The following is a 72,089-nucleotide window of genomic DNA, read 5'->3' as shown; positions in this document are numbered from 1 at the left end:
GGCATTCATGTAAAACGCAGCCTGGGATGTTGTCTGGTACCATGGATGCTGTGTTTTTGGCTTTAGAGAGTGCTGATTTTACCTGTGTAGTTGTGATTACAGGGACTTTGCATTCTTCTTGTATAAATATGGGCCCTTTAGGGGATGAGAAGAGGGTAAAGTTAGCACTGAACCTATCTGCCAGGATGTTGGCAATATCAGTTGGTTCTGTAATTTTTGTGCCATTGTGCTGTAACTCAGAGCAGATCTGGGTGTTGCTATTGAGATTCTTGACATAGCTATAGAATGCTTTGTGGTTGTCCTTAGAATCAGTGGCAATCTTGTTTTCATCTTGTTTTATAAGAGATCTCAGCTTCTTACTGAGGCTGACCAGGGAGCTCCTCCACTCATGGGATTTTACTCTTTTTTGCAACAGTTTCTTTTTTATTTTTATTTTTTATTTTTCTTCTGTTGTAGAGTTTGTTTATGGCAGGGGACCACCAGATTGGCTTCCTTTTTTTGGAGGATAGCATCTTGGTTCTGTTTTTGATAGCACAATCCATGCACTCGTGTAAGTGCTTATAAAGTGCATTTGTGTAGGATTCAGCAGTCGTAACTGTATTTCCATCTGCATGGGTGTCATGAAGTTCACCACTTCTGTCTTAAGAAGCATGAAGCTGGCTTTGGAGAAATTTTTTACCGTGGTTTCCTTAATGGGGGGTGGGGGCGGGATGTGGATATCTAGGGTGATTAGCTTATGGTTGGATCTGACCAATGAGGAGTTGACTCCAGGTGTGGAACACCAGTCACTCATGTTGGTAATGACTAGGTTTAGGATATTGTTGCCCCTGGTGTGGGTGTGGATAAGTTGATTGAACTCCAGAATTCAAGAAAGCGCTGAGCAAAGGAGATGGTACATGAGTAGTTTTCCCAGTTAATGGTGGGGTAGTTGAAATCAACCAATATTAGGGTGTTTGGTTGAACCCTAATATTTTCCAGTATATCAAGAAAAGAGGAGTGGGAATCCTGGGGCATGGTGGGGGATCTGTAGCAAGCTACAATTTGGATTGCAGTTTTGCCCAGAGTTAATTGCACTTGGATAACCTCAGATGCATTATGCTGAGCAACTAGCCTGGAGGTGTGGATATCCTTAATGAATATGGACACACGTCTTCCTTTGGTGTTCTGGTCCAGGTTAGATGGACGAAAAGTGTGGTATGAGTTATAGCCTGGTAATGCAGGGGTGCTCTCTGGAACCTTGGACCTGGTCTCAGTCACTGCACAGATATCAATGTTCTCCATTTTAAGGAGTGCCTCGAGTGAGTGCATTTTGAGATTTAGATTTCTAGCATTAAGTAGCATTACCCTCAGTGTTTTGCATCAGTCCAGAATTATATAAATTGCTGAATTCCTGCCTTTCCTTAAACTTCACACCTTCTCTTCCCCCAACCATTGTTCTGCATGTATTGTTCTCACAATTTCTATTTGTTTCTATCTAATTTACTCCTTTCCTTTTCTAAAGATCTCTCCGTTATTTTATCTCTTTTCTAATATTCAGTACATCAAATAAAGTTGGCTTAGACTTTGATTTCTATTTTCCAGTAATTGCTTTTTAGCATCAAAATTAAACTTAACAAGGCCTTAATAAGGCCTTAGTATTTCTAGAGAAATCAGATGCTGTGTCACAGCTCAAAAAAAAAATCATATCCTTAGTTACAGCCATTTGCTTTGCTTACCCAATATTTCTGACAGAGTACTCTGCAGGGAATTAAAATCTGCCAACTCATTGCACTCCCGAAGCACATGTTTCAAGGTACTTCTTTCTTTCCCATCACACCTCCAATATTTGCTATTTATCCCAGGAAAAATACTTTGAAGTCAGTTTGGGGTATAAATGTACCTATGCAAATACGTCCAAGCAAAGATCCTAAACCTTCTGGACTTTGCGGCATACTTAGGAGCCATACATATTTCCTTCCACTGATCTCTTGTAAATTGCTTTTCCATTCTCGCTGTCCAATCTTTTCTAACCTCCTCCGACTGATTCTTATAGTCATGTCCTATTTTATATGCCCTACTAATTATCCCTTTTTAAACAGCAGCTTCTGTTCTAGATTCAATCAAAAAAACCACCAAAGCAGGTCTTCCACTTAGGAATACCCCTATCAATTTCTCTTTGCCTGTACTCTGATATCAATCCCTGGAATGGAAGGCAGTCCCTAGCCTGCAGTACAAACATCTTATTATCCCACTCTGTTACCTCTATCTCTCTAGTTATTTGCTCCCAATACTCTGGTTCCTTTGCTAGTTTTCTCCAGTAAAGTCTAGCCCTTTCTTACCTACTGTCTGTACTCCTACTCACAATTATCTCTACTGGCAAAATCTGCTTTCTCCAGTGGGCTGTTGGCTTAGAATACTTTCTGCTACTTTATGAATATAATATCCTGTGTGGTTGTTAATCTTTTCCTTAAGGATCTGCCTCTAAAATACCACTCTCTCTTTATTTCTTGAACTTTCTCCCTGCTTCATCACTGTCCCTTTCCAATCTGAATTACAAACTTCTGCTTGTGTTATGTATATGTGTAGGTCATCTTAACAGACAGAGCTTAAATAACAAAATCAGTCAACTCCATGCTCTACTAGACACCCATTCCTTTGATGTCCTATGTCTAAGAGAAACTTGGCTTAAACCAGTGACAAAGGACGAGGAAGTCATCCCACCAGTTTACAATGTAATAAGATTAGACCGTACAACCAAAAAGGGTGGCAGGGTAGCAATTCTGTTTAAGTCTGTGCTACAGGTTTCCATAGTAGATATGCAACTACCTTTAGATAGTTATGCAGAAATCCTTATCTCTAAGCTTCAGATCAATGCTAACAAGTCCATTTATATAATATGCTCCTACCTACCTCCAGGCAACAACATCAACATCCTTGAAATCATCCTCTGTTGGCTTTCCTCATATTTCCCACAAGAAACCATTGTACTTTGTGACTTTAACATTGACTGGAATACCTGCAACTCAGCCCAACCTATACTCCATATAAATCTCTATGGCTTCTTCTTTAGCACACCAACCAGAATCCATAAGCCCAGTAGAAAAGAAAGCACCTTAGACTGGATCCTAGTAAACAGCTACCCCTTCTCATATAAAGCAGATAACCTTCCCGATGATATAAGCAATCACTTCCTTACTTATATAATCAGGCAAAAAAACTTCATTCCCAACTAAACCATCTTTAAAACTACATGTAACAAAAAGAATTTTAATCCAGTCAGCTTCCAAGCTAAGCTGCAAGCCTGTGACTGGTCTCCCTTAAAACAACTTCCACTTGAGGAAGCAGTATCCTATTGTAACGCCAAATTCCTACAAATCCTGGAATACCATACTCCTACTAGATCTATAAGAACTAGAAGTAAAGCCGCTCCATGGCTCACTAAAGAGACTAGACAAAAACTTATTTTAAGAAATAAGATCTGGTCTAAATTGAGAATCACTAAAAACCTAACTGACCACCAGAACTATAAACAGTTAAGAAATGCCACTAAAAAATTAATACTCCTTGACAAAAAAAAACTACTACTTTAAACTCCAGCACAAACATCAACAAAACCCACAAACTTTCTGGTCAGCTATAAATAAACTTTTACACCCAGGCCACACCAAGACTCCAACTCCTGCAGGTCTCTCCTTAAACTCTCCCAATGAGATTGCTGATGCCCTCAATACCTTCTTTACAGAAACTGTACAATCACTTTCTAACTCCTTACTTCCTGCTAGCTCTACCCTCCCATCCACCCTGACTAGCATACCCCCTTCCTTTCATTTAAAACCAGTTCCTACATCTCTCATCTTTACCCTACTTACCAAACTTAAACCACCCCCTCAGCTGATCTCCTGACAGCTGAATATCTGCAAACTGCAGCAAAAGTACTGTCCCACCCTATTTCCATACTTATCAATAGAACCATTACTGAAGGCTCTATCCCATCTCTGGAAAATCTCTCATATAATCCCAATTCACAAGGGTGGTAACTCAACCGAACATTTGAACTTGTGCCCCATTGCCTTACTCTCTCCTCTAGCCAAAGTAATGGAAAAATGTATCCACTGACAACTACTTGACCACCATCTCCAAAATAACCTACTATCAGACTGTCAGCATGGCTTTAGGCTTTTCCATAGTACTACTACTGCTCTCTTATCCTTCTCCAACTGCACTAACAAACATCGTAACAATAATAAGCTCTCTACTGCACTCTTTATTGACCTTTCTAAAGCCTTTGATATAATGAACCATCAAATACTTCTAAATATACTAAAAACACTCTCATTCATCTCACAGGCACTACAATGGTTCAAGTCCTATTTAGAAAATAGACAGCAAGATGTCCTCTGGGACAATAACCTTCCCACTCATCTTCCTATTACTCTAGGGGTCCAACAAGGCTCTATCCTGGGACCTCTCCTCTTCTCAATAGTCATTAATGATCTACATTTGAATATTCCTCAAGCCACCTGCATTCAATATGCAGTCAATTCTACACTAGTGTGTACTGCCCCCTCAGATGCTGAGCTTCAAACCATTGCTCAAACTGTATTTAGCTCAGTGGAGAAATGGTTCCTACAATGATGCCTCCTACTAAATGCCAAAAAAACTAAGCTATTGCTTTTTACTCCAACACTAAAGTCCTCTCCTATTCATCTCACTGTCAAGTTCAGTAATGGTACTATCATTCCACCAGACCCAACTACCAAACTATTAGGCATAACAATTGATCAGCATCTTAACTTTGACTCGCATATTAACATGACTATCAAAACTGTTAACAGAAAACTTGGCTCTCTCTACAGAATAAAATATTTTCTTACCCCTGAAGCCAGAACCACCATTGCCCATACCCACCTTATCTCTACCCTCCTGTATGCCTCACCCATTTATACCAGTCTTTCCAAAAGTAACCTTAATAAAGTGGCAACCTCCTATAACAACATTGCTAGATTTGCCACTGGCTCACCATTTAAAACCCACCATTGTCTAAATCTCAAACAGCTTGGTTGACTAGAACTGCAAAACCAGCTACTTCTTCAATAACTTATTATCACCCATAAAATACTTTATCAGCCCACCAACACTCCTATTCTCAGTAGCCTAATCTCTCTCTACAGTAATCTTACTATCCTTCGCTCAGCAAATAAATTGTAAGTAACCATCCAGAAATCCTATAATAAAGCAGGTGACTCCCTCTTCTCTAATTCAGTATGGAAAATCTGGAACAGGCTTCCCAGCAATCTACAATTACTTTCATCATTACCACTCGTCAAAGATTAAATAAAATTACTCCTTGAAACACAATGGCTATGCCCATGCACTAACCCAGATTAAAATGAACTGTATAGCATTACTGTTTTCACCCTCCTTCAACAACCTAACCTGATTATTAAGCCTCTCCTTGGCTTTAATTTTTCAAGTCTTCTAGTGTCTGCAAACTATCCTGTAGTATATATAATTGAAAAATTACCCCTACTCCAGGCACCTGTATTTCAGCTTTGAATGTATTCTGTTTTACTTGAGTGTATAATTCTAACAAACCTAATAATCAATTTTAATCTTTCTTACTTTTCCTACTCTTCTACATGTCAAAGGTTAACCCCTTAACCTTGATATTTGCTTCTAGAACTACTGTATTACTAAACTGTGTACCCATGATTCTTTTCATGAAGTTTCTACAATGTTAACCTACAGAAATAATGTATATTAATGTTTTAATTGATGTTTTTTTTTTGTCTTTTCATTCATTCTTTGTAATACTGTTATCTCCCTGGGCCTCTACTGAAAATGGACATGTATCCAGTTAGACTAGCCCGGTCAACAAATGTAAAGTAAATAAATAAATAAAAATAAAATAAATGTGTACATTCATTCAAATCAGGTAATCCAAAACCATTTTATTCTATTGGAAGGAGCAACTCATCCCACTTAACTCTTGCCCTCTTCTCCTCACAAACAATTTCCTTCAACTCTTTATTAATTATTGTCCACAACTTCTCCTATGGTTTATAAAAATATGCCTGACCTGTATATAAAATTGAAAGGACTAAAAGCATTTTCAATGCCTGTATCTTACTATCCCTAATCATAAACAATAGCTTCCAGTTTATCAGTTTGTATATTACCTTTTGTTTAGTCTCATCCCACATATCCCTAGCTGCCATAACTGAAGCCTTTTTAATCAATTCTCCTTCATATTTAAGTTTATCATGTCCCCATAAATATGGGCATTGCTGAACTGATTCATATGTGAATATATGATTTACAGCTATAGCCTTTGTTTTATCTTCATTAATTTTATATTCCAAAAGGACTTGAAACTGTCTCACAATGTTGCACAACACTAAGATTTTCTTTTCAGGATTTATCAGGTAAAAAATAATATAATTAGCAAATAAAGCCAGTATTCTTGCATGCCATACTAATTATATCCTTATATTTATAAGTCCTTTATTTTCTTTGCCAATGGCTCAAAATATAAAGCAAATAACAAAGAGGAAATTAATACAACTCTATCTGGTTCTTCTGTTTAAACACAACTTGTTTATGTTTAACTTGTTACTCTGTTTAACCACAGCATCTGTATTTTCAAACATTCTGTTTCCATCTGTGAGGAACCCTCCTATCTTAATTCTTGCTTCCAATCCTTCATCTATTCACCTAATTAACCTTATTATTGTATCTGGGAATACAAATGCTTCCATTGCTCTACTTACAAAATCCCAGCTTACTCTCCCAATTTTTTTATTTGCATCAAGACCCATCAACAGCAATGGTATTTTCTTATATTCTGCTTCCATCTGGAACATCACTGTGCTATTGTTGTCAAATGTTTGCCTTCCCCCCACAAAATCACATTGATCCATATCTATCAATATCAGCAACGCCTTTGCCATCCTTTTAGCTAGTATAGACATAAACACTTTATAACCATGGTTTAAAATTGAAATAGGTCTGTATGAAAGAAGGGTTTTTACCACCCTTAGGTAATGCACTCACCAAAACTTTCTTCCAAGGTATTGGTGCTTCCCTTCATGTTAAAATACTTTTAAACAAAATCTTCCAGATCTTTATCACTTTCCTCTCTGCTAAGTTCCAAACTTCCACAAAAATGCCATCTGTTCTTGGAGACTTTCCTGAAGATTGATTATATATAACCCTTTTTAACTAATCCTTTCCAATCTTAACTGTTAGTTGTTGAGCATCCTTTACCTCTAGCCTTGGCATAATTAAGTCCTCCATAAATATTTCCATTTATGTTCATTCTTGATTTCCATATTTCTATACAAATTTTCATATAATTTCTGAAATATGTCTAAAACCTCTACAGGATCTCTGGTTATTTTTCTTGTTATAGACTTCCTAATTTTGGCAACAACCCTTTGCGTAATCTGCTTCCATAAGTCATTATATTAAAAGTGTTTGTGATCTGTAGTTATTATAAAAAATAGTTGCTTATAGCAATCTTTCCAAACTCGTGTATATTATCCCAATACTCCCTTATTTTCACATTAGCACACTGCATTTGCACTTCAACCATATCTCTGTGTCTTTTATTTCTACCCTGTTTTTAAACTCTGTTTTTTTATTTTATCCCACTCACTAGCTGTAACTTCTGAAGATATTTCTATCTTTCCTAAAACCTCTCAAATAATTGCCACTACCCATTCCATACATTTCTCACTTTCTAAAAGGTAGGTGGGAAAGCACCAGTGTCTCATTTTTTTCTTCATGACCCTGCATTGTTATTTTACTTTTTATTGAAGCAAGATCTGAAATAGTTATTAGATATATGTTAAAACTTTCAAGTAAATGCAAATCTTCTTTTGAAATATAACTTATATCTAGTCTTGCCCAGTTATTGTACCATAATAAAGAAATAGAGTTGTTTCTTCTCCTCTTCACTTGAACTTATGCCGCATTTTCAAGACTTTTTGTTTTAATGAAAACCCTTAACAAAAAAATTAAATACATTTTCAGATACCTCATCCCTATTAACTTAGAACAAATACATAAAATTGTGTACATCATCAAAAAACTAAGTTTAACCCTCCAGATTGGAAAAATTGCCCTAAATCATCAGTTGCACCCACAAGTACTGGCCAACCTAAAATGAGGTTACCTATGCTAAAGTGCAAGCTACATCTTTTGCTCCCACTTATACTGATTGCTGTCTGTTCTTTTCTTATCTCTACTCCACATCCAGATGTAAAAAATAGCTTGTATGCTTTCAGAAAATATTAACTTTTAGTCTTAAGAAAAGTGCACTGACTATTTTTCAATAAAACTAAACAGTACAATGTTCTGTTAAATGCAATAAAGCATTAAGGCTGCTATCTCTTATTCACTTCCCATAATTTAAAATTTTATTTCCAGGAGCAGAGAATGCTTAGAACTCACAGGATTAATTGTGCACACCCAAAGACAGCTTGTCTCCACAGAAAAGTACTCAGCAATGAGTCTTTGTAAATTTCACTCAAACAAAATGTATAGCTGCCATCAGCTGCAGACTTCTTGACCCCCACTGAATATTTGTTAATGAAAAAAACTAATATCACTGCATGTGAAAGAAACTTGGAAGTTTCATGTCTTTTATCATTTTGACTTATATTTAAAGCCTACTTGCTAAGAAAAAAACGCTTGCTTATAGCTTAAGCAAAGGACACTAATGTAGTCATTCACTCTTGTACAATATAAGAGAAAATATCCTAAGTCTACATATAATATAATCAGTGTGCTTTTACACCCTGACCACACTCTAGCAGCCCAACAGCATGGTATATTAATATTAAACTTCCTTTTGTTCAGTCTTTCTTTTTCTGATATACTGTAAAGGTGATATTTCTTAAAACTAAAAACTTACCTGTTAATTTTAATATATTTAACACATAGCCACAAAAAAGACTCTCCCCCACATTTGGTGGCCTGCTTGCTGTACTGTGCCTGAATATTGTTGATCTCTGGCTGCATTTTATTTTGAATTGAAGCATTTTATTTAAGGTTTGATCACTTGTATTTTGTATCTTATTCTTGTATTACATTTGTTTTGTTTTAAGTTTTCTGTTCTGCTGGAGTTTTAAGAGGTCTTGGGTAGAGTCAGTTAAAAAGGTTAGCAAATAATTCCTTTGCAAATAGTGAATAAGATCAGTTAATTAGTAGGAGGAGGTGAGAAACAGCATTGCTATTTTAGTTACAAATATCTCTGTTTATCTGAAGTGTTTTGTAGCCTGCTTGCTGTACTGTGCCTGAATATTGTTGATCTCTGTCTGTATTTTATTTTGAATTGCAGCTTTTCATTTAAGTTTTGATCCCTTCTATTTTGCATCTTATTATTGTATTGCATTTGTTTTGTTTTAAGTTTTCTGTTTTGTTGAAATTTTAAGAGGTCTTGGCTAGGGTCAGTTAAAAATTAGCAAAGAATTCCTCTGCAAACAGTGAATAACTTCAGTTAATTAGTGGGAGGAGCTGAGAAGCAGCATTGCTCTTTTAGTTAGAAATATCTATATTTGGCTGAAGTGCTTGTTTGGTGGCTTGCTTGTTGTACTGTGCCTAAATATTGCTGATTTCTGGCTGCATTTTATTTTTCCCTCCCACTAGCCCAATTGTTGCTCTGTTCTTAAATTTGGTGGCTTTTGAGTTGCCCACCCCAATGTGATTTTGGACACATCTCCCAGTCCCAGCTCATCAGCTCATGCTACTGAGAACAGAGAGATCATTTGGAAAGACCCTCCCCCCTAGTTTCTCAGCCCCTAATTATCATCTGTTTCCTGTCTCCTCCCTTCCCACTTAACCTACAAACAAAACTGCACTTTATTAGCTCATTTTACTGTATTTGTTTTTCTTCCTACATTATTACTTTATTTTGCTTTGCTGCTTGTTCTTAAAGTTGCTCAATTGCATTTATTTTGCCGCATTTATTACTGCTTGTTAGTAGCTTGATTAAAATTGTAACTGTTATTCTAAGCCTTTTCATTTAAACACTTGGGCTTCAGGTCAGTTGTTTTACATTAGGAAGGTTTGTGGTCTACATTCTTGTGCAGGAGAGGTAGCTTACATCCTTAGGAATTGTTGGTTGAAGGCTTATTGTGTCTGTTATTCTAAAAGTGTCTTAGTTCTGGTTTAAGCACTTGGGCTTCAGGCCAGTTATTTTACATTAAGAAGGTTTGTGATCTACTCTCTTGTGGGAGAGAGGGCAGCTTCTGCCCTTCTGAGCTGGGAAATGCTGGTTGAAGGCTTATTGTGCCTTCTTATTTGAACTATTTTTTTCTGAAATTGGTGCACTTTGCTGTAGCATAGACTAGATTCAGACCTGCTAAATTTAGTTCTGTTTATATAACTTGAGCACTAAACCAGGCCATCTATTGTTGGAGAAGGTTCCCCTGCACCCTAGTGGCAGGAGTGTTCAGTTAGAACTCATCTGATTGAAGGCTGCTAGAACAGAGCTCAGTTTTGAGCTTTTTATTGGTTGATTGGTTAATTTGTTTAGATCAATTTGCTTTCATTTGCTACATAAGCAATTCCAAGCCATCTGATGATCTCTACAAAACTCAAGTTGAATTTTTCACTGCATATTGAACTTTTGAACTGCATTTTTACCATAATCACTGCTTATTTGAATGGTTTAATTTGAAATTGTTGCACTTTGCTGTAGCATAGACTAGATTCAGACAAGCTGAATATTGTTCTGTTTATATAACTTGAGCACTAAACCAGGCCATCTTTTATTGAAGAAGGTTCCTCTGTACCCTAGTGGCAGGAGTGTGCAGTTAGAACTCATCTGATTGAAGGTTGCTGGAACAGGTCTCAGTTTTGAACTTTTTATTGGTTAATATGTTTAAATCATTTTGCTCTCATTTGCTGCATAAGCAAATCTAAGCCATCTTCTGATCTCTGCAAAACGTAAGTAGAATTTTTCACTATATATATTGCACTTTTAAATTGTATTGTTACCATATCACTGCTTATTTGAACTGTTTCTTTTTTTTGTTCTGAAATTGTTGCACTTTGCTTGCTGTAGCATAGACTAGATTCAGACCTGCTGAAAATAGCTCTGTTTGTATAACTTGAGCACTAAACCCGGCCATCGTTTGTTGGAGAGGGTTCCCTGCACCCTATTGGTAGGAGTGTGCAGTTAGAACTACACTAGATAGCACAGTGTTTGTGCATCGTGTACGGCCACACAGCTGTGGCTCCATTTGTGGTTATAGACACAAACACGTGCACCTGCAAATTTTCCCTTAGTACTCTGCTGGTGCTTCATGAGTCAGTTCTTGTGATTGTCCCTCACTGACAAATGATACAGTCAGTAAAGCTCCTGAGGTACCAACACAGATCCTACCCACTTGCCCTTCGAATGTTTTGTCTACTTCTCCTGTCCTCCCCTTTACCTCTTCATTCCTGTCCTCTCCCTGTTTTCTGACCACATCAACATTATGGATGGATGATGTCTCACTTTCTCTACCCAGCCTGGTTGACATGGGCATCCTGAGACAATGTAACAATTGCCTCATGTACACTGACAGCCCACTTTTTCTAGTCCACACAAATTCATTATGTGAGCGATGCATCTATATTAAGAATCTGATCCAGGCTTTCTCACTCACCAGTCAGTCCATCTGATACTAAGCAGGTTGTCAGCATACACACCTCACCTCCTGCACCTACCAAACCAACAACACATAAACCTATATACGTGGAGGTCCTTATAAGAAGCTAATCTAAACATCAGATACCTCCCAAACACAAACACAAGCAGGATCCACATAATACATCCTCTGAAGAACATAGTACACAAAATACATCACACACCAGTGTCCCACCAGTCAAGCCCCTAAAACAAAACACAAATACAAACATCTTAGTCATATGCAACTCAGTTGTGAGACACACAGATGTCCCTCTCACTAGAGTGGAAAAGGTCATGGTCAGCTGTCTGTCAGGTGTCAGGATCCACCACATCACACACGTACTCAAGTCTGTCAACAACAGGCACTGTTTTGACTCTGTTATAGTCCGTGTTGGTGTGAACAACTTGAGATGTACTGTGCCTCACTGGACTATATGAAGAGAGACATGACTGAGCTCTCAGATTATGTGTCTCAGGCAGGTATGCCCCTAGCCTTAAGCAGCATTTTACTGTTGCCTAGGATGATACCTCAATACAAACAAAAAATGATTGGCTTCAACAATTGGGTTAGTTTCTTGTGTCATTCAAAGGGGATCCAGTGTCTGTCAGCCTGGGATGACATGGTTGACAGACCTCAATGCTTTGCCAGAGATGGTCTTCATCTGTCACCCCTGGGATTTCAGTTACTGGCTAAGGCTCTTTCCATCCCCATAGTGCTTTTTTAGGAAATGTCACAAGAACAAAATTCCTGATGTAAAAATACTCTCTAAAAACAACCTCAAGGTTATGTTGCTAAATGCTCAGAGTCTAAACTAGAAATTGCACACAATGGAAGTAGTCCTCACCCTGGAAGATGCTGACATTTGTGCAGTCACTGAGATCTGGTTTAAGGCTGTGGAGAGCACCCCATCTGTACCAGGTTACATTTCCTTCCACACGTTCAGACCACAAAATGAAGGCATGAGCAATAAAGAGGTGGTGCATCAATATTCAGTAAAGATAAATACACCTCTGGATTGGTTAAATAGTACGATTACCTTGAATTACTTCTGGCGCAATTGACTGTAGGTAAGAACCCTCTTCAGGACATTGCCAGCTACAGGACCCCCTCCATGAATCAGGACATCCACTCAGCCTACTTGAATCTACTTGAGTCAATCAAGATGCAACCAAACACCCTGGTTTTGGGTAACTTTATTTACCCGTCCATAGACTGGGTAAATTATATGCATTCTAACTCACTTGCCCCAAGGTTCCTGGACTTCATTAACTCCAATGCCCTGGACCAGCTGGTTGTCACACCCACAAGGGGCTCAAACATCCTGCACCTGGTGCTCACCAACATGGGTGACCGCTGTACCACCCCCAGTGTGTGGCCATCCCTGGTGACATCTGACCACAAATCAGTCTTGCTAGAAGTAACTATAACACAAGACCCCCCCCCTAAGCAAAACTATATTAAAAGACTTCGCCAAGGCCAATTACAACCTTTTACATTACAGCATAAATAGCTTCATAGCCCCTCCCCCACTGATGGAACAGACAGCTATGCTGAGTTATACACTAATGCTTTATAGAAGCACCTGTACAATTGTATTGACTCTGCAGTACCTGATAGAACCAAAGCAACATCTTCGAGGGAAAACAAACCTGCCTGGTGGACAACTGCAATTAATAGGGTATGCAATAAGAGAAAGAAATTGCTGTCTAAGAGCAAGAAGGAGCGGTGTCAAAACTGGAAACACTCTTTCCTCAACTTAAACAACCAAATAAGACTCCTAGTGAAGTCCTCCAAAGTTAACTATGAATCCAAATTAGCTTCCTTAACTAAGGATAACCACAAGGTGTCCTTTAGTTACATCCGTAACCTCAAAGGTAAGGCCCAGATTTGTGCTGAACTCATAGCTAATGGTACTACATATATAGAATCTGTAGACATAGCAAACATGCTGGCTGACAGGTTAAGTGAAAACATCACTCCCCTGTCCCCACCACATATAGCCCAAAGCATCCAAACACCTATCTCCCACCTAGTATCCCTGAGGAGCAGGTCTGAAATGCCCTCTCTAAGGCCAAAAACACATCCTCTATGGGGCTAGACAACATCCCAGGCTGTGTTCTACATGGGTTAAAGCAGGAATTAGCATAACCATTAAGCATGATTTTCAATCACAGCCTAAGCTCTGGCTTCTTCCCAGTGGAATGGAAAACAGCTACCGTCAACCCATTGCACAAACGGGGTGCATCCATGGACCCCAGGAACCGTAGACCCATTAGCCTGACCAGCCTTATCTGCAAGGTCATGGAATAGATCATCATGGACCTTATTAACAAAGATATAGTAAATCTCCAAATGTGCAACCCCACCCAGTTTGTCTTTGTCAAGGGGAGATCATGTCTGTTAAACTTGGTGGACTTCTTTGAGACAGTCACCAAAGCCCTAGACGAGGGCAAGTCTGTGCATACAACCTATATAGACTTAGCCAATGCCTTTGATACAATCCCCCACTCAGGCAACATTGATAAACTCACCCAGCTGGGTATCAATCCATATATTGTCAGGTGGGTTTCAAACTGGCTCACTGATAGAACTCATACGGTCAAAATAGGGGACTCCACCTCCTCCAGCAGACCCATAACCAGTGGCATTCCACAGAGATCAGTTCTAGGACCCCTACTGTTTGGAATATACTTCTCTGAAGTGCAGGCTAAAACTAAAGGACTGTGGCTGACAAAGTTTGCTGATAACTATAAACTGGGAGTGATCATTGAAACCCCTAGCAATGTTAAAGTCCTGCAAGAAGGTCTTACACAGACTAATGATGGGTGCCAAAGTCACGGTCTTAAACTTAATGCAAAAAAATTCATTATCAACCCCTTTGGCAAGGGTGATGTTCCTGCAAACTACCACATCAACAGCAGTACCCTAGGCACACAGTCAGTGGTGAGAGATCTGGGCACACAGGTTGACAGCTACATTAACTTCAATCACTATGTCTCCACAGTGGTAAGAAGGGCATTTTATATTGCTCATCTCATAAGTAAGGGTATTGTCTCCGGGGAAAAAAGAGGTTATAACCTCCTGTACTCTTCCCTCATCAGGCCAATAATAGAGTACAACACTCCCTTTGGTGTGTTCCTTTCCAAACACCTGCAGCAATTGGAGAGACCACAAAGGTTCCTTAAGAAGAAAATTCAGGGACGTCAACATCTGTCTTATGTGGACTGACTGAAATCATCGTCACTTTACTCTGTGTCATACAGACTACTCAGAGGCAACCTGTGCCTTGCATATAGCACAATCTCTGACCCAGCTTTGATGGAAATGGTGCACATTTGCAAGTCAAATGGCACACAGGTCACTCTCAAAAAGGACGTTAATCTGGTATGTGACATCAACAGAACTTGCTGGAGAGACAGATTTGTCTAAAGAGGCTGCCCCACCTTTGGAACAAGCTTCCTATTCATGTTAAACAAAGCCCCTCATTGTCCCTATTTAAGCACAGTTTGGACAATTAGATGGGTAACCGGAAATTTATCCCAAGGGTTCCACCTGTGTCCCTCTTGGACAGGGCAATAGGGACTGATTTTGGTGTGTGCTTGAAACAGACACCCTTGGGAATACAGGTTGAACTTGATTAGGCTTGTAAGGGCCCTGGGGCCATTAGACTAGTAACCTTGTATGATCCTCTGGTCCTATGATTATCCTATAAAATACCTCTGACTACATACTACACAAAACTGCTTAACTATATATAACATAAAGTTTATATTATGAAATGTTTTAAACAAATACTAATAAAAGCAAAAATTGTTTTATTTACAGTTCATTTAGTATTCTTCTAAACATTAATGACATAAAAGTGTGATACGTACTTTACAGTCCACCCACAAGTTTAACAAAATCAACAAAAGTTCAGTCTTTTTCAGCCACTTTTTCTTCCAAAGTCATGTTATAGAAATGTGATTGATGCTTTATTGTCTCCCATGTATCGACTAATTTCAGTGTTGCTGATCTTCATGTTCATCTCTATCTCAGGTTCCTATCAGAATGACGAAAAATTAAAATCTCGAACGCTCGGATGAGCGAAAACGCAGGTAATAAAAATCAATATTGTGAGATCGTGGTACAGTAAAGATCAGAACATTTGCCCTTTCCTCACTGTAGTGCAATCCCGGAGTTGGAATATATCTTTAAGGGGTGGTGTGAGGGGCACAGCCCCCCACAATAGCGATTTCGATTACCTGCGTTTTCACTCATCCGAGCGTTCGAGTTTAGATTTTTCATTGTTTTAATATAGACCCTCTATCTCTCAGCTCCAGACTCTGGTTTAAGTCCAAGGTTTTCCTAATGTTTTCTAGTCAACTCCTGTGCTTTTTCTGTTTCTCAAGCATTTTCTTTTGGAATATTGGAAAAGGTTTCACTTGCTCAAACTACCTAATACCATACCTACTCCCAATTGCTGATTGTCCACAAAATACACAAACCTGACACCTGCTCATCACTGTAAACATTTCAAATACTACTTCCCTCATAGGAATCTTCTCACAGAAAAAAATATCCCCCGATGAGGGCCAAGTCTCATAACAGTGCAGGTGACTTATTTTGTACTTTCATAAAATTAATACAGTCTGTTCCTTCTGGTTTCTCTGTGTGTTCCGACTTCTAAGACTATTAATTTTAGAAACAGCCCTTCTTGAAAAGCCTTATATACAGCAAGCTTTTTCTTCATTTCAACCTCTGATTTTTTGCAGTTTTATCACTTCATCTAAACAGTTAATTGAACCTTCTTTTTTCAGCCTTTTGTTATTTGAGTTGATATATTATTTCAGTGCTTCATTTATTTTAATCACTCTGAGTACATTTGATTCCTGTTTATCTAAATTACTGGAAACCATTTCTTGAAACAAAGCTGAAGCTTGAGCTGCTTTTTGCTGTACTGTTGCAAAATTCTTACCAGTTTCTTCTCCTCACCTTTTCTTGTTGATTTTCTTTCAGGTTTTTCATATTTCTTGCTGCAACAACCACCAAAGGAAAACTATATTTCTTATGTCCATATTTCTATAGTTCTTCTTTGCTGGCATCTAAGTAGTGTACTTAACTAGCCAGTAACTAAATTTTAGCCAATACAGTTTCAATGTCATTCCTTTTTCTCAGTTTCAGTTTTCGCCCTGGGAGAGCTAAAGTTAAACTGTTGATCAGTGTGCAACCATCTTGGAAGTCCAAGCTGGATTTGATATAATATGTTTTGATATAAAGGATGTGGGCAGAGAAAAGTGTTTTTTGCAGATTGAAGGTAAAGGGTGATGTAAATGGTTTTATAAAAATGTTACAGACAGGCATGAATATAGTCCATTTATGCATTAGAAAATGAAGTGTTTGTGCTGTGGAATGTGATGACGTGCAGTTGTTCATATGAAACCTAGTGTATCATAGGTTCGTAGGTTAGTACTAGGCTAACTGCCCTTGCGAGCCATTTTAAACCTAACCAATTATCCCCTGTGAGATTCAAACCCTGTACCTTGTGCTTGTAAGGTAAACACCTTAACCATTAGGACACCCTCCCAACCACATAAGGCTGACTGATGTATTATCAAGATGAGTTTCTTATAAAAGCTTGAATTATTTATCTAAGGTTTATCAACTCCAAGAAAATACTTTTGTTTTAAGCAATTTAAGCAAAATGTCTGATGAGGTGATGACAACTATCTGTCCTAAGACTGACAATGAACTATTAACACTGTCTCCTAGAAAGATTGAAAAGAAATGTTCTGCTGGACCAGATTCTATTCTCATTTTTTAGTTTATTAGACAATATCTAATACGGTAAATTTACTTAACCATTTTATTCAAAATGGCATATCTCCTGAGAAATGGAAGAAGTTAATTGTACTGATTTACAAGCATGGTAACAAAAAGGTATCACCAAATACAGATACCAAATACAGACTTACAGTTTAACTTGTATTTTAGGAAAATGTGATAAATGTTGCTTATTGCTACTTTTAAAAACAATTGAAAATACTTCATCTTGATGGATATAAGTCAGCATGGATTTATGAAGGGTCAATCAACACTGTCTTGCATGAGTGAATATTGTGAGATTGTTACTTAAGGATGGAGGTTTATGTGTAACAACTGTGTTAACTTCAGTTATATTACCTCATGAAACAATATTAACGTTTTTTCTCTCACTTAAAATAAACCTGTACATAGTATCTGAGGTGGTGCAGGAGGTAACTCAACATGGCAAACGATAACTTCTAAGGTACTACAGGATTCTCTTCTGGGCCCAGGATTGCAGAATTTTCAGCTTTTCCACAGTACCAACAACTCTGGGTTTCCAAATACTCAGACAGTTAAAAAAAATAGATGCTGTAATAATGACATCTGATGCTCTAAACTTTAACCAGTCAAAGATTATTTACTGGATTACCAGTATATGTTTAACATTCAGTTTTAATTAGAGCAATGTTATCTATTTTACAAAATGAGCACTTGATAAAGTGATTGTTCTGAACAATTCAGCACTGCATATAATGAGGCTTGTGTGAAATAACTTGGTATACTAATTAACAAAAAAATTCAGATTCAAAGAATATGCTTTAAATATAACAACAAAGGCCATGAGAGAGATGGAGTTTACTTTTTCGAGAAAAGATCCAGGCACTATGTTATGCTAACTAATTTATACAAATCAATTGCCAGATGTATTAGTAAATACAACACTTTTCTTCTCTGTTAACATTTCTTAGTGTTAGTACAAAGAAAACTCAGGAAACGTACTCTCACTAAAGGGGTTAACTTAGTGAAATGTTACAGAGGTTACGTCTGATCAGTATATATATTATTGTGTCACAACAGGAAAAATTATGTTTAGTACATAAAAGTAGAGATGTTCAATTACTGTGAGCTCTGTTGGAAGTGGAGTTATAGCATAATCAACACAACATAATGGAAGATCTCAGGTTTGTAAATATATACCAAATAATAACAAACCAAAGAGGGTATATAGAATTATATCACAGCAAGTGCCATTACTGTGGAATAAATATGCCATTCACATTAGGAATTCTGTATCATTTGATGTTTTTAAGCTGTTTCTGGACAATTGGTAGGACTAAGTAAGTAGCAATACAAAATAAAGCAAAGGGGCTTCTTGATGGTCTCTGGGCTTAAAATACAGTTAATAAAATTAAAACCAGAAACCTCTTCTGCCCAATGTCCCATTAAAAATTTCCCTAAAAACACTCCTAATTGATACATTGGCAAGCTTCAAATCCCCACCGTTAACTCCACTGAATATGTTGAAATATTCACTAGCACACTGTACCAGCATGTAAACAGTTACACAAATATACCCTGCAGGTTCAAACCCAGAGCAAATTCCAGAAATACCCCCCCCCCCCATGGTGACCTATAATATCAACAAGCATTACATATAAAAGAAGAGAATTTTGAATAAAAGTAAGAAGAGTAATTCCAAGGAATGACAGGGCCCTCATTATCGAAATAAACAAACAGCTTGGGAGCTTAATAAAAGCCACCAAATCCAAGTTAGAGGCTAAAACAGCCTCTCAAGCCAAAGACAGTTACAAAGCTTTTATTACTTATATTCATAATTTCAGAAGCACAACGCAGAAATGCACGGAGATGATTATGAATGATATTACTTACACTGAGGCTGAATATATATATAGCTAACTTACTGGCAAAGTGCCAAACTTTACCCGACTCTCCCTTCATCTATCCCACAAAATGTAGCTAAAACAAACTCTCCTGCAGCTATCAAACAAGACCAAGTCCTAAAAGCAGTATTGGAAGCCAAAAATATTGCATTGATGGTTCCTGACAAAATTCCTAGGTGCAGACTAAATGGCATAAAACACGACTGATTTAACCCCCCCCCCCCAACAACACTGTTATTCTTCAGCCTTCATACAGATTTAGTACCAAGTGAATGGAGAACAGCTACAGTCATTCCTCTGCATAAGAGAGAGACCTTTCCATAGTGCCCGGCAATTACAGAGCCATATGTCTGATCCGCCTCATATACAAAGCCATTGAAAGACTTATGATGAAATTAATCAATAAGGACATAGGAAAACTCCAAATGTTGTCATGTCTCAGTTTACATTTGTCAAGGGCAGTTCATGCTTACTGAACCTGGTGGAATTTTTGAAAAGGTTACCAAATTAATATATGAAAGTAAAATGGTATACACCGCGTACCTTGACCTAGCCAAATATTCTGGCACAATCCCTCACTTAGGTGTAGTAGAAAGGCTAGGTGAACCACTGGCTCTATTCATCCTGTCAAACCACAGCACTTCACAGCATTCTGTTGGGGGATTCTCTCTCTCTCTCACTCTACTGGAAAGTTGCCCTAATGGAACCCTGATCTTTTTTAAGCCTAGCAATAGAAGTTAATTTGGACAATGAGAAGCTGTAACCTTTAGTTGGTTCAGGATTTTTGTGGTATGTGCCAAGAGTCCTCACTCTGTTACCTGGTGGTGAATCAAGTATGAGAGGTAATTTCCACATAATCTATGTGTCTAGAGTACAGGCTATATTCACACTTACATACCCCTCATCTCTAAGGACATATAGTCATACTTCTCATCAGTCTTTCAGATGACGTTCCTAGAGCAGACCAAGTCTACAGTCCAAACCCCCCCCAACAGCTGGCCCGGCATCACCTACTCACTTGCATGCCACTTAAACAGCTACCCCGACTTCCGTCTGTAATATAGCCACAGGCAGCTGAGACATATTCAGGGTTTTATCCTGTCAAACAAATCTGCATTGTTACTAAGTGGTCAAGATTTCTGCCTCACATCTGCAGTGTTTAGGGTTCAGGCCTGGCCTCCAGTGATTGAGTGAAGTTTGAACATACTAATCATTTCTGCATGAGTTTTCTCCAGGTATTTTGTTTCCCTCACCACCTAAGAAACATGATGGTTGATGGATACTCTAAATATTACTGAATTACCCCAATGCTGGCATTTACAATTATGACCATAAAACATTGACACTGCAAATGCTGAAACACTACTATGCAAGCACAAAGGAACAACCTCAGCGCATGCAAAAATAAAACATTAAAAATAAACATACCCCATACCCTCTGCTAATAATATATACAAACTGTGAGACTGCACAATATCAGGGAAAGGGCTTCTGAAATCAAAAGATATTTGATCACACTCCTGATAAACACTCTATGGAAAAGACTTACTGTGTCCCAGATTCATTGCCAGATGAAGTGATGGGTGTTTCTAAAAGTTTCAAGACTGCTGTAGAACACTCACCAAACAGAGAGACAGATGAAAAGTAATTACAAGATATAATGATATGGATAGATGTAAATCTGTATTATGTCTGTTATATGTTTAGGCTCATACGTAAATACTAGGCTATCAGTCTGCAGGCTATTACAAGCCTAGCTAATAACCACTCCCCCATCAGAATCAAATTCTGTATCTTCTACCTATGAGGTAGATACCTTAACCATCAACCAAACATCTCACCATAGGTTCATAGGTAGGTACTAGTTTATCGGCCCTAGGGCCTATACAAGCCTAGCCATAATGATTCCCTGGCTATTGCTTCCCACAAATATTTACTTTCCTAGACCCCTGTCTAGCAGGGATACTGATGTGATCCCTGGAGTGAATTTCCTATCTCCTTTCCAATCATCAAGGTTCCTCTTGAAGCGGGCCATTGAGGCGCTCTGCCTAACATGTATGGGCAGCCTATTCCAGAGCATGGGGAGTCTCTGGGTCAGGGACCTATCCCTCCAGCATATTCTATTCATCGTGATGACAAGGTTAAGATCTCTGGAGTGTGTGGCTTGGAAGGATTGGGATTTCTTTAAGTGTAGCATGTCCAACAATACTGGGTTTGACATGGCCTTGTATGTTAGGCAGAGATCGCCTCTGAGTAGGCGATATGCAACAGAGTATAGCTGGAGTTTCTTTAGAAGATCAGCATAAGGCATCTGCTTTATAGGTTCATAGATTCATAGGTAGGTACTGGGCTATCTGCCCAAAGGCATTTATAAGCCTAGCCAGAATATGTTGGCTTTCGCCACCCCCTTAGATTAGTTCCCTTTGCCTCTGTCCAACAGAGCCATTGAAGTTATCCCCGGGGTAAACTTTCTGTTTCCCATCCACTTGTCAAGGTTTCTCTTGAAGAGGGTTAGTGAGGAGCTCTGCCTAATGTATATTGGAATCTTGTTCCAGAGCATGGGAAGTCTCTGGGACAGGAATCTATCCCTCCAGCATGTCCTATTTATTGTTGTGGTGAGGTTTAGATCCCTAGAGCGTGTGGCTTGAGGGGATATGGTTTTCTTTAGGTGGAGCATGTCCATAAATTCTGGGTTGGACATGGCCTTGTATGTCAGGCAGAGATCACCTCTGAGTAGGCGGTATGCAACCGAGTACAGCTGGAGTTTCTTCAGTCGAGCTGCATAGGGCATCTGTTTGAGGCCAGTGATCCTCTTGGTGAGGTACTTCTGTGGTCTTTCCACTGTTGCAGGTGTCTTGTAAGGTACATCCCAAATGGGGTGTTGTACTCTATGATGGGTCTGATGAGTGATGCGTAGAGGGGCACAATGACCTCTTTTGATCTAGATGCAAACCCTTTTGTGATTAGGTGGGCCACATAGAAGAATTCTCTAACCACTTTGACAATGTGATTATCAAAGGAGAGGTTACTATCTACTTGGGTCCCCAGATCCCTTATTACGGCTTCCGTATTTAGGTGATTCTTTTTGCAAGGTATTTCTGTGGCCTTTCTAGTTGTTGCAGATATCTTGTGAGGTACATACCAAATGGGGCATTGTATTCTATAAAGGGTCTAATGAGGGATGAGTACAGAGGGACAATGACCGCCCTTAGTGAGGAGGTGTGCCACGTAAAAAAAATTTCTAATTGTTGTGGCTATGTGGTTATCAAAGGAGAGACCACTGTCCACCTGTATCCCTAGGTCTTTTATCACACTTTCGGTGTTCAGTGTACTGCCACCTATGTGGTCGTTCACAGGTATGTGTTTTTTCCAAAGGGGACAACTATACATTTTTTGGCATTTAGCTTGAGCCCATGGTTCTGGCACCAGGAGTCTGTTTCGGTAAGGCCCTTTTGTAGTATAGCCACATCATTTGGGGATTCAATAATGGCTCCCAGCTTGCAGTCATCATCCAAGTAGGCTGTGTGAACCACCTTACCCTCGTCCATGGCTCTGGAGACTGATTTGAAGAAGTTGATCAGGTTCAGGAGGCAAGATCGGCCCTTCACAAACCCAAACTGGGTGGGGTCCAGTGTTTGAAGGTTACCAATGTCTTTGTTTATAAGTTCCATGATAATACATTCCATGGCCTTGCAGATCAAGTTCATCAGACTGATGGGACGGTAGTTCCTGGGATCAAAGTGGATCCCCCCTTGTGAAGTGGGATGACTGTAGCTGTGTGCCACTCTGTGAACATGAAGCCTGAGGTGAGGCTATGATTAAACATGACACATAGGTGAGGTGCCAGTTCATTTTGTAGTTCATGCAGTACACAGCCCATGATGTCGTCTGGTCCCATGGATGCTGTATTCTTGGCTTTGGAGAGTGCAGTTTTTACCTGAGTGGCCATGATTACCGGAATTTGGCATTCTTTTGGTATTGAGACGGGCCCTTTAGGGGGTGAAAGGGGGGGTGAAGTTGGCACTGAATCTATCTGCCAGGATATTGGCAATAGCCTTGGGATCAGTATATCTTGTGCAATTCTGCTGTAGCTCAGAGCAGATCTGAGTATTGCCATTTAAATTATTGACATAGCTATAGAATGCCTTATGGTTGTCTTTGGAATCTTTGGCAATTTTGTTTTCGTAACTAGCTTTGGAAGATTTTATGAGGGATCTCAGTTTTCTACTGAGGCTGGTCAGGGAGTTTTTTTAATCCTGGGTTCTTCCTCTTTTCTGCAACAGTTTCTTCTTTCTGTTGTACAACTTGTTTATGGCAGAGGACCACCAGATTGGCTTCCTTTTTTTAGAGGACAGCGTCTTGGTTCTATTTGGGATGGCTCAGTCCATGCATGAGTGAATGTGCTCATACAGCACCTTAGTGTAGGATTCAGCAGTTGAACTTCCAGTTCCCATCTGCATGGGTGTCATGAAGTTTGCTACTTCTGACTTGAGAAGCATGAAGTTGGCTTTGGAGAAGTTTTTTACGGAGGTTTTCTTAAAGGGGGGTGGGGGTGGGATGTGGCTGTCAAGTGTGATTAGCTCATGGTCTGATCTGACCAACAAGGGGGTGACCACTGGTGTGGAGCATCGATCTCCTATGTTGGTAATGGCCAGATCTAGAATATTGTTATCCCTAGTGGGACTAAGAATTAGTTGCTCTAGGGCGTTGGAATTTATGAATTCCAAGAACTGTTGAGCAAAGGTGTTGGTACAGGAGTAGTTTTCCCTGTTAATGGCAAGGTAGTTGAAATCACCCAGTATTAGGGTGTTTGATTGTATCTTAATATTTTCCAATATGTTTAGAAAGGTGTAGTGAGAATCTTGGGGCATGGTGGGGGATCTGTAGCAAGCTACAATTTGTATTGCAGTCTTAGGATATAAGATATATACAATGTGCATGTGATTTTCTAGAACACAAAGAGTATGTATATCATATGTGGGTATGCATATAAATAAATGCCTTTTCTGAAAAAGCAAAAACTAATGCCATCCAGTTGGATAATAAGGATCACATGACCAACCCTCCTTAGGTAATATATGCACAAATAGGAAATAGCCCATGCAGGGAGATCTGTATGTTAATATGTTAACTAAAGAGGCTGATGGTCTATGTGCAACTACAAGAAATTTGTTTAAGTAAACATTTGAAAAGTTATCCATAGTGTATGAGAGTTTTCACTAAACATATAGATATATTTATGGTTATTTTGTTGGCTGTTATGAAACCCACAGGAAGATGCCAAACAATACACACTCATATACACATACAGATGTATACATGCATGCTCACATGTATAACACCATATGACATCAGTGTACCAAACTGTAAAGAAATAATTCTGCAGTAGGTTTTTTGTGACAAAAGGATCAGTATTTACAGACTACAGGCAATAAAACAGTTCTAGAGGAAAACCAAAAACCTAAACAGAGAGGATTTATAGCATACAAATGAATTAAATGTTAAAGTTCAAGTCATCTTGTTTGGTGGCATTATCCTGATGGCAGAGTAGCCTTTTTCCAATGTGGCCTTTTCTAATTCCTGACACCTCAATACATAGCAAGCAATGACACCAGTGTAATTCGTCACCAAATGCTCAGCTGAGAAAGGGATTCCTACACATCTCCATCACAACTATCTGCTTGAGCTAAAGTCTCTATCCTCTTCTGAGAAGCATAAGAAACCCGCCCTCAATCTGGCATGGACAACCCAACATTTAAGTCGCTTATTCCCATATCAGTCCAGCTCCTAGCGAGCCCCAACTTGCTGCATGAACATGTATCTCCTTAGTTACATCTAGGACTCCATCATCAGCCCAATTAGTTATCACCGAAACACTAATTTCAGCATCGGTCAGTATCATCCTATGGTCAGAACAAGTTATTTGTGAACAGCATAGCCTAGACAGTAGTAAGGAAGTTGCTGCTGAAATATTAGCCAGAAGTGTGTGTATTTCACCAGCAAAACCAGGTGTACCGAAGGTGAAAAATGGAGAAATGTTAATTCAGACAGCTGGGTAGCATACAGTTTACCTCTGGACTTACTCAAGCTCTAATTGCTTAGATTGCTGTTGGCTCAAGTGTGCTGTATTGAGTAACTTGTATGTTGTCCACTCTATGATTATTGCTGGGATGTATTTAGGTTTGAAATTTAGTTCTGGCATTATAAAATGATCAAACATTGCTTTAATGTTTTATCAATAATCACTCTTTCTTTGAGTTTGCCTGACACCTGAATGAGAATATATAAGTAAGGGTCCACACATGAGGTACTGGAGAGACTTGCCCCCTGCAAAACACTTATATAAAATGGGTCCTCTTGGTAAAAAATGTGCATGCTCCTTCACTGCATATGTTTAGGGCTTGTGTACTTTGGGTAATGGGATGCATATTGAAATGTATAATGGATTGTAGTTACAGCTTAAGCATTTAAAGTGAATATAATAGCTTCCTTTATAAATATGGTCATTTTTTTTGAAATATAGAGGTTCAACCTTATGTGAAAGATGTAATTGCTCTTGGTCTCAGAAAGTGTGAAATAACATTTATTTATTATTTATTTATTTAGTTTTGTTTACCAGGATAGTCTGACTGGGTGGTAGCCCATTTTCAGTAGAGGCTCGGGGAGAAAATCTCCAGTGCAGATAAAATTAGTTGATACAAACAATTATACAGTAAACAATAATTAGAGTTTATACAATATGTAGAATATTTACAGAACAAAGAGTTTTACAGAGAGTAATATTCGGAAGCTTTTACAAAAACAGAACTATATTTAGATTTTGCAAGATCACAGAAGTAGAGAGAAGCTAGTAGATGAGACAAACATGGGTAAAATTAGTAGCATAAGGACTTTCAAAACTGTAATCATATTATGTACTAGTAAATTAATATACACTTCCTAGGTTTAGGGACTAAATCAAGAGAAAGCTAAAAACACTGCTTTTAAGCACTAGGGACCAGTAAATAAGGACACTGCAGATGGATCTGAAATTATATTTTTTTACTTTTCCCCAGAAATCTGCTATGCTTGTAAGTAGCATTTCCTGGATTCATGAAATAGTCTGATCTTCACGAGGAGTCAGTTTTGCTCGTATCTGCTAAAATAAGCAATGAAAATAAACATAAGATCTATGAAAAGAACAAAACTTCACCAACGGCAACAAAATAACGGGCTTGGGGGATTACATTTAGAAGTAATTATCACTTAGAAACAATGTGTATGTTCAGGTTAGTAATAATAAGATATAATAAACAAAAGGCACAATAACTTGAATTTACAGATATCAGTGCAGAGAAGTAGGAGTCTGCATGTCCTCCCTGTGGTTGCGTGGGTTTCCTCCAGGTGCTCCGGTTTCCTCCCACATCCCAAAGACATGCTGTAGGTGGATTGGACACTCTAAATTGGCCCTAGGCATGAGTGCGTGTGTGTGTGTGTGCCTTCTGTGGAAGGTTGGGCACCGGGCTGACAACTCAACACCATAAAACTCCACTGCCAATCATGAGCAGAAAGGCGATCCACTGTGGCAACCCCTAACTGGGAAAAGCCGAAAGAAGAAGAAGTACAGAGAAGTAGGCATGTCAAGAAAAAGTAACAGTGTAATGTAGATCGTTTTGGTGGGCCAATGTAAAATTGACAAGTATCCCAAAGACAGGAAGAGACATCCAGTTGTTAATAAAGTGAGAGAGCTGGGAGTGTTCTGGTTTCAGAGTATGTGGCCATAGTTTAGAGGCACATAAGGAGAGGAATTTAATTTGCATTTCAAAAAAAAAATCGAAGGGTAACCAATAACTACTTCACTCTCAGGTTACAGGAATTTCACCACAAGGAATGCTAATCCTAAACAATAAAGGCAAGGGCCAGAGAAAGCAGAAAGAGACATGAATAGTTTAGGTCTGTAGCAGAAATGAAAAAGGAGCAAGGAAGAAATCAGAATATTACCTGGTAGCAGAGTAAAAGAATGTATAGATATTAAAATGGGCCTTTAGCGTGCAGTGGTCACGTAACCACAAATTACCATACAATGTGGACTGTGCTGTCAGTGCAGAATATCCCACATGACTACTGCAAATATAGAGAAGATCACAGTCAAAAAGAGCACAGCACGAGGTCATTTGTCCATGTTGCTCACAATATATCTGAGGTGTTGTGAAACCATTGCTGAGCAGTTAACAGGGAGAATTCTGAAAGATAGGAGTAACATTTGCCTCAGGATATGGTAAGTAAGTAAGTAAGGTGCCTTTCCTCTGTGTATATAGGAAATTATCAAGGCTACATAAGTCATAGAAAAATAGTGAAGCTGTATGCTTTGATGGAAATCAGAATTTGAATGGCAAATGCAAAATTAAGTTTTGGGACTGCAAAAGGGTCATTAAAGTCTGCACATTAAAATTCACAACTAAAACATTTACAAGGTATTCAAAAGAAAAGGTTATGTTGTAAAGGATAGATGACATTACTGAAAACTGCAAAAACTTATGGTTTGTGGGGAAACGGTTACACAAAGGAACACATCCTCTCAGATATGGGGAGAACTTGTAAATTTAATAAAGATAATGACCAGATGTCCAGGAAAGATCATATCACTGAGCCATCTTCTTTGGAGTGTTAGAGTAATAATATTCAGTGACCACTTCAGATTCATTAATGGCCATGTTATGAGCTACTTGGCAAAATACTACAAAATATTCATTGACCACTTCATAGGTTTATGGGTGTATACTAGGCTAATTGCCACTAGTGCCCTTATAAGCCTAGCTGTGCAACCTAAACGTGACAAATTAGATTTATATAGGGGGTGATTTACTAACTGCCTCTGTCCAGAGATATAGGCACCAGACTAGGAGTGAATTTGCAGTTACTCATCCATTGGTCCAAGTTGCACTTAAATAGGATTAGGGGAAAACTCTACTTCACGTGGATGGGAAGTCTGTTCCAGAGAATGGGAATTCCCAGAGAAACATATCTGTCTCTCCAACATGTCCTGTTTATGTCATAAGCACAATTTAGGTCTTTTGATCAAGAAGTTCTGATGCTGTTTGTTTTATTGAGGGACTCCACTGGTGACTGTCCTTTTTGTTGAGGCGAGATCACTAATCATATTCTGTAGGGTCCTATCCGTGAGCCAGCTAGCTATCCAGAGTGTTATAAAGGGGCCTGTGCTTAGTTACATAAGTTTGTTGAGAATGCTTGAGTGGGGTATTGTATCAAATGCTTCAGCCAGACCTAGGTAGGCACTTCTTTACCCTCATTCAGAAATCTACAAGGTTTGGTATGACTGATCTTCCTTTGACAAAGCCAAACTGGGATGGATCCAATGTCTGGAGGTCTTCTATGTCTTGTTGATAATTTCTATGATAATTCTTTCCATGAGTTTGCAAATAAGGCTAGTCAGACTAATGGGTCTGTAATTTCCAGGATCTGTTTAAAGTCCTCCATTATGAAAGGGATAACTGTCATAGTCCTCCATTCTCATGGTACAAAGCATGTTTTAAGGCTATAGTTAAGTTATGACTCTATGGATTCTGATAAGTCTTATTTTAGACTGTTCAAGAGGCATCACAAGATGTCTTCAGGGTCCATTGAGGCTGTGTTCTTGGCTTTAGTCAGTGCAGCCAGTATACACTTCCTAGTTATAGCTGGAAGGATTATGTTTGACAGTATCACTTGGGGGATGGTTTGGGATGAGAGGAGGATAAAGTTGGAACTGTATTTGTCTACTAACAGGATTGTTATATCGTCAGGCTCAGTGAATGAGGCACCATTAACCACCAGTTCAGCACATTGCTGTGTGCTCCCCTTGAGGTTTCTGACATAGCTGAAGAAGGCCATTTGGTTGTCTTTCACTTGGGAGACTATCTTAACCTCAAAGTTGGCTTTTGTTTGCCCTAACTGGCCCTCTTAGTTGCCTATTTAGTTTGATGAGAGAACTTTTATCTTTATGGGAATTATCCTTCCAGATTTTTGCTATATATATTTTTTCCTTTTGTTGTATATCCCATTTAATTTGGGATGCCATCAGAGCACTTTGGTTCTGGGGCTAGTTCTGAGCCTACTTCTAGTAGGAACAACAGCCTCTATGCAACCATTGACATGGTTATTCAGTGTAGGCTGCTGTGTACTGGGGGTTTGGAGGGGCATTGCATTTTGACAAACTAACACTTAATAAAAGGTAGTTTACCTTAGAATAGTTCCTAACTGTTACTGGGGTTACAGAGTTTATTTTAATTGAGACAGCCTTATGGTTGGACCTTACCAGGTAGAACAATACACTGGGGGGAGAGCTTTCTGCCATTTTTGTGAGTACGAGGTCCAGTATGCTGGAGCCTGTAATGGGCATATTCATTATCTTGTCAAGAGTGTTTGTGTTTATGACGTCCATGGATCTCTATGCCTGTTGATTTGAGGCTGTGTATGATTAGCAGTCTACAAAGGGTTAATTAATGTCTTCCATGAGTAAGGTGTTTACTTGAATGGACATTGTTTCCAGTAGATAAAACTATGTATTTTGGGGTTCTTGGGACATGGAGGGGGACCTACAGATGATTAGGATATGGTACATGATTTTGTCTATAATGATCTGCATGTGGAGGAACTCCAGGGCATCATCCTGTCTGATCAACCTAGAAGTATGCTTGTTATTAATGCATATTGATCCACTTTATCTCTTGTCAGTGCAGATACCAGTCTAAAAGTACAAAAGGCTCTGAGACCTTGCATTGTCAGGGTACTCTCTGTTGCTTTAAACCATGTCTTGGTAACTGCACAGATATCTGTATTCTTGACTGTAAGGACAGCTTGGAGGGAGTGTAGTTTTTTATTTAGGCTCCTGTATTTGAGAAGTAACACCTTAAGGTTCAGTTGAATTGATTTTTCTATATAGTTCTGTTTGTCAATTTGGCTTTGCCTAAACAAGCATTATGGGGTAGATAAAGTTTAAGCCAATATTCCAAAGCATATAAGGGACAGGTGCAGACCATTCTTGGCAAAGCAATGTGGTCTGTTACATGTCCACCCAAGCTGACAAATATTGGATCCCCTTAGAATAACACCAGAAAGACATCCAGTTGTTAATATCCATCATCTTTTGCTCATATTGTGGCATCCTCTTCAGTGATGGTAATATGCTGCTCAATGCCAGGCTAATACTAACTTGATACACATAGTCTAAGAGCTCCATAATGTTTCCCTTCACATAGTCTAGGGAGGTATGTCTCAAGTTATTTACACCTACATGGATTATAATGGAATCATACTGGTACCCATGGTGTAATGCTAGATCCTGGATCCAGATAAGCAGCTAACCATTATCTTCTCATTGTTCAGCCTAGTTAGAAGGGTATCAGCACATCTTACAATGGCGTCCCCTATTATGAGAGCCCTCAGAAGTGTGTTTGCTTGCCTTAGGAGCTTAGTGTGTGAGGCTCCACTGAGAGTGACTGCATGTGTGGTGTTATCTGGTGTTTTTTTCTGAGTGCCTTTTGGCTTGCTGAGGCATAGTTTTGCCAACTGGCAGTCTAGGCAATCTTTGTTGTCTAGAAAGATTGCTATTAAGTGCCTCAGCATACATTAGTCTATGTGTATGTTGTGTGCTATGTGAGGTGGGTATTTTGTGTGTGTGCTTCTGACAACCTGATGAATGGTTGATGTAAGAGTTTAGCTTCCAGTACCATTGTGTAAGTACTCCTCTCACATATTGTGTCTGTTTTTTTTTAAGGATTCAGTAGTTGCTGGTAAACATGAGACAGCTGCTACATCCAGATTCATTAATGCCCATGTTGTAAGTTACTTGGCAAAATACTAGAAACTGATAAAATAATAAACATATTTTAAGTGAATCATTACTGATAAATATGGAAACCATTGGGAGTTTAGAGGCAAATTTTCAGAATAACCATCTTTAGTCTAAAATCATAAACAATGACAGAGACATTAGGAAAGGTAATTTCATGGACTGATTGAATCCTTTCATCATGAACTGTATAATGAGTATAGCACAGTGAAAAGGACAGGAAACTAATGTGGCCTTATCAAAATTGCAAACATTTGTTTTCTGGGTTAGTCCACTGGGCAAATGTCCCTTTTCTGGAAAGACACGAACAATGATTTGTTAAATGACCTGCTCAGAGTTACATAGTAGGCAAATGGAGATTTAAGGAATAAGGCCATCACACCATGTATCCTAGATTACAAGAAGTCATCCATTAACAGCTTAGATCCTTCCTCCTTAGCACTATCTGCTGGTGTATAACTGCATTGTGTTACAATGCAATACATTTTTGTGTCTATTAAATCGTTCAACATCATCCAATAACTTTTCCTTTACAAATCATATGCAGGCTATGCTCGTTATGTTTTTCACTGTCACTGCATAATTCCATTTGGAGGGGTAGTTTTCAGGCAGCTAGGCAAAATTAGCTTTCAGCACAATTTTGTACAATGGAAGTCCAATGGTTCTTGAGGTGGAGTTCATTGATGATATTTTTAAAGTTTGGCCCAAAATGCTATGCAGTAAGAAAGGACTTAACCAGAAATGTCTACAAAATTCCTAACAACACTGCCCTCAGTTTACTTTTATTTCATAAAGAGTTCAAATATGTTACCACTCATGCTACTGATCTATGTATGGATAGAACTGCCAAATCCCTAAGGCAAGGATGTGGGGAATATACATAGGGATCCATGCTGGCATAATCATAAAGATATGGAAATGATGCATTTATTTATGTTTATGTATCTGTTAGAACTTGTTTACAATATTAATCCAGGTGGGTAAAGGTCCTTTAGACTGGAAACCATAGGGAAGCTCTTCATAAATATTATTATAGACAATGGTAAATATGAAAACATTTCTATAGACTAGGAAATCTGTATTATTTAGCAATGTATGAAAGTAAAAGATCATGACTTTTAATACAGATTCTGTGTAAGGAAATGTATTGCATCAATACAGCACTAAGATGTGTTAGTGCAGTATTTGTTTTATGTTTAAAAGTAAAATCAGGCTTAGCTGTTTTTTTTTTGGGGAGGGTTGTTTTTTTAGTGTGAATGGGAACATGATTTTGAAAGATGTTTTCATTCTACAGGAATGGTTCAGCTCAAGCAATAGTAACCAGGTTCTAGCTTAAATCAGGCCATCCACTGATACGTTGTGGCAAATAGAGGGTGATCTCGTCATCTGCAGACCATGTTGTGAGTAGTGCTGGATCATGGGCTGCATGAGCCTGGAGCTTAATCTTATAAGAGGTCTATTCATGTAGTATGACAGCAGCATAGCACTGAAGCCTAAACTAAATGTGGTCTGTTTCACAAATAGGGTCTGGGACTGCAGCTCCATTAGCCCCCTTGTTAATCCAGCCCTGGTTATGAATGTGCCTACATATTTCATGTCTAGTTTGTTCCTGTCTGTCCTTTTTATAAATAATCAATCAAAATGCCAATGACATTTTTTTGCATTGCTATTTTATAGGGCAGCCATAGAAGACAACAAAGCACAACACATGATTGTCTGAGAATGGAAAACCTCAGGTATCTTTAATTGTTAGCGGCAAACTTGCAGTAAAAAAAATCTGGATGTCTGGATGTTGCGGTTTCTGTGACCTGTGAAGTGGCAGTGTTGTCTTTAATGGACAATATGATTCAAATGGACTGGAGAGAGGTTGGTGAACCAATGGTAGACCTGGTCTCTGGGGAAAGAGCCAATACACTTTGAGAGAAGTTCCAAACACCATAATTATTGCAAAGTACCTCACACTTAAAACAGTATCCAATATATATGACTAGCAGAACAAAATACCATATAGGAGAGAAAGGGTGGAGTGAGACACACATCTCACATATGCCAGTGTTACCTTGCAGTAGCTATAGACAATGGTCTAGACTTTTGCATTTCTAAACATGCAGTAGTTGTCAAACTCCAGATAAGAATGTGTCTATATTAGTTGAGCGAACATTTAGTTACTCAAATAACTAAATGTCGATCACTAATAATCAAGCACCCAAAATCATGAATGGCAGTTTCCACTCAGGAAAACAAGCTGTTTGGCCGTTGTGCGGAGTTTGCTCTTTCTTCAATGTGGTGCGATCTCAAAGTCGGTATATTTAGTTGGGGGGGTGGCACAGCCCCCCCCACTTCATTTGTCTTCATTTATTTTTTTTTTTCATTGGGCAACAGCATTGTTACCCTGAGTGGAAACTGCCGTTAAATGTTTTGTATGCGATTATTAGGGATCGAAGTTTAGTTATTCGCTTAACTAAACATTCAATCATCTGATATAGACGCATAAGAATGGTTTCTTGAATCTGTCCCACCAGAAATTACTTCTGCTTGTGTGGGAACTAGTAATGTGACAGTACAAAATGCAGGTGAGATAAGAATATATGTACATTTGTTCTTCTTTCCACTTTCTTCTCTGCTACTTCATTATTTCGCAGCCAATTCTGCAACTCATCACTGCACTACCAGGAAGGAGCTATTAAAGACCCGCTGCCTTTATAACTCAGTGGAATCAAATCCAACATACAGATTCACAGGCAACATGCATCTGCAGCTAATGCAGCTAATATCAACTGGGTTTGCATGCAAATTCACTGATAAAGTGAATTTAACAAAGTGCTTTCATATAGCAATGTCAGCTGCTATTAGATCTGAAAGAAAATCACTTCTGGCTCACATTTAAAGCTACACTACATGCCAAAAACTAAATTTTGCTGAAGACCTTGTTGTACTAACTGTTCCTGCTACAGGCAGTAATTTTGAATTGTCTCTACCTTGCATTCCAAGACTTTTCTGTAAATATGTAAATGCTTTCCATCATGATCTTGGGAGAATTTTACTGCATGGCATAGTTACTCCACCTACATCTAAGTTATAAACCACCTTGCCCTTTCTCTGTTTTCAGGGAGTATTGCAAGTTGAATCTTACATGAGAGTGTGAACTGCAAACAGTATATAATATTTTTTTTTCTTTTTGTCTTTTGTGTTTTCAGTTTACTTGCATCTGTGACTAGGCAGTAACCTCGATTATTCATTGCTAAGAGGATTGTTGCTAGCTAAGTATGGTGCAAAAAGGAAAGACTGTACAAACTCATAAGGTTTTCCAGTTGCAGGGGGCTGTTACAGCTATGAATAACAATGCCTCACTCAATGCCTTTAGACTCACTAAAGAAAATCATATCAAAGGTGAGTTCTCTTAAAGCAGTCAGCTGAAAAAGAAATCAAGATACATTTGAAAACATCTTTCCTTCAGGGTTCTCCTTCTCCTTTTCCCGTCACATAAGAGTACCATTGGGCTCACAGAACTGTGAAGTAGCATTCAAGTGGAAGATAGCTATCAGGCCTCTGGCTTGACATAGGATTAAATGCTGATGGTGGATTTAGGTATAGTATATGAATAGGAGTGGACTAGAGAGGTTCTGTTTGTTAAATGTCACTTGCAGAAGCATTATAGTGCTGCTGAATAATTCAGTTATTTTATTTGTATAGATTAACAAGATTATCAGCTGGACTATTATAGCAAGTTTAACACAATTGTTACATGACCTTTATATTGGGCTCGAGGATTTATTAGAATCCTATAGTAGATGATCGTGACTATAATCAATAAACCTAATTTTTTTTTTTTGAACGAGCAAGTGATACAACCAGATTGTTTGGAATCTTCTACTGTTCTCTAAAAGTGATGTAAATTTAGCATTTCCAGGACAAATTTAGTACAAAAAGGTAAAAGGGCAAACTGTTCGTGAATAGGATCTGGCCTTATAACACAGACACACACACACACACACACACATACACAAACACGCATACAATACATACACACACATATATATATATATATATATATATATATATATATATATATATATATATATATATATATATATATATATATATATATATATATATATACACACACACACACACACACACACACACACACACACACACACACACACACACACACACATTGATTATCAATATGAGGATGTGCATCCAAAGTAATGTTTAAGAAAAGAGAATTCAAAATGGAGTCCGGACAAATGAAGGTGCAATTTTAATTCATGCATCTTGCAGTATGTATGACTTTAAGCATCAAAAAAGCATTGTCCTGCTTTTGTAGTCTGGGATAGAAAAGAAAAAAAATGCTGTAATGTTTAAAAACAAAAACAATTGTGTTCAAATGAGTTAGCATGCTGTTCAGCTGAAGTATGCAAATGAGCTGTGTGATGGTACTAATAAAGTGAGAGTTGATGCAGTTAAGTAAACATATTAGAGGCAATAAGACAAGACTGCACGTCAGACTACTGAACAGAAATTCTGTATTTGACAGAATACAGTAGCAGAATGTAAAATATTGCCCGAGACTAATTTTAAAGCTTTGGGCCTAGATGATTTTGAACAGAAAGCTATGTATATATTTTAACCAGTGGGTAGTACTAAATGTAAAACGTCCAAGATCATTTTTACATCATTGAATTAAATATTTGGGGTCATTTAGCTTGTGAGAATTTGGAAATAGTAAAACAAATTCACAGTGTAAAAAAAGACTGCATATGTACATAGTCAGTCACAGAATCTTTCAGATACTGAGCAGAATCATAGGCATGATATCCTGAATAGCTGTGCTGGTTTGTTCACAAGTGTAGGAAATTTGTCTGGATAGTATCACATATTTGAATCCTAATTCCAGAGATATATGTTTCTAGTATAATGCTAGTAGCTATCAGTGAGGAAACAAACTCAAAATTATATATGTTTAACACACTATTAGGAAGGTAAACACTGCCTAGACTTGTGTTTGGTATTTCATGAGGACCAGGGGTATTTCAAAGAGCTGCTACACAAGACCGAAAACTTGAAGGCATTGTAAAGATAAATGATTATCTATTAATTTGTGGTCAGACATGAAAAGAACATGACAAGAGACAGATACAGCTACTTAACAGACTAATCATATTTTTGAAATATCTAAACTATGAGGTAAAACCTCAAAAAATGTATATCCAAACACAAATAATAAATAAAAATAGCAAATGAAAAAAGCTCTTTTAATAAAACAGTCTACAGTGTAAAGGCTTTTGTCCCAACCACAGGGACTTTAGACTCATCAGCCAAGAAAATTAGAAGACATTCACAGAGTATAATGATGGCCACATAATAAATGATCTAGCAAAGGGTTCCATGATGGGCTGCTATATTCATTAGTATAATGAAGGAAGATGATTACTACTAAATATCTGAGTCATAGCAAAGACAACCCAGTGCTCTTTGTTGAAGTACATGAGGAAATCAGGAAGTTGAATACAAAACAGGGAGCCATTATCCTATGAGATGACTTCAGGGTTGTGCTGGACCCCTGCTGGTAGGTGAGATCCATGGAGGGAAGCTCACCATAGAGCTCAAAATATTTATAAACACCCAGCTAAAGTACTTAGACCTTTTATGATCCATGGGTAGCATAGGTTCCTAGGTTTTTACTAGCTAATGGGGCAAGAAACTGTACAAGCCTAGCCAATAATACCTAGGATATGATATTATTATATCTTAATTCCCCAGATATGGGATGGGGTAGTATCATGGTAGTGGGTCTTTGGGTGTTAGAGCCCTGAGTCATTTTACAGACTACCCCTGTCTATAACGAACATGGGCAGTACCTCTGGAGTGAATTTATGGTTCCCATCCATTTATCCAAATTCATTTTGAAGAGAGTCAGGGATGGGTACTGTTTTACAAAGATGGGAAGTTTATTTCATAGATAAGGTAGCCTTTCACATACAAATCTGTCTCCCAGCAAGTTCTGCTAGCGTCACAAATAAGGTTCTAGTCCATGAAATGCATAACCCATGTATAATTTTTCTTTCCAACATATAATATTTTCATCAGGGCTGGATCAGAGAATGCCTTGTAGGTTAGGCATAAGTCAACTCCCAATAAATAATATGAGATGGGATAAAGGGATAGTCCCTTAGTCGGTCCGCATAAGACATGTATCTTTCACTTTGCAGTTTTTTAAAGAGAAACCTCTAGAGCCACTCCCATTGATGTAAGTGCCTGGTGAGGTACATGAAGAAAATAATTTTGTACTCAGTTGTGGGTCTGATGAAGGACAAGTACAATGGCTTTATTTATAAGTTTAGCTACACAAAAGGATTTCCTCACTAGCATAGCTACCTGGTGTTCAAAGTTTAGGTTACTATTTCTCTGTTTTCATAGGTCCAGCACCACTGAGTCTACTTTTATGGGTGGGCTATTAATTTTATAATTTGCAGGGATATCTGATTTACCAAAGAGTGTGATTATGCATTTTTGAAGCATTTAGTCTCAGACCACAGTTTTAGCACCAGCAGTTTGTTATTTTTAGGCCTGTTTGTAGAATGTCAACATCATTTGGGGATTTGATGATTGCTTCCAGCTTACAGTTGTAGGCAAACTTGGTGAGCCAGAGACCAGCAACATTGTCCTTCACTTCAGAGAAGTATATACTAAACAGGAGGGGTCACAACACTGAGCCTGTGGGACACCGCTAGTAGCAGGTTTCTTATAAGTGGATTCACCTATCCAGACAAAATGTGTCCTGTTAGTGAGCCAGTTTGCTATCCACCTGATGATGTAGGGGTTTATACCTAATGCAGTACGTTTATCTATGATCCCCGAGTGGGGGATTGTGTCAAAAGCTTTGGCCAGACCTAGATAAGTGTTGTATAGTATTTTATCCTCATTCATGACCCTACAGACTTTCTCGAAGAACTCCATCAGATTGAGCAGCCAAGACCTCTCTTTGACAAAGCCAAATTGTGTCTGGTCCAGTATTTGGAGATTTTTTATGTCATCATTGATTAGGTCCATGACAATTCTCTGTCCATGGCCTTGCAGATAAAACTGATCAAGCTTATGGGTGTGTGGTTCCCTGGGTTAGTAGATGGACCCCCTTGTGTGAGGAGTGCTTCCAGGGAATGTGTTTTTTATTTAAACTCCTAGTGTTGAACAGCAGTACCTCTAGATAGTTACGAGTCATTTTTGTTTTGTTGGAGAGTTTAACAACTTGGCACGGCTTAAAAAAGGCATTATGAGGATAAAGTTTTTGCCAGTATTTAGAAACTAAGTAGTGACAAGTACAAACCATCTCTGGCAAAGCTTCATGGTTTGTCGATTGTGTCTCCCAAGGCTGACAGATACTGGACCCCTCTTGTTGTGACACCAAAAACTAAGTCAATTATTGAAGTCAATTATGTTTTGCTGGTACTGTGGCATCATCACTGGTGAAGGAGAGATGCTTCTCAAGGCTAGATTTATACCCACCTGGGACACTTATTCAGAGAGCTCCATCAAGTCTCTCTTCATATAGTTCAGTGAGGAGCATCTTAGGTCATTTATGCCCACATGGATTATGATTATGTCATACTGGTACTTGTGGTTTAAAGACCTAAGTGCATGCATGCTCTGGTGGATCCTGGCTTCAGACAGACAGCTCACTGTGATTTTCTCTTTGTTTGGCCTCCTAAGGGGGACATCATTATGTCTTACAATGGAATCCCCACTAACTAGAATATTTGGCTTTACTAGAAAGGCTCACCCAGACTCTGCTACACTTTGCTCTGAGGGAAAGGTTAGTTTGCTTTTTATTTTTTGTATTACTATATTGCCTTTTTCTATTTTGAATACTGTGATTTGTTTTATTTACCTTGTGTTTTACTTGTATTCTGCTTTTAACTGCATATTAAACACTTGAAAAGAGACCACAGCTCTGTCTCTTGTGAGTCATGCAGAAATTAGTATAGGTCAATAGAACAGATCAGTTAAGGTTAATCATCAGTGAACTAAGGGGGCAGAGCTAGGAATGAAACATTCTATTTAAGGGGTAAAATAAAACATTTCAGAGCTTTACTAGAAAAGCTCACACAGACTCTGCTACACTTTGCTGTGAGGGAAATGTTCATTTGCTTTTTATTTGTTGTATTGCTTTATTGCCTTTTTCTATTTTGAATACTGTGATTTGTTTTATTTACCTTGTATTTTACTTGTATTCTGCTTTTAACTGCATATTAAATCTTGAAAAGACACCACAGTTTTGCCTCTTGTGAATCAGGCAGAAATTAGTACAGGTCAGTAGAACAGGTCAGTTAAAATTAATCATCTGTGAACTGAGGTGGTGGAGCTAGGAACTAAATCTTCTATTTAAGGGATAAAATAAAACATTTCAAAGCTTTACTAGAAAGGCTCACACAGAATCTGATACACTTTGCTGTGAGGGAAAGGTTAGTTTGTTTTTTATTTGTTGTATTACTTTATTGCTTTTTTCTATTTTGAATACTGTGATTTGTTTTATTTACCTTGTGTTTTACTTGTATTCTGCTTTTAACTGCATATTAAAACTTGAAAAGAGACCACAGTTCTGTCTCTTGTGAGTCAGGCAGAATTTTTCCCCCAACCTCCCACCCAGTTACTGTAGTGTTCTTAAACACCACTGTCTTTCTAGTTGCCTTCCCCTTATGTTAATTTGACGATATATCTCATTTCCTCTCTGTTTTTGCTGGCTTGTGTGAGTAAGCACAAAATTATCATTTTGTGAAATCACTCCCCTTCAACTATTTAAATTTATTGGCCATCCTACTATATTCCACAGTACCAGAATACAAAAGTGACCACCACCTTTCAATCTATCTTGCTGTTTTAAAAATAGTGACTGTCCACTAAAACTTTACTTTTTAGAAAGGTAAAACTTAAGTTACCTACTTTCACATCTAACACGTCTAGTGCACATTGCAGTGTTTAGGATAAACCATTTTTTTCATCTTACCATTAAGCATCCCTGTGACTAGCACTTGCTTTAAAACCTGCTGGAAAGCACTAGGAAGTCTTAAACTGATACAAGCACTCAACTTTCCTTGTTAATAAGGAGAAATTAATCATAGGCACTAAACAGCCTACCATTGCAAAGTACCTTGCTAAGGTAAGGGAAAACAGCTCTTGTACTTTACAAAAAAAAGCACCAAACCAGGCATTTCCAAGGGTCAGCTTCTGGTGATTTCTCTTGTCCACCTGGTGAATCTGTGCATACTGGCGCAATGCAGCAATTGCCTCATGCACACAGACAACCCTCTCCTCCTACCACCCACCACTACAACCTGCGAGAGATGCACTTATATAGCCAAACTGTGCTAGACAGTCAAGAGGAGAAGGTTAACACCCACACTAAACCTCAAGCAACACATAGCCCTTCTAAACCCACACCACCAACACCCACACATAGGTTCATAGGTTCATAGGTTAGTACTAAGCTAACTGCCATTGCGAGCCATTTTAAGCCTAGCTAATTATCCCTTGTGAGACTCAAACCCTGCACCTTGTGTTTGTAAGGCAAACACCTTAACCATTAGGCCACCCTCCCAACGCAACGCTAAACCCACATATGTGGAGGCCCTTAACATTAACCTGTCCAAGCAACAAGGACCTCTGAAGTTGAAATGCAACAAACACCAATCACAACCAAAGTGTCACATAGCTTACAACGTCAGTGTGCCACCCAACAGCCCCTAAGGCAAGACAACGTACCCAACACTTTAGTCATAGGTGACTCTATAGTCAGGCACACTGATGTCCCACTCACCAGGCTGAACAAGGAGAAAATTACAGTTATATGCCTGTCAGGTGCCAGGATCCACCACATAATGCATGCACTCAAGTCACTCCACAGCAAGTACAAATATGACTCTGTCATTGTCCATGTTGGAGTGAATGACTTGAGACGTACCTCCCTGGACTACATGAAAAGAGACATGGAAGAGCTCTCAGATCATGTGGCCCAAGCAGATATGACCCTAGCCCTGAGTAGCATCCTGCCTTCGCCCAGAATGATACCACAGTAAGAGGACAAAATGACTGACCAACAATTGGCTATGTTTCTGGTGTCATTCAAAGGGGATCCAGTATATTTCTGCCTGGGATGATATGATTGACAGACCACGATGCTTTGCCAGAGATGGTCTGCACCTGTCGCCCCTGGGATTCAGATTACTGGCTAAAGCTCTTGCCACCCCTATAGTGCCTTTTTAGGCAAAGTTCAAAGGACAAAACCACCACCAAAACAGGTACAAGCATGCAAAATCTGAAGGTAATGCTACTCAATGCTAGACGTCTAAACCTCAAAATGCACTCTCTCGAGGCACTCCTAAAAATGGAGAACATTGATATCTGTGCAGTAACTAAGACCTGGTTCAAGGCTCCAGAGAGCACCCCTGCAATACCAGGCTACTACTCTTACCACACTTTTCGGGCACCAAACCAGGACCGAAATATTAAAGGTGGAGGAGTGTCCATATTCACCAAGGGTATTCACAACACCAGGCTAGTTGCCCAACACAATGCATATGAAATTCTCCAGGTGCTACAAGACTAGGTAAGACTGCAATCCAAACTGTAGCTTGCTACAGATCCCCCACCATGCCCCAAGACTCTCACTACACCTTTCTAAACATAATGGAAAATATTAAGATACAACCAAACACCTTAATACTGGGTGATTTCAACTACCCTGACTTTAACTTGGAAAACTACTTGTGTACCAACATCTTTGCCCAACAGTTCTTGGAATTCATAAATTCCAACGCCCTGGATGAACTAATCTTTAGTCCCACCAATGGCTCCAATATCTTGGACCTGGTCATTACCAACATGGGTAATCGATGCGCCACACCTATGGTCACCCCCTCATTGATCGAGTCTGACCATAAGCTAATCACCCTTGACATCTACATCCCAACCCCAGCCCACAGTAAGGAAAACTTCATAAAAAACTTCTCCAAAGCCAACTTCATGCTACTCAAGTCAGAAGTGACAAACTTCATGACACCCATGCAGACGGGAACTGAAAGTTCGACTGCTGAATCCTACACTAAGGTACTGTACGAGCACATCCACTCGTGCATGAATCGTGCCATCCCCAATAGAACCAAGATGCTCTCCTCCAAAAAAAGGAAGCCAATCTGGTGGTCCCTTGTCATAAACAAACTTTACAACAAAAGGAAGAAACTGTTGCAGAAAAGAGGAAAATCCCAGGATGCAAAAAACTCCCTGACCAGCCTCAGTAAGAAGCTGAGATCCCTCATAAAATCCTCCAAAGCTAGTTACGAAAATAAAATTGCCAAAGATTCCAAAGACAACCACAAGGCATTCTATAGTTATGTCAAGAATTAAAATGGCAATACTCAGATCTGCTCTGAGGTAAAACAGAATAGCATTAAATATACAGATCCCAAGGATATTGCCAATATCCTGGCAGATTGATTCAGTGCAAACTTCACCCCCCTCTCACCCCCTAAGGGGCCCATCCCAATACTGAAAGATTCCCAAATTCAGGTAATAATGGCCACACAGGTAAAAAACGCACTCTCCAAAGCTAAGAATACAGTATCCGTGGGACCAGACAACATCCCAGGCTGTGTACTACATGAACTACAAAATGAACTGGCACCTCACCTAAGTGTCATGTTTAATCATAGCCTCACCTCAGGCTTCGTGCCCACTGACTGGCACACAGCTACAGTTATCCCACTCCACAAGGGGGGATCCACCTTGGATCCTGTGAACTATCGCCCCATCAGTCTGATGAGCCTGATCTGCAAGGCCATGGAACGTACTATCATGGAACTTATAAACAAAGGCATCGGCAACCTTCAAACTCTGGACCCCACATAGTTTGGGTTTTTGAAGGGCTTGTCTCCTGAACCTGATTGACTTCTTTGAATCAGTCTCCAGAGCCATAGACAAGGGTAAGGTGGTCCACACAGCCTATTTGGACCTTGCCAAGGCCTTCAACACCATCCCCCACACTGGAATCATAGATAAACTTACTAAGCTGGGCATTAATCCCTACATCACTCGATGGGTTACCAACTGGCTTACTGACAGAACCCACACTGTAAAAGTAGCCGACTCCAAATCCAGCTGCAGACAAGTGGAGTACCTCAGGGTTCAGTCCTGGAACCGCTCTTGTTTGGCATCTACTTCTCTGAAGTACAGGCCAACACTAACGGACTCTGGCTAACAGAGTTCGCAGATGACTGCAAACTGGGAGCCATTACTGAATCCCCAAATGATGTGGATATTCTATAAAAGGGACTTACAGAAACAATGCTTGGTGCCAGAGCCATGGGCTCAAGCTCAATGCCAAGAAATGTATAGTTATCCCCTTTGGGAAAAAACATGTACCCATGAATTACCACATAAGTGGCAGTACACTAAACACCAAAAGTGTGATAAGAGACTTAGGGACATAGGTGGACAGTGGTCTCACCTTCGATAACCACATCACCACAACAGTCAGGAAATCTTTCTATGTGGCACACCTCATCACTAAGGGCTTTTCTTCCAGAAAAAAGGAGGTCATTGTCCCACTGTACTCATCCCTCAATAGACCCATTATAGAATACAATGCCCATTTGGTATGTACCTCCCAAGACATCTGCAACAACTGGAAAGGCCGCAGAAATACCTCACTAAAAGAATCACAGGCCTAAAGCAGATGACCTATGCTGACCATCTAAAAAAACTCCACCTATACTCTGTCGCATATCGTCTACTCAGAGGCGATCTCTGCTTAATGTACAAGGCCATGTCAAACCCAGAGCTGTTGGACATGCTACACTTAAAGAAATCCCAATCCATCAGGGCCACATTCTCCAGGGATCTAAACCTTGTCATCACAATGAACAAAATATGCTGGAGGGATAGGTTCCTGACCCAGAGACTCCCCAGACTCTTAAATAAACTGCCCATATATACTGCCCATACATGTCAAGCAGAGCGCCTCTTTGGCCCTCTTCAAAAGGAACCTTGATGACTGGATGGGAGATAGGAAATTCACCCCAGGGATCATGTCAGTCGCCCTGCTAGACAGGGGTCCAGAGAAGTAAATACTGTGGGAAGAAATAGCCAGGGAATTGTTATGGCTAGGCTTGTATAGGCCCTAGGGCCGATAGCCTAGTACCGACCTATGAACCTATGGCTGTGTAGTATGTTGCCTTCTGGCTTGGAAGTGGAGCTACAATGATTTTCAGAGTTATGTGTTGCATGACAGCTGTCTTTTTTTGTGTGTGGGGGAGGGAATGAGAGATGCTTTTAGGAGCTCTTAGCGGTTTAGGTAGATTACATGCAGGTGTCTCCGCATATGTGGGTCTATGTGTTTGCTCCTTAGTGTTGGCAGTGAGTGTTTTGGGTGTAACACTAACAATCTGGTTTGCTTTTTTCATTTGTGCATGTGGGAGCATTGCCTCCAGCTACATTGTCTATGTACATCTCTCACATACTGTGTTTGTTCTAAAATTAAGTGGTTCTCAGTCAACATTAGGCAGTTACTATACTACCTCAGGATGCCCATATCCACCCTGTCACAAACAGAAATGACGGGGAAATGCCTGTCCATTATACCAGATCCTTAGTAGATAGGAAGGAGTAGGGGAGAGTCACTTAAAGGTCTAAGTGAGAGTGTTTAGTAGCATACTGTAAGATGACCTGCAGTGGTGCTGCCCTTTGTGCAAACAGACAGTTCTTAGAGCAGCTATGAATAGTAGAAGACTATGGAGAGCATTTCCTATGTAGGATTTTAAACTGGAGAAGTTTTCATATATAAAATGCATGGGTAAAACAAACTGGTTTTGAGCTCAAGTGCAATAATAAATGCTTTACAAAAAAAAACAGCAGAACTCCTGCAGTATCAATATTCTCAAACCCTGAGAAATGTTCCCAAATACATATACATAAAAATGTGTACAAATGTAGGAAAACTTCTACAAACACAGAAAAACTTTGCAAAACTGAAATATTTTAGCAAACTCAGGAGAACTTTAGCAAACTCAATACAGCTTTTCCAGTATCAGGGGAGGCTAGGAAATATCAGTATACTGTTAAAATGACCTAAGAGCAGTACAGTAGTAAACAGATGGCATTTCTTTAACAAGTGCAGGCTGAAAAACAGTGATAAACTCAAACAACTCAATAAATGCAGCACAGAACTGTTAAGTAGCACTGAGATAGTTAAGATGATATGGGTTATACAGTTACATCCTTGAACAGTAACACCAAGAGTTGCATAACTATTGACTCATAACCAGCGCTGCATTACAAGAAGTCATTAGACCAGACACTAGTGCATTCTTCTGACTGGAGTACAATAGTGTTATGATCATGTCTGCTACCACCCTTAAAAGATGGGCAAAGCTAAAGCAATGTAAAGCGGAGCCACTTATTTTCAAAGCTAAGTATTTCCCTGTGTATTTTCAGGAAGAGGTAGCTAAATATATGAAGATAAGCTAGCTAAGAAAAATGTCCTTATATGCATGGCATGTTGATTATCTATAAAAGATGCAAGAACTAAACATTTAGATACATTCATTTCACATCTCCTTAAATGTGTCAAATCTCAACTTGCTATCAACCCCACAATGTTAGCAGAATATAAACTAGCAAAAATGGAAGTATTTGGGCTGTTGAAAGACAAAGCATCCATGCATCTCCAAAGAACTTTCCGTGCCCTTGTGTGATGGGTGACAAAACTGGAAGATTTTTGAAGTTTATGTTAAAAGCAGTCAAGAACAGTCCAACATACATATTTCAAAATGGAAACATTACCTTTCTTCAATATATTAATATGACTTCCAGGATTTGTTTGGCCTATTACATCAGGACTATGATCACTTAGCTGAAATGGATAAAGACATACTTTCTTCCTTTAAAAACAAACTTTCATTTTACTCATTTCCATCACTTATCATGAGTTCTGTAACCATGCCACTGGAGCTCAAAGAAATCTTGTTAGTCAGCAAGGGTACCCAATAACTGAAATCCCCTTGTCTTGATGATCTTCCTGGAAATGTCTATTGAGAATTATTGTAGAATAACCAGGATCCTCTGTTATCCCATTTCAGAGAGATCTTTTATATCAGGTATAAACCTGTAAACACTCAGGGAGTCCCAAATCATAGTCATACACAAACCTACCAAACAGGTGAGTGACTACAATCCAGTGTCATTAATATACAGGTGACATTTTATGCTAAAGGTATGGCAACAAGACTTTAACTCTTCTGACATACTTGAACTGAAATTGTTGAAATTACCCCACCTGAACTGAAAATACTGAACTGAACTGAAAATACTGAAATTACCCCACCTGGTTATAACATATTACGTCTAGACCGCGTAACTAGGAAAGGTGGCGGAGTAGCAGTTCTTTACAAATCTGATTTGGAATTAACTATACTCAACCAAAAACCTCCTCAGGAATCCAGTGCTGAGATACTCATTTCCAAACTTCAGATCAACTCAGTCAAATCTATCTATATTATTTGTATCTATGTTCGTCCAGGTAATAACATCTCTACTATTGAAGACATCCTCTGTTGGTTATCTGAAAGCCTCCCCCAAGAAACCATAGTCCTTGGCGATTTCAACATTGATTGGAATTGTTGCAACAACAACTTTCCTACTAGTCATATTAACCTCTCTGGGTTTACACAAACTATTAACTCCCCTACTAGAATAAACAAGTCCAATAAGAAAGAAAGCACCTTAGATTGGATTCTCATTAATAATCAGCCCCAAACCTACAGCTCTGGTACCCTCCCAGACAAAATAAGCGATCACTCTCTAACTTACATCATCAGACCCAAAACCAATCCTCCTACTCAACCCACATTTAGGACAATCAGAACCAAGAAAAACTTTAACTTGGATCTATTCCTACTTGAACTTAGAACATGTAATTGGTCCCCCTTAAAACACCTTTCTCTTGATGAAGCGGTTGACTACTTTAATGCTAACTTCCTTGCCATACTCAACCACCATGCCCCTGCCCGCTCTATCAGAATAAGAACCAAATCTGCTCCTTGGCTTTCTAAAGAAACTAAGCAAAAAATCCATCTCAGAAATAAATACTGGAAAAAGTCGCTTTTAACTAAAAACCCTATAGATCACCAATACTACAAACAACTGAGAAATGAGACAAAAAAAGCTATACTGTCCGATAAAAAAAACTATTTCCTTCAATCTCAGCAGACCCACCATAATAATCCAAAAAAGTTCTGGGCTAGTATCAATCAACTATTACATCCTGGCCAATCTATCACACCTAACCCACAAGGCACTGACAAAAATAACCCTAAACAGACTGCTGATACCTTTAATACCTTTTTCACAAAAGCTATTCAAACTCTTGGCAGTCCGCTTTCTCCTCTAATTGTAGCTGTATCCAATTCTGACTCTAACCCACCTCCTCCATTTTCCTTCCTACCTGTCCCAACAGCATTTATTCTCACCCTCATCCAAAAATTAAAACCATGCACACCTTCTGCTGATCAACTACCCGCCGAATACTTACAGTTAGCTGCTAAATCTATTGCCTACCCCATATCCATCCTCATCAATAGAACCATTACTGAAGCATACATCCCCAAACTTTGGAAAGTCTCCTATATTATTCCCCTTCATAAAGGCGGCGATTCCACTGAACTCTCCAACTATCGTCCTATTGCCATACTTTCTCCTTTATCTAAGATAATGGAAAGATGTATCCATAGGCAATTATTAGACCACCTCCTCCTGAATAACCTACTTTCAAACTCCCAACACGGTTTCAGACGTTCCCATAGCACAGCTACAGCCCTCCTTTCCTTTACAGACACCATCAACAAAAAAACGGAACCTTAACATGCTTTCCTCTGCACTCTTCATTGACCTGTCTAAGGCTTTTGACATGGTAAATCACAACATACTTTTACACATTCTTAAATCTCTGTCACTTGATACGCTGGCCATAAAATTTTTCCAGTCCTACTTAAATAACAGACATCAAGCAGTGCTCTGGAACTCCATTCTTTCTACCCACCTACCAGTTAATATTGGTGTCCCTCAGGGATCCATACTGGGCCCTCTCCTGTTTTCTATATTCATCAATGACCTTCACTTAGTTACTCCCCAAGCCACATGTATACAGTACGCTGATGACTCTACTCTTATCTGCTCAGCCACATCCTTATCCAAACTCCACTCCCTTATGCAAGAGGTATTTAATTCTGTCGAAATTTGGTTCTCAAATCGCTGTCTTCTATTAAATCCTAAAAAAACTAAACTTCTCCTTTTTACACCTACCAGCAAATCTCCCTCTATTGATTTCACTCTAACATCCAACAATGGTACTCTCATATCCCAAGATCCTACTACCAAACTGCTAGGTATCACCATTGACAATAACCTTACCTTTGACACTCATATCAATAATACTTTGAAAACTATTAATAAAAAAATAGGTTCTCTTTATAGGATCAAGCCTTTCCTCACTCCTGCAACCAGAAAAACTATTGCGCACTCCCATCTAATCTCTACCCTTCTCTATGCCTCACCTATTTATACAAATCTGTCAAAGAACAATGTTCAAAAACTAGAAAACTCCTACAATAGCATAGCCAGGTTTGCCACAGGCAAACCCTTCAGAACGCACCACTGTATCAATCTAAAGCTTCTAGGTTGGCTTGAATTACAGCAGCAGCTCAAACTTAACCAACTGACCATTGCCCACAAAATACTTTACCAACCTACCAAGACACCCATCCTTTCTAACCTTATGCACCCCTACTACAACCTAAAATCCCTAAGATCTTCCCAAAAAGTTCTTGTAAAAATAAATAAATTAAACAATAGAGCTGATGACACTCTATTTGCTAACACAGTTGGAAAAACCTGGAACCTACTTCCCTCTGACCTTTCCTCACTTCCCTCTATCTCTCAGTTTAAAATTAAACTCAAGTCCTTCCTGTATTCACACTGGATGTGCACTTGTACTAAACCCGATTGACCAACATTGCTCTAAGTACTTGACTCATCATATCCTACATTTCTCTGTAATAATCCCAACTTAACAGCTACAACTCTACCTCTCCATCATAATCCTATCTACTACTTTATTCTTAAAATCGTAACTTGTCTTACTACTCTAACAAGTACTCATCCACCCTCTATTTTTCTTCCTTTACATCTTCCTTTCTTATTTTACGTTCTATTCTGTATAGTGTTAGTTATTATCCTACTCAACAATTTATTAGTAACCTCCTCAATAACTGCACTAATTCAAGTCCAGTAATTTGCATTTTTGTTTCCACGTACTTGTAAATGTGTGATCATTTTGAAAAAATGTTTTTTTAGTATTTTTTGTATGAATTTTACCTGAATTCTAAATTTTTGTATATCTATAGACAGGTTCTTTCACTAGTTGGAGCTTTTCTCCCCGGGCCTCTACTGAACATGGACATATATCCAGTTAGACTAGCCCGATCAACAAATGTAAAATAAATAAAATACTTAATCCACCCAACTCAAGCAAGTTTTATAAAAGATTACTCCAGCTTAGATAAGATACATTTAAAGATAAACTACTTTCAAACCAGGAAGAATACAATGGACCTCCTCTACAGATGTCAGAGTCAGTTTTGAAAATGTTTGGTCCCATGCACTGGAGCTACATGTGGTCTGTGCTGTAGAACTTTAATTTACCTAAACAGATTATTCAAGCCATCAAAATATTATGCCACCATCTTTGGGACAGAGTACTGATCACTAATAAAACCTCATTCTCATTCCCTTTCCTTTTAACCAATGGTGTGAGGCAGGACTGCCCACTATCCCAGAGGTGGAGCTGATAGTGTTGTCACCTCACAGCAAGAGGTTTCCCCTGGTTTGATTCTCAGCTGGAATGCCTTGTGTGTGGAGTCTGCATATCCTTCCTTTGTTTGCGTGGGTTTCCTCCGGGTGCTCCGGTTTCCTCTCACATTCCAAAGGCATGCAGTAGATTAACTGGATACTCTAAATTGACCATAGGTGTTAATGTGTGTGGGAGTGTGTGGTGTGGAAGAACTACCATGGCTGGGTTAGTACCCAGTGGTGTAAACCTTGGCTACGGATGATTGTCATTGTTGAAGTGGCACCCTGACCCCATTCACAACAATGGGAAAAGGGGTTATCAATGGATGTGGATGGATAGACAATGTAACAATAGCTTATCAGCTTGTGATTTTGCAGGGATCAACTCTAATGCTCTACATTTTTTCATGTCTGTTTGATGCTAACCAGTAACCCATTTCATGACCTCCAAGTCTTATTAAACTCATTTGACACATTCTATTCATGGTCATATCTGAGAGTTAACAAAAGGAAAGCTACACTCTTTTCTGACTAACTAAGCAGCTATAGACTTCTGTCAAAACAATCTTCTCTCCTTCAGTACAGATTAGCTGCTCAGTAGGAATTTAAAGAAATTATAGGAAGATACTTACACAAAAGTGTTTATGTGTATGAAGCTACATCTTCTTTTCTTAGAAAATGTACAAGCAATTAAAACAATTAGCTTTCCGAAAATCTTATATTTCCTTAAGCATGTTACAGACTACACAATCTCAAATTACTAGTAAAAATCTAAAAATGTATTGTTCAGTTTAATTGGGATGAAAAGCAGAAAAACAAAAACTTTTTCATCCCTTTTTGCCTCTGCTGCCTTTTAATCAGCAGCTTTCTCTCAGCCAAGTATTTCCTATCACTGGAGTGAAGGTCAACTAGTAGGGGCCATCAGTCAGACAGCCACTGGGGTGGTTCAAGCTTGTTTCTGCTTTAGACTTACACCTGCATGGGCATGGCAAAGTGTTGGAGAGGGGACATGCAATAGGCTGACTGCAGAAGCCATCCTCGCACTTCATAGTGTTTTCACCAGTCTCCACCAGGGAAGTTACACCACTTTGCATGCTCCTAACTACAAGAAACCATCCCCACTCCCTGGGGGATCTGAGCAGGTCATGCCTTTCACTCACCCCCCTCCTTTCCTAGTGTCTTCAGTGCCAGAGCCACTAAAAGACCCCCTGGTCACCTGAGTCACAGTTTGAGCATCATCCCTCTGAGCTAGGGGACATTGATTAATGAAGGAAAGGGCATTGGCTGAGTTGCTTCAGAGGTGGGATGATACACTAGCACTTCCCTTTGCATATCTGTCCCAAGGATGGGTGGTGGAGGTTAAGTTATAACAAAAACATTCCCAGCAGCAGTATGATGGTGCACCAGGATCCTTGATCTTCTCGCCATATGAGGATGTGCATCAGGGTTAGTCTGAAGGAGGCTATAATGGGTCCACTGGGCCTGTTGTATGAGAAGAGAACCTCGCAGCAAAATAATGGTCAGCAGTGGGAGTTTAAAAAAATGATTTAGCTCAGTAAATAGAGGACAAGATGTGTCTAGTATCATTCCACCTTTTGCAGAAAATCTTTGGGCCGCCCTAAACAAATCAGTGGAATACCGTCCAGATCAGACTTATGATTTCAAATCTTCTATAAGGAAGCTGATATGTAATCCAAGCTGCTTTCTTGATATGCACCACAAGGATAGCAATCATAACAGCAAATCCCAAGTTTTAAAAGTCTCAGCTTTCTACAAGACTTTACTAGAAAAATATGAGAAACATGTAATATGTGAAAGTTTTTGGTCACTGTATAAGTTCTGTCAAAAGGCTATGTGCTAGGCAATGATTGCACAGATTATGGTATGTCAGTTGTAGAGAATCCTTCATTTTTTTTTGATGGGGAGATAGGGGCTATTCTCAAACAATATGTAAAGATGCAACCAGATTAGCTACAGTAGTTTTAAAATACAATGCAGAACAGACTGAAAAGTTTAGATTCTGGTCACACTCCTGAAAGATACAAGCATACTCTTGCATGATAGTGTCTGTTTACTTCATGTTGATATAATTACAATATTAAACATAATGAATAACTGGAAACAACTGACATAAACCCTTGTCTCAAGATGGGAAGCCTTTTATGTTAAACTATGCAAATTTTAATTTTGTTAGGAAGAATGATGATCTCCTCTTGTCACATTTATTTATGAACCTCACAATTTTATGAAGAGCAATGGAGAGATGGAAAGGCTTGCCTCAAATCTTGTTTCTACTTCTTAAATGTATGAATTGATAGCATTCTCTTTTCTTTCTTTCTTTTGTTTTCAGCATAGTTATTATTAGTATATCTCAGGCATGATCTTTTTACTATGAGGCTTTATACATCTGAGTTGCAGATTAAACAGCCCCAAGAAGGTTCAATGCTCTTTCCTTAAAAGTAACTGTTATATATTTGCAAGGCCACTGTTGTTGTTATGTTGCTGATTGTTGTTCATATTTATGAAAAAGTCTAATTGGAGGAAATGTTCTTTCTACCGGAGCAGACTTAGTGCCAATACAACTTATGCTGTGAAGGAAGATAAAAATGCTTTTGACAAATGACTTTCAAGGAGCAACTGTTTTAGCCTAGGCTACCAAATATATTATTGTTGGCTCATTTTTAGACTGTATATGAATTCTGTTCTTGTCTGCATGGTTTATCTGGTAGTAGCATGTTACCGCAAAGTATGAAAGGGGTGCTGGAACTTGATATGTATCATTAGCCCCTCCAAGAAAACAATGTTAGTGTGTGTGTGTGTGTGTGTGTGTGTGTGTGTGTGTGTGTGTGCGTGTGTGTGTGTGTGTGTGTATGTGTTCATGAACAGTTATCCTCCGAACTTTCAGTTACTGTTGGTAAGACAACAGTAGAAGGTACAGCACAATCACAGCTGCAAATGAGGGAGTACAACTTCTACAGATGTAACACTGAAGAGGGATTCAATGTATGCTGATTCAGCCACCCAGATGCATCTCACTGGGGTACACATTTTGAGAGAATCACTAACATCATTAGCAAAATGTGCCATAAGCTAATGCACTCTAGACATGGAGTTATGAAATGGTTATACTTGTCACTTGTAAACAAAAGGGGATGAGGTAAGCAAACTATTTCATTTGCTATTGAGTGAGGTTTAGAGGTGGGGGAATATTACGGATACCAGTCATCAATACTGTAAGGAGAAGGGGAAGGGGAAGCCTTGGACTATGCTAGCTAAGGAATATAACAGGGAAGCAACTGGAGGTCTCTGAGAGATGACTTCTGGGTATGATTATCCCGCAACATGAGCTTCAGTCACTGTAAGGACTAGGCAGGGTTAGGGTAGTACAGTATGTGTCCAGAGTAAGGCAGAAGATCTGTGAACTGACGCAGTGATGGGTAGAGCCATCTGCTGTTGATGTAGGCTTGAAAAATTAGCCATACTGCAGAATTTTCTGGACTACTATGGCTGACAGCCAGCTGATGCCAGAAGTGTTCAAGAAATGCATACCCCCTTGTGCTACCACACTTAAAATGTATTAAACATATTCTTGGTGCATCTGCATTGGAGGTATGTGGGATGCATTGTGATGTTCTATTTTTTCCATTACAGATTGTACAAGAATGGTATGGGGGGCTTGCATGAAACTCTTCATAATACTATTCATCCAGAAGGCAACACTAGGTAAAAAAATATTCATAAAGTAACATCCTAAATGTAATAAGATGGATGACAAATTATAAAACAGAAGTAAGGAGGAAAAAATGTGCATCCTTTAGTGAAACAGCATTGTGTGAAAAGCAATGATAGCAGTTATATACAAAAGTCATCTGTAAGCTTGTTATATCCAAAGTATACTTTGTTGTAAAAGCATAAAAGAAAAATGTGTCCTGTCTCTTAGGGTTTTCACATATAAAGAAAACACAATAGAACACTGAATACTTGTATTTTATATATTTTTTTTCATTATTGCATATTAGCTCGTATTTTGCATAACATTGCACTGTTTCTGAAACGATATACAAGCAAGCTTCTACAAATATCAAATGTTGACTTTCAGTCAAGCTCACCAGAGTTGAACTGTGACTGCAGAACTTCAAATTGCAATATGAGCCTATATCATTCCTTTAGTTATTGACTTCACTTCAGTAAACTGTTTATCTCTGAGCCCCTAAAGCTGAAGCTGAAGGTGACAGAGTTTAAACATGTGCTTTGAACAAAATCTGGTCAGTAGAAATTAACAGAGTAATCCTTCAAGGTATTAAAAATGTTATATAACATGAGGTTTATGGGTGGCACGAAATCCATTTTTTTACTGATCACTGCTTTCACGTTCCTAACTGCGGTGGTAGTGCTGCGGTAGCGTTGTCGCCTCACAGTAAGATGCTGTCCGGTTCGATTCTCATCTAGAGCGTCTTCTGCATGGAGACATGCGTGAATGGGCATACCTTCGTTGAAGGTTGTGCGTCAGAGCTGGCAACTCGGCATGTAAAAATCTACTGCCAATCATTAGCGGACCGGAGTTCCGCTGTGGCGACCCCTAACCGGGAAAAGCCGAAAGACACATCATCAGACACTGCTTTCACGTTCCTGCCTACGAGTGACATTAAAATTTGCTGCTTAGTGAAGCCAGACAATAAACAGTATATCACAATCCATGTAGAAACTTTGCTGTTACTCTGTTAACATGATATTATTAGCAATGTTGTTGCTTTGTGAATGAATAATACTCATACAGTTTCTAAGTGCACAATTACTGAAATGTTAATTTACAGTTAAACTGTTTCTCTGTGCTGTCTCTGAATTACTGTCACAAGTATAATGAGATGATGTAACGTGTGATATTGGTTTTCTTATAGTCAATCTTTAATTTAAACTGCCCCTAACCTGAACAGTGAATCATCTCACAAGTTATAATGTCAAAGAGAGAAACGCTTGCATGTTTACTTAGTTACGTGGACAGAAGGGTAGATATAGGACTTTTGTAAAAGCCATGTGAAATATCTGCTAGTGTCACTGTAGCCAGCAATAGCAAATGACTCCTACTTTAATGAGTAGTCTAAAAATATTTGTTATCCTGTGGCTAATTGCTTGACTGATTTATATATATATTTTTTGTCTAGACAGTTTCTGCAGCTTTGTTTTATTTTTCTTTATTGTATTGTCATGGTGAAAAAGCAACAGAGTGTCACTAAATTGGGGGACTAGGTAAGATGGTACAGTAACATATGCATTGGTCACAGTTCAATCAATGCCTCAGCCAAGTCAGTAAATCCCTTTATTGATTTTGTGGATTTATTTGGATAAAATGTAGGGTACACCTCTGTATACATAACAGAAGACATTGATCAGTGAGAAGACTGATATAAATTATAAAGTCTATGGTTTAAAGGGACATTCAGTATCATTGTTCCATTTATCCATTTATTCAAAATGGACAGGTTTCTTGTACTGTGTAACTCTGTTGTTGAAGAAGGGCCTTTTCTCAAAGGTTTTAAGTGCAATATGAGAAGCAAGCTAAAAGTAATTTTATTAATAATGAGCCTACCTTGTGCTATCTGTATAAGTACATAGAAGCCCTGAAGTCTCAGTTAAGCTCCAGCATAACATAAATTGGCTTCAAAGATCATGATCAGTCAATGACAAGGAATGAATTCTACTGCTACGATAGATGGACTAGGGAATAAAGTAGAAAGCATGAAAAAAGTACACTCAGTACATGTGGTCATTGGTCATCCTGTAAGTGAAGTAATTAAGATTACATTTATAATTATATAACCTTGCTTGAGGTTTCTATGCAGATGATACACTAATCAGAATAACTACAAACTCTGTAGTAGATTCTCACTGTCAGATAGAATTACTGTCTACAACAAAGAGTCATCTTCAACTTAAAATCAAATAAGTCTCTTGTCAAATGGTATCATTGGCTATAACGGGATCAACTTCACTTGTCACTTGAAAACCAAAATGGTTAAATGTCAGACAGAATCAGAGGCTACAACAGGGGATCCACTCACCTGAAAAGCAAAGAGTTTTCACGTCAATTGACAATATTAATTCTGGCAGGAGGGCACACTAAAACAAAGGTTACTTTAAATCAGGCTGAATACGTTGATCAGAATTTCATCCCATAGACCGACACAAAGAAGAGGTAAACATAGGTGTAGTGCAGAATGGAGCTAGGTTAAGAAAATTATGCTGTCATCAGAAAGATCCAACATTATTAAATCTATATAACTATAAAAGTGAAAATACAGAGCACTGAATGGAAATAATCAGATCCTTATGATACAGTTAGATCTAGATTCACATTTATAATTCTTCTTCTTCTTCTTCTTCTTCTTCTTTCGGCTGCTCCCGTTAGGGGTCGCCACAGCAGATCAACTGTTTCCATTTCTTCCTGTCCTCTGCATCTTGCTCTGTCACACCAACCACCTGCATGTCCTCTCTCACCACATCCATAAACCTTATCTGAGGCCTTCCTCTTTTCCTGTTACCTGGCAGCTTCATCCTTAGCATCTTTTTCCCAATATACTCTGCATCCCTCCTCAGCACATGTCCAAACCAATGTAATCTCGCCTCTTTGGCTTTGTCTCCAAACCTTCCAACCTGGGCTGACCCTCTAATATACTTATTCCTAATCCTGTCCATACTCGTCACACCCAGTGCAAATCTTAACATCTTCAGCTCTGCCACGTCAAGCTCTGACTCCTGCCTTTTTGTCAATGCCACTGTCTCCAACCCATATAACATAGCTGGTCTCACTACCCTCTTGTAGACCTTCCCTTTCACTCTTACTGGTACTCGTCTGTCACAAATCACTCCTGACACTCTTCTCCACCCACTCCATCCTGCCTGTACTCTCTTCTTCACCTCTCTTCCACATTCACCATTACTCTGAACTGTTGATCCCAAGTACTTAAACCCATCCACCTTTGCCACCTCTACTCCCTGCACCCTCACCACTCCTCTATCCTCCCTCTCATTCACACACATATATTCTGTCTTAGTCCTGCTGACCTTCATTCCTTGTCTCTCTAGAGCATATCTCCACCTCTCCAGGGTCTCCTACACCTGTTCCCTACTCTCACTACAGATCACAATGTCATCTGCAAACATCATAGTCCACGGGGACTCCTGTCTGATTTGTCTGTCAACCTGTCCATCACCATTACAAATAAGAAAGGGCTCAGAGCTGATCCTTGATGTAATCCCACCTCCACCTTAAATGCATCCATCACTCCCACCGCGGACCTCACCACTGTCACACTACCCTTGTACATATCCTGTACCATTCTTACATACTTCTCTGACACTCCCGACTTCCTCATACAATACCACAACTCCTCTTTAGGCACCCTGTCATATGCTTTCTCTAAATGCACAAAGACACAATGCAACTCCTTCTGACCTTCTCTGTACTTCTCCATCAACACTCTCAGAGCAAACATCGCATATGTAGTGCTCTTTCCTGGCATGAAACCATACTGCTGATCACTAATCATCACCTCCCTTCTTAACCTAGCTTCCACTACTCTTTCCCATAACTTCATGCTGTGACTGATCAATTTAATCCCACTGTAGTTACTACAGTTCTGCACATCACCCTTATTCTTAAAAATCGGTGCCAAAACACTTTTTCTCCATTGCTCAGGCATCCCCTCACTTTCCAAGATTTCATTAAACAATCTAGTTAAAAACTGCACTGCCATTTCACCTAAACACCTCCATGCTTCCACAGGTATGTCATCTGGACCAACAGCCTTTCCGTTCTTCATCCTCTTCATAGCTATCCTTACTTCCTCCTTGCTAATCCACTGCATTTCATGATTCACTATCCGCACATCATCCAACCTTCTCTCCCTCTCATTCTCTTCATTCATCAGCCCCTCAAAGTACTCTTTTTATAATATGGATAGGAAAAATCTACCTGTACTGTTTCTGTTAGATTCTGCAGTAAAGATAACATACAGACCTATAATTTGTTTACAAAAACAGATGGTTACTGTTACGGCTGTTCCTGTGCACATCACATTAGACACAGAGGAATTAATAGTAAAAATAGTGTAAAGTGTGGGTACGGCTGACATTTAGGGAGATTTTACCTTGACAGGGGCTATGAAACTACAGCTATGTTAAGGCTTGATTATTCAATAACTGGCTTCATAACTGCTGTTTAGAAAGTGGCCATAGGTTCATAGGTGTGTACTAGGCTAATGGCCCTGGAGCCTTTACAAGCCTAGCCCATAGAAGTGCACTGGCATCGTGCCGCCTGACATTAGTTCCCAGTGCCTCTATCAAGTAGATCCATTAGAGTTATCCCCTGGGTGAACTTTCTATTACCCATCCACTCATCAAGATTTCTTTTGAAGAGGGCCGGTGAGGTTCTCTGCTTGACATGTATGGGAAATCTATTCCAGAGCATAGGCATTCTCTGGTTTATGAACCGGTCCCTCCAGCATGTTCTGTTGATTGTGGTAATGAGGTTGAGGTCTGTGGAGCATGTGGTTCAGAGGGATTGGGATTGCTTTAGATGTAGCATTTCTAATGAAGCTGGGTCAGACACAGCTTTGTAAGTCAAGCAGAGATGGCCTCTTAGTAGACGATATGAGACAGAGAATGGCTGGAGTTTTTTGGGTCTGTCCATGTAGGACATGTGTTTAAGGCTTAGGATCCTCTTCATGAGGTATTGCATGTGTCTAGTGAGGTATATGCCAAATGGGGCATTAAACTCAATGACTGGCCTAATGAGGGAAAGTTGAGAGAGATGATGACCTCTTTCTTCCTGGATGCAAAACCCTTGGTAATGAGATGTGCCACGTAGAAGGACTTTCTGACCACAGTGGCAATGTGGTGGCTGAAGGAGGGGTTGCTGTTAACCTGTGTCCCCAAATCTCTTATAATCCCTTCTCTCTTTAGTGGGCTCCCATCAATGTGGTAATTAGTGGGAACTGAGTTTTTCCCAAAGGGGATGATGACGCATTTTTTGGCATTAAACTTAAGGCCATGCTTTCAACACCAGTCATTGGTGCCTTTCTGTAGGATGTCTACATCACTTGGGGAGTTAATAATGGCTCCCAGCTTGCAATCATCTGTGAACTTGGTCAGCCAGTGTCCCTCCGTGTTGGCCTACACTTCTGAGAAGTAGATGTTAAACAGAAGAGGACCCAGGACCGATCCCTGTGGGACTCCACTCGTCAGTAGTCGGCAGTCTGACTTGGAGTCCACTACTTTCACACTGTGGGTTCTATGTGTGAGCCAGTTTGCAACCCATCTAGTGATATAGGGGTTGATGCCTAGTTTGATGAGTTTATCAATAATTCCAGAGTGGGGAATGGTATCAAAGGCCTCGGCCAGAATGAGGTAGGCAGTATATACTGCCTTGCCCTCATCCACAGCTCTAGTGACTGACTCAAAGAATTCAACCAGGTTGAGCAGGCATGATCTACCTTTCCCAAAACCAAATTGTGTAGAATCTAGAGTTTGGAGATTCCCTGTATCCTTGTTAATTAGATCCATGATGATGCGCTCCACAGCCTTACATATCAGACTCATTAGGCTAATGGGGCAATAATTCCCAGGGTCTGTAGCCACTCCCCCTTTATAGAGAGGGATGACTGTAGCAGTGTGCCATTCAGTAGTGTCAAAGCCTGAGGTGAGTCTGTGATTGAACAGGGCACACAGATGTGGTGCCAGTTCACTTTGTAGCTCATGTAGAAGACATTCAGGGATATTGTCAGGTCCCATGAAAGCTGCATTCTTGGCCTTGTGCAATGCAGCTTTAACCTGTGCTGCAGTAATGCTGGGTGCCTGGCATTCCTCCATTATTGTGACTGATCCTTTAGGGGGAGAGATGGGTAAAGTTGGCACTGAATCTGTTGGCCAGTATGTTGGAAATATATGCTGGCTCAGTATAGGAGGTACTATTGTGCAGTAACTCAGAGCAAACCTGGGTATTGCTGTGGAGATTCTTGATATAACTACAGAAGGCTTTGTGGTTGTTTTTAGTGTCTGCCACAATTCTGCTTTCATAGCTGGCTTTAGAGGTTTTCATGAGGGATCTCAACTTTTTGTTGAGGCTAATAAGGGAGTTTTTCCAGTCTTGGGGCTTCACCTTTTTTCTGCAACAGTTTCTTCCTTCTGTTGTAGACTTTATTAATGGCAGGGGACCACCAGATTGGCTTTCCTTTTTTGGAGGAGAGCATCTTGGTTCTGTTGGGTATGGCTAGTTCCATGCATTTATGTAACGTGTTTGTACAGTGCCTTGGTCCATGATTCGGCAGTCATGCATCTATTTTCCATTGACATGTGTGCCGTAAAGTTAGCCACCTCTATTTTTAGGAGCTCATAGAATATTAACTGCATGGAAAGATCTGGTACATGATGTTAGCTTGTTTAGCTTAGTCAGCATGTACTGGAGTTATAAAGGTGGAAATACACTGGAAAAATTAAATATTGTATTGAAAACATTTCAGACAAAAATATACTAAATGAGTGACAAAATCTAAGCCAGTAACACCCAGCCCCATGACACTGAGGGATAAAGCCCTGTCTATAACCTATGCACTCTATGTTCAACTAGTAGTTGGGGCACCGGGGGTGTGGGACAGGGAGGGTGATATGGGCAGGGAGAGTGAGACTACGCAGCTGATATCAGCTTGCCTGTTCTTGGGAGAAGGATGTGGCTCTGGCTCACCATTTGGGTGACACCTAGAGGGAGCACTTGGTGTTACACTCTTAAGAAATGATCCTACAGGGCACACATTCCTAGCAGTGTGCCACATCTACATGTAAATCATGTGTGTGTTAGCATACATTTCTTCACAACTTGTAGCTATAATGGAGGTCTTTGGAACTGCCACAGGGGGTAAGGGTGCTGCAATGGGTGGGCCTGATCTGCCAGATAAGATCAACTGGCCAGCTCTCTACCATCCAACTCTCAAACTTGCCACAGTGAGTTGGGGCTGGTGAGCTATTATCAGGGGAAAAATAGGACAGAGTGCCCTCACCATGAAAAGGGATTAGCCCAAGCATTCCAGTTAGCATTCCCCAGGACAGTGAATGATTTGTTCACAGTGCTCTTGTCCTCCACTGGCTGGGGAGTGGGCATATAGAGTCTTAGGCTGGTAACCAGTTAGCCTTCCCAGTGGCCTGCACCATCTTTCATTTGGGGAAATAAGAAAGATGAATTACGGTTTATCATTAATCAAAATAATTTTAGGATTATAGAGATGACAAATGTTTGGGATTTTTCTGACATACAAATCCCCTGATTTACAAAATATATCTGTACCTGTTCTGGAACTAAGAGTGCTAGAATGTTATTGCTTGTCTTTTCGGCTTTTCTCGGTTAGGGGTCGCTACAGCGGAACTCCGGTCCGCTAATGACTGGCAGTTGATTTTTTTTATGGTGCTGAGTTGCCAGCCTGACACCCAACCTTCAGCGAAGGCACGCCCATTCACGCAAGTCTTTCGGAGGCCACTCGACCACGGGGAGGACATGCAGACTCCACACAGAAGGCACTCCAGCTGAGAATCAAACAGGAGATCCTCTTGCTGTGAGGCAACAACGCTACCGCTGTACCACCGCACATTTCCTTTGGAAGATGGTTCTCTGGCAGACAGGCTAAGCTACTGATGACAGATGCCTGATGAATGGTTAGTCAGCCATCCTATCAGTAGAGCAGAAGATGTCTCTACAACCTCTTTGTATCCTTGATCAGTACAAAGTGCAGTATCATCATCCATCCTCTGGAGGAACATCCCAGGGAGTGTTCTTATCCAGAAATGTCCCCTAGAACTCTTCTAATCTTTTCACCATTTCCCTGTGCTCTGAAATTCATTCTGAAACCAGACAGAACATGTCTAGAGTTAATCTTATATCTCTGGCTTCCACTGCTTAAGCCTCAGCTCTGGAGAAGCTTGTTGCGCTGAGCCCATTAAGAACCCTCCTCTGGCAAGGTTTATATGGACTCTCACTCCCTTTGTTTAATTTTATGGGTACTCTAATTCCCAGTAGGAGCCAGAAGCTCTTCATACCCTGCCAGGGTAGTCCAGATGCTTACTCTGCCCAAAGTCTTATTACTAGAAAATGTATAAAAGTAAATAGTCATATATTTCTATCTGGATTACATAAAAAGGCTTGGATCCATTCATAGCTCTAATTCCTGCTTTACTCGGTTACCTTCTTAGGTCTTTGACATAGGTTAAAGTTAGCCATCTGGTAAAGTGCATCTTGCCATCATTTCTAACTTTCACCAAGTTATACTTATCTGTCATTAGCATCCTTTAAGGTTTGTCAAGCCTATTTTTAGGATGTTTTCTTATCCAACCTCCTATCAAAGATTCTGACCTTTATTGGGCTTTATACTTTGTCTTTTTTAGAAAAAGATGATACTTCCTCCTTTTAAACCAACTGCTACAGTAAAGTTATAATATACATCATAAAAACATTCTTTATAGTGGCTATTACTTCTTCTAGAAGTATTTCAGAGTTGTACACCTTAATGTCAATAGTGCTATACTAAGTTTTCCAAAAGGATAGCGTCACTGCAGACTAACCGCTCATATATGCCCATGTTTCAGTGTATGGCTTCCTGTATTTTAGTCCACTTAACTGTAACAGAGTTTAGTATTTGATGCATTTTATGGATGTCCATAGACAGCTCAGACTATAATTGGACAGAGACGAATCTATTAGGAAAGACAATTGTCTCCTTTTCTAATAAAAAATTGGGCTTTAAAGTCTCAAAAATGACTTTATTTGCATGGCTGACTGATTGTATTAAAAACTTTTGGAAGAAAGAAAATAGCCATGTTCCTTTTGTGGCTATTGCTCACTCAGTAATTACAGGGTATACCTCACATTTTTTTAAATGCATCCTTGTTGATATTTGCACAGAAGCTCCATGGGCTTCAGTGAATACTTTCATAAGGCACTACAATTTGAATGTGATTTAAGGTCTGATTCATTTCACTGAAAAATACTTCGCTGAAACTCATTTTGTTGAAAGCTCATTTCACTGAAAATCAGTTGCCTGAGCACAACTCACTCAAAGCTCACTTCACTAAAACCCATTTGACCAAAACTTATTTTGTTGAAAGGTATATGCTCTGTTCCCCACTGTAGTGCGATCCTGGAGTTAAGTGGGGTGCGGGGGGCACAGCCACTGTGATTTCTAGATATTGGTCTTACTTTGGAGCTGCAGGCCCAGATTCCAAAAGAGCTGCTGTCAGTTTAAGTCTGTCTGGATTCTGAAATGCCTTGCTGTCAGTGTAAGTGACTTACTCCAGGGTAAGGCCTATGTATAAACAGGCTTACACTGGGGGCCAGATTCTAAAACACCTGCTTTCAGCCTGTTCTCAGGGTAAGTGTCACTTACACTGACAGTAGGTCTTTTGGAATCAGGCCCAAAGTTACTGCGAGTATGTTTCCATAAAGATAACCATGCAGCAGGATAAGATTAGGACTCTGTTGTTGATGAGGATGGATCTCCCCATACCAGATCTGAAAATTACATAAGTACAATAACAGCACACTGACCTTCCTTCTCACTGCCTCAGTGCAGACATGGTCCAGAGTATTGTTAGTGATGCTTTTTTGTTTCTGATCCATATTTACATTGCATGAAGGAGATCTAAACAGGAAGTTAGCCTGCAGAGCATTATGGGTAAAACATGAGAGGGCAGTGACATAGGAATGTTTCAGATGCTGAGCTGACTAAAGGCCTATGAGTTTAGTCCTGTTGTTGATATGGATGGGCCTGCTTAACCTGTGTGTGTGTGTGTGTGTGTGTGTGTGTGTGTGTGTGTGTGTGTGTGTGTGTGTGTGTGTGTGTGTGTGTGTGTGTGTTTACACACACACATTGCTGTTTTTGCCATTTAACCATCTGATATTATTAGTTCACATGTGAAATTGTGCTGGCATTAGTTATTCACGCTGTTGTCTCTAAATTAGGTTTGCCTTTTTCTGAATGGCTGATCTGTGACCTGTTTTACTTTACACCTAAGCTATCACGTTAAAATATCCTTTTTAATCAAGGATTTACCTTAGCTGCAAAATACATAAATACTCGGAGAAAATGAAGACAGGAGCATCTCTCAAGCACCCTGACTTTTTTTTTTTTTTTTTTATAAAGCAGATGGATGTTTTTGCAGTACTCTCAAAAGATTAGTGATTTTTATTATAAAAAACTGCAATCATATTTCAGGTCCCTATCCTGCAGACCTTCAACAATGCAGACAATACTGATATTACATGTCAGATGTGAATTATTATGTAACAGGACAATACATTAAAAGAAACGAGTTTCTCTGGGGAGACCAACTCTGCATTCTCATCTTTGTTGGCAGTTAACACATAAGGTATAATGAGTTGTTAACAAACTGCTTTCTGTAGTCCAGTGTTTGATTCCTTCAGCCTTCATTTACCTAATGTGTGGCTTTCAGTGAGTCATCCCTAAAAAGGAACACTTGTTTCTAGTAGTCACACATGGGTAAAAAATATCACTGGAGAGATTCAACCACTGACATTCCCAAGCTAATATAAGTAAATGTTTTATCATCAGAAGAATTATGTAACTTGTACTGAGGAAGATGTAGCTTTGGAATTCTGGAGACTCCCAGAGAAGGATATGCTAAATAGTTTAATGCACTTAGACAGCAAACTAGACATGCTTGATATCTTCTACTCACAGGAAGCAGATGGGATGTAATGCAATGCTAGTTTGATAGAAAGGATCCAGAGGAAGAGGAAAATGGGTCAGGAGATGAGCATATGAAGTCAGGCTGAGTAGCCTGGCATTACATTCACTAAAATCTGTCTGGGAGAATAGGTGACAATTGGGAAAAGTGAAGGAGCACATTTGCGGAAAAGGCAGGGTAGCTAAAGAGGAGTCAGTCATCTGTTACAGAAGTAATTATTTCCTTAAAGAATGTGTACAAGTAAAATTAACTGGTGGACTGAATGGTGGGAGATAAGACTCCATGTCAGTTTAAGAGGGCATGAGAGAAGGGTTAGCTGAAAGTTAACTTCAGCAACTGGGTAGCTACCCCAGGAAAGAAATGAAAATATCCCCCCTTGGCACAGTAAACTCTTTAAAATATTTATAAAAAAGCCGCGGTGGTGCAGCCATAGCATTGTTGCCTCACAGCAAGAGGTTCTCCCGTTCAGTTCTCGGCTGGCGCGCCTTCTGTGTGGAGTCTGCATTTTCTCCCCGCAGTCGAGTGGCATTCGAAAGAAATGCGCAGAATGGGCATGCCTTCGTTGAAGGTTGAGCGTCGAGCTGGCACCTCAGCACCCCTAAAAAAAATCTACTTCCAATCATTAGCAGACTGGAGTTCCGCTGTGTCAACCCCTAACCGGGAAAAGCCGAAAGAAGAACATAATATTGCTCAGAATACCTTTTCAGTACTTAGGAGTTTTTCCACTAACTTCATATTAGACAGTCTCAGTCCCATATAGCCCTTTTAACAAGCAGGCTGTATGTAATAGTCCAAAGTTGCAGGCTTCAACCAGGCATTTACTCCAGCTATTCACCAAAAGTTAGTTCACCAGGCTGAATCTACAAAAGGCCAAGATTTGGCTAATGAACCCACTGATGCCTTAATCATCAGACAGACTCCTTCTTACCTGCCTCTGAACCTGTCATTGAGGAAATTGCTTTCCTAAATTCATGCTGTTTAGCAAGAGACTTATATATAAGAAGTAAAGAACTAGCTAATACATTCAGTTTCCTGGATAAATTGCTGTCAGATTTCCGAAATACAGCAGTCATTTTTGCACACTTTTAAAGGTACATTCCCCATTTGGTTCTACTCAACATGTTACAATACACACACAGATATGTATATATATGTGCCTGACTTTGTCAAAATCCCACATCATCGAATCACAGTTCATCAACCCTGATAATATCGAAATCCATCTTCATCGAACCACCAGAACAATGAAGACCTTGCCATGGTAAGTAACCGCTAACCCAAAAACAAACAAAACCTAAACCGCACCATCCCTAACTAAATATATAAACTCCAAGATCACACTACAGTTGGGAAAAGGGCAAAGTTCACCATCTCGCACAACAGGTTACTTACCTTGGGAAGATCTTCATTGTTCCAGTGGTTTGATGTAGTGGGATTTCGACATTGTCAGTGTCGACGAACTGAAATTTGTGTCAGATTTTGACAGTCAGGCTATATGAGTGTGTGTGAGTGTATGTGTATGTGTTGAAAAAAAAAATTTTATATATATATATATATATATATATATATATATATATATATGTATGTGTGTGAGCATGTACATGTATATATGTGTGTGTGTGTGTGTGTGTGCGCGCACGCGCACGCATTATGTGTGTGTGTATGGAATAGTGTGTACTTTTAATACACATCATTTCCTCAATTTAGTCTAAATCCAAAATGACTTCAGAAACATTTTTATATCATTCATAGTTTTAACCTTTTTCTGAGCTCATCAGGAGAGAATAATTGGATTGTTTGGCTATACTTTGAAAACACAGAGCTTAAGACCAAGACTAATATATATAGATATTAATGTGCCTGCAAAGTATCTCAAACATTCAAACTAAAGGGACAAAGTTCACACAAACTGTTCACTTCATACGTATTTGACAAATTTCTCTAACACCTGTTCTGTCATGATGGATAGCTCTTCTCTCTGATTCTTATACATAAATTTGTCTCTGATCTAATACAGTTTTTACATTGTAAACTGAAATGCCCAATCTATTGAATGGCTGTCAAAGATAGGTTTTGTTTACTGAGTGTACTTCTAGCATTGCTACTATTGTAAATGTACTAAATAAACATCCTCTCTAGAACAAGCAATATAACACACTATCTTCCTTTAAGAATGAATTAGAAAATTGGGTGAGTATTGATAAATTCACACCACATATGATGGCTTTATCGCTACTTGTAAAAGTAGTTACGTTCTAAGGGTGGGTGCTGGCAAGGCATAGATGGTCATATAAATGGTCAAATGACACAGTTGCTTTGTACATTATATGATTTATATGTGTACTGCATGTTTTACTGTTTGTAAATGTAGTACATGTTTATCATAAGTACTGAAACTGTATATGTAAGTGTCATTTACTTCACATTCCCCCTGGGCTTTAACTTAAAATGTGTTTTACCCAGTTGCGATTTCCAGGTGAAAAAAGGCAAACAAACAAGCAGCACAATTTAAATGAATAATACACTATTTTATTACAAGCCATTATATTATTATATTAACTTTTGTCCATACTCTTTTTACATGCCTTCATTCTATCCACATGCATCCAAAACGGAAATAGTACACAGGTAAAGAAAAATATTCGTCTCAATTCAAGACCCAAAAGCTGGTTTATTGAACAGTTCAAGCACATAAATGTAATTACCAGTTGCAGTTTTGAATTTAGTTGCTATCTACATGCATGGTACACTCATCTTATACTCTAGTGACTGTCATCTTTGCTCATCTTAACACTGTTTGTGGCTTAATAACTTGATAAGGATCTGGAGCATTTCTCCCCGGGCCTCCACTGAAAACAGGCTCTATGGAACCTAGTCGGTCTTTCCCGGTCAACAAATATTAAATAAAATAAATAAAATATCTCAGCCTGTTTACCATTTTATTTCAGCCAATCTTGCCATTTTGTCAAGAAGCAATACACGTCTGATTAACAATAATCAAAAAGTTAGTATATGTCCACTTCAGAACTAAATCGATTTCTTAATTTAAGCCTAGAATGCATCCTTGATACTTGTATTTTTATTATGATAGTATTACAGTATCTTCTTATGAGGAAAAAGTTCCCAATATTGAGTAGGATCTATAAGTGGGTCGGACTGCTCACTACAAACCTATTTTTGTCATTTTTGAGTGATTTGACACCTTTCTTATCACCTGCCAATGTCTTCTCTTGTAGGGGAATCTGATTTGTCATTTCTCTTACCACTTGCCAATATTAATAATGCAAACACCATAATTAGATGATTTTCACTTTGTTTTTTAGTGATCTTTATTACACTTAAGTTTTGTGACTGCCACACTTTAAATATATAGTATTAAATTCAAATTTGGGAAAATAAACCCCCCATAGCTTGTCTTTACTTTAAAAAAAGCACCTTCTAGTACTGTTCTGAATGGATGTAAATTTATTTGACATTTTAAGTTATGACCATAATACATCTAGATGCAGTGAAACGCATGAACGGTTCCCTTTCGTGTATAGTTTTCATATGTAAGACCTAAGGATGAAAGCCCTCTGTTTCACACTATTTTTGCATATCCGGCATATAAGATTTGAAGTGTATGTGAAAGAAGGGCTTTCATTTTCCATGTCACATGCAAATGTCACTGCAAGAATGATGCGAGTAAGAAAAAATTGATGTGACTCTGAATGCTTTACAGGTTTACACGTGCCTAGGTAAGTACTAGACTAGCTGCCCTGGCAGGCCATTTTAATCCTAGCCATTTTTCATTTTTATGCTTGAAATGACCTATCCCACTTGGTTATAAATTGGCCTTACCCATCCCATGGTCAATAATTATATATTATCTGTAATGAGAAAAACTAGGATTATACTATAGATAATTTCAGGGGACCCATGCATGGGATAAAGCATTTAGAAGCATCCTCTGTCCATTAGTAGTACAGGCAGCAGTCCTGGGGTAAATTTTCTGTTTCCCATCCTTAGATCCAAGTTATACTTGAATATGGACAGGAATAAAATATGTGGATGGTGAGCCTGTTCCAGGGCAGAGGTATCCTCTGCAAGATATGCCTGCCCCCATTCTGATGATGTTGTAGAACAGGTTTAGATCACTAGACTGAGTATTTATTATGCCATTTGGCTTGCTAATGTGCAGAAAATCCATCAGTATTGGGTCAGAGGATGCCTTGTATGCCAGACACAGGTCACCTCTTAGCAGTCTGTAGGATACCAAGTATTGTGACAGGGTTTTTAGTAAGGTATCCCTGTGAGTATTCCATCTGTTGCATGTATCTGGATAGATACATACAAAAGGAGGATTATATTCAATGATTGCCTTAACGAGGGTTGAGTAAAGGGGAACAATAACATCCCTAGATCTAGACAAAATCCCTTTGTTTAAAAGCTATACAATATAGAAAGACTTTATTACAATGATGGACACATGATAATCAAAAGTTAGGTCAATGTTCACATAAGTTTCTAAATCCCAAACAAATGGATCAGCTCTTAGGGGTGTATTGTCATTGTGGTAGCTCCCTGGGGTAGATGGCTTACCAAAGAATATTATAATGCATTTTTCTGCATTCAGTTTTAGTCCATGATTTTGACACCAGTTATTTATTTGGGACAAACCTTTCTGCAGGATGGCTAAGTCATTTGGGGATTCAATGACTGCTCCTAGCTTGCAGTCATCTGCAAACTTAGCCCTTTGGTACTGACTTTTATTTTAAAAAAGTAGAAGGCAAACAGGAGAGGTCCCAACACAGACTCCACTGGTGACTGGTCTCTTTGTAGAGGTAACTTCCCCTATTTTGATTTCCTGCATCCTTTCTTTGAGACATTTGGCAATTCAGTGGGTGATGTAGGTGTTTATTCCCAATTTATTTAGATTTTCTACTATCCCTGGTGGGAAATTGTGTCAGAAGCTTTGGCCAGGTTGAGGTATGCAGTGTGTACCATTTTGCCTTCATCCATTGCTTTGGTGACCTTTTAAAAAATTCCAGTGGATTGAGTAAGCACAACCCAACCTTGGCGAATCCAAACTGATATAGGTCCAGTGTTTTGAGGTTCCCTATATCCTGATTGCTTTATTCCCAAGTAGGCTTTTTCGACTTTTTGTGCCTTTCGACTACTGTTTCTGCTTATTTTATCAAGTTTGCACTGTTTTTACTGTGTTTAAAAGCTAAAACTGTTTACTGCACTTGCTAGTTTAAGTTTTGCCTAAAAGTTAAACTACAGGCTAATACACTCAAGTGTACTAGCTTTTGATAGCATTTAATCGAAAATCATAGCATTTATTGTGTTTTCTGCTTTCCTGTAAAAAAAAAACTTGAAAAAAACAAAAAAAAATCCTTGCTTTCCATACTTTCCTAACTAGTGTTCCAGAGACCAGATTTTGCTGATCCCTGGGCTTTGTCTTGGTTCCTGTTTTCTCCATTTTCCTTGTTTGGTCAGGGGGTAGTTTCTTTACTCACTAGTGGGAGTAGGGAGTACTGAACTGCCTGTTTGTCCTCAGAGGAGTGGTTTAAGGCAGTAACTTGTAGTTTATTCGCCATTTTGGGTCATTTCCTGTCTTTTCCAGCCCCCTGCTATAAAGCACGTTTTGGCGGGCTTTTCCAGCTATTGAAAACTCGGCACAGCTCCTCGTGGTGGCCAGCAGTGTTCCTCTAGCAGCAGAGACCAGAAAAGACTACCTTTCCAGATTTTAAGTATTTTTCTTGGCTTTTTCGACTTTTTGTGCCTTTCGACTACTGTTTCTGCTTATTTTATCAAGTTTGCACTGTTTTTACTGTGTTTAAAAGCTAAAACTGTTTACTGCACTTGCTAGTTTAAGTTTTGCCTAAAAGTTAAACTACAGGCTAATACACTCAAGTGTACTAGCTTTTGATAGCATTTAATCGAAAATCATAGCATTTATTGTGTTTTCTGCTTTCCTGTAAAAAAAACTTGAAAAAAACAAAAAAAAATATCCTTGCTTTCCATACTTTCCTAACTAGTGTTCCAGAGACCAGATTTTGCTGATCCCTGGGCTTTGTCTTGGTTCCTGTTTTCTCCATTTTCCTTGTTTGGTCAAGGGGTAGTTTCTTTACTCACTAGTGGGAGTAGGGAGTACTGAACTGCCTGTTTGTCCTCAGAGGAGTGGTTTAAGGCAGTAACTTGTAGTTTATTGGCCATTTTGGGTCATTTCCTGTCTTTTCCAGCCCCCTGCTATAAAGCACGTTTTGGCGGGCTTTTCCAGCTATTGAGAACTCGGCACAGCTCCTCGTGGTGGCCAGCAGTGTTCCTCTAGCAGCAGAGACCAGAAAAGACTACCTTTCCAGATTTTAAGTATTTTTCTTGGCTTTTTCGACTTTTTGTGCCTTTCGACTACTGTTTCTGCTTATTTTATCAAGTTTGCACTGTTTTTACTGTGTTTAAAAGCTAAAACTGTTTACTGCACTTGCTAGTTTAAGTTTTGCCTAAAAGTTAAACTACAGGCTAATACACTCAAGTGTACTAGCTTTTGATAGCATTTAATCGAAAATCATAGCATTTATTGTGTTTTCTGCTTTCCTGTAAAAAAAACTTGAAAAAAACAAAAAAAATATCCTTGCTTTCCATACTTTCCTAACTAGTGTTCCAGAGACCAGATTTTGCTGATCCCTGGGCTTTGTCTTGGTTCCTGTTTTCTCCATTTTCCTTGTTTGGTCAGGGGTAGTTTCTTTACTCACTAGTGGGAGTAGGGAGTACTGAACTGCCTGTTTGTCCTCAGAGGAGTGGTTTAAGGCAGTAACTTGTAGTTTATTGGCCATTTTGGGTCATTTCCTGTCTTTTCCAGCCCCCTGCTATAAAGCACGTTTTGGCGGGCTTTTCCAGCTATTGAGAACTCGGCACAGCTCCTCGTGGTGGCCAGCAGTGTTCCTCTAGCAGCAGAGACCAGAAAAGACTACCTTTCCAGATTTTAAGTATTTTTCTTGGCTTTTTCGACTTTTTGTGCCTTTCGACTACTGTTTCTGCTTATTTTATCAAGTTTGCACTGTTTTTACTGTGTTTAAAAGCTAAAACTGTTTACTGCACTTGCTAGTTTAAGTTTTGCCTAAAAGTTAAACTACAGGCTAATACACTCAAGTGTACTAGCTTTTGATAGCATTTAATCGAAAATCATAGCATTTATTGTGTTTTCTGCTTTCCTGTAAAAAAAAAAAAACTTGAAAAAAAACAAAAAAAATATCCTTGCTTTCCATACTTTCCTAACTAGTGTTC

This window comes from Protopterus annectens, chromosome 2.part1 (genome assembly GCF_019279795.1).
Source record: "Protopterus annectens isolate FY-2018-M chromosome 2.part1, PAN1.0, whole genome shotgun sequence".
Classification (NCBI taxonomy): domain Eukaryota; kingdom Metazoa; phylum Chordata; order Ceratodontiformes; family Protopteridae; genus Protopterus; species Protopterus annectens.
The sequence above is the reverse complement of the archived record's forward strand: the minus strand, read 5'-3'. Positions refer to the sequence as shown.